This window comes from Chiloscyllium plagiosum, unplaced genomic scaffold, assembly GCF_037043375.1.
Source record: "Chiloscyllium plagiosum isolate Xiang-an unplaced genomic scaffold, Cpla_swu_hap1 HiC_scaffold_42, whole genome shotgun sequence".
Classification (NCBI taxonomy): domain Eukaryota; kingdom Metazoa; phylum Chordata; class Chondrichthyes; order Orectolobiformes; family Hemiscylliidae; genus Chiloscyllium; species Chiloscyllium plagiosum.
The window spans coordinates 64,870,545-64,942,633 of NW_028270180.1; the positions used below are offsets into that span (position 1 = coordinate 64,870,545).

At 43.8% G+C, this 72,089-nt stretch overlaps 2 non-coding genes across 2 annotated transcripts; both read right to left on the bottom strand.

The window, feature by feature from the left end:
• Positions 1 to 10,983: 10,983 nt before the first annotated feature.
• On the bottom strand, positions 10,984 to 11,065 carry trnas-aga (transfer RNA serine (anticodon AGA)). Its single transcript has one exon. It is a non-coding gene; the product is annotated as a tRNA-Ser (tRNA).
• A 17,213-nt stretch (positions 11,066 to 28,278) lies between these two features.
• On the bottom strand, positions 28,279 to 28,360 carry trnas-uga (transfer RNA serine (anticodon UGA)). Its single transcript has one exon. It is a non-coding gene; the product is annotated as a tRNA-Ser (tRNA).
• Between the last annotated feature and the right edge of the window lie 43,729 nt (positions 28,361 to 72,089).

Sequence of the window (72,089 nt, forward strand, 5' to 3'; positions counted from 1 at the left end):
CTTACAGCGACATATTTCACTTTCCGTGGAAGTCTACTGTTCAGGACTCAGTGCTCTCACTGCTGTAGCAATGCGGGATTTACTCTGAACGTTTATGTTGTTGACAACCTTCCCAAAGCAGGGAATGTTGTATGGAATTGGCAATTAATCGAGTATTGTCACAAACAGGATTCAGACTAGTATAAAACAAAGAAGTGCGAATCCTGGAAATCTGAATCAACAATCGGAATTGACAGAGAAACTCTGCAGGCCTGACAGCATCTGTGGAGACAAAGAGATTTAATGTTTCATATCACAGATTCAGGCTACTTATGCTTTTTATTGTTTTATTGCCTGGGTAATTGTCAATTTCACTTTGCGAAACAGCATACTTACCAGAATCTCTCATTAGCTGATAGACGTCATGTGCAAAAATGCAAAATTCCTTTATCGGCTGTAATGCTGTTGCTGTTGCCCTGAGTTGGTGAAAGGCTGGCCTTCATTACCTTTTTCTTCGCCTTTATGTCAATGAGCAGCCATAGTGCATGGAGAATTTCTGTTTGTCTCCCTTTGTGTCTCTGTATCATCTCACTCTCTTCTACATTCTCCCACTCTCTGTCCGTCAATATCCCTCATTTTTCATTTCTACTCTTGGAAAAGTGTTAAAATAGGAGGCTGTTCCGTGACTTTCTCCGCCCCCCCCCCCTTCCCCCCGTCCAGAGTGTGTAGAACTGGGCTCATAGTCTCCAAGTAATGTCTGTGTTACTTAGGTCTGAGATCAGATGACATTTGTTCACTCAAAACGTTATGAGCTTTTACAATTCTAAATAGTATTCATAATAGACCAGAAAAAAAAGGAGTTTCACTCCAATTATAGGATTTCTATGATGCCATTGCCGTTTGCCTAAAATCAATGAATGGTGACAGCAGACAATGAGAGCAATTATCTCATTGGATGCGTTATTACTACAACATTGTCTTGCAAGTCTGCAGTGTCTCCTGCGTCTCTTCAGTATTCCCAAAAAACTTTGAAAAGACGGACGGAGAATAATAGTAGAAGAGATAGACAAATCCTTGTCGAACAGAGGAAAAAGAACTCTACGTTGAATTAGCAGGATAGAACATAGATTAATGGGTCCACATCAGGCGGTAGGGCTTGGTAGCAGGAAATAACAACGGACTGAGCTCAAACACAAGAAGCATGCTGAGCCGTCACTTTCGCGATGTTGGATAAACAATACGGCTTTTACAAAAAGTGTAAACAATGAACTTTCAATGTACAGAACATTTGACAGCATTTGACACCATTAACGCCTGGTTGTTACTATATGCTTTAACTGACGAAACCACAGACACTATTCTTCAAATCAATAAGGGCATTTAATCAAGTATGTGATCACAGTTAATCGGACCACCTTTCTGTAATAAAGCTGCTCCATGAGAATTTATATCAACGTCCGCTTGTGCAGGAAAGAAGTTTACAGCTGGTGACTCTCCACTGAAAATGTACAGGAAGAGGCAATCTCTTCTTGCTTTGATTTCAAACGGATGCCTTCACCTCTTTAACCTGACAGGATAAACGGTATGCGTTCATCATCCCTGGACCGATTTACCATGTGAATATGCACAGAGGGAAACTCATACCAAGAGACCAGGGTAATTGTGGTGAATTTACCAGGAGTGGTGTGTGAGTCGGTGTTAACAGTGGGCAGTAAGGGCTAAACCATTAGTACCAACAGCTCCTCACTCACTTTCTGCCTCATTCATCCCAGTCATCATTGACTTTCAGTTTATCCTACTTTCCCTTCGAAACTACGCTTGTTCCGGACCACTTTCGGGTGTCCACTTGGAAACTGCAGCTTTTTCAAACGAAATTCTGGAGAATGCACGTCACCCTTTGGGATAGGCTTCACTGCCCAACCATAATTACTCAAGAGATTGAGATGGTAAGTTACTTTACTTCGTCCTCGAAGTGCTCAACACAATGATACAGCCATGATGTCGATAGGGAGGGAGTTCCAAGAATTAGACGTAGCGACATTGAATGTACAGCGAGATAGTTTCAGCTCAGAAAGGCGAGATCCTTAGAGGGGATTTGCAGTGACAATTTATTCGTGTATGTGCTGCCATGGCAGCCAGAGGATGTGGTGGAGCCTCGTACAATTGCAACATTTAAGAGGCATTTGAAATGGTATATGAGTAGGAAGGGTTTGGAGGGATATGGGCCGTGTGCTGGCAAGAGGGACCAAATTGGGTTGGGATTTCCGGTCAGCATGGGCAGGTTTAAACGAAGGGTCTGTTTCCCTGCAGTACATCTCTATGACTCTATGATTCCAGTTGGATGCAATCAATCACTGGATTCCTTCTGGCAGAACCGGGTCTGTGCTCTCTGTGGAAGCAGAAAATGGTTTTCATTCAGATTAGCCACAAGAAGAGAAATAAATCTTCATTTCCTGACTTGGAATTTTATGCAGGCCTGGGCGATTCAAACCCAGACTCTGAAGCAGGGACTCCACTGAAGTTGACAATAACCCTTTCGACCGAACCTGCACAAACTCTTGTGCCTTTCGTTCTTTGTCCCCACATTTTGAAGCACCGGTCCTTGCCGTGGGTGGTGAAGGAACTAACTACTGCCTCGCAGAAAAACCGTGGGGTCAGAGACCCGATCGATCTGTCATGCAGCGGGGATTGCATTGCTCCGAACAGACGTGTTTGCTGTGTGGGACTGAAATTGAGCTCGATCACACACAGATACGGTGCAACAGCTGCCAGCAGATGTGGAGATGGTTGGGACGGTTTCATTCACACTCTGGGAAAAAGACTGGATCCTAAATTCAGGGGAGCTAAGTGTCACAGATAGAAGGCTGAAAATTGGTTTGGGAACGATATGAGTCATGACCGAATGGTGGGCAGACCAGATGGGCTGAAAGCTCTAACTGTCCTCCGATGCCTTCTGGTCTCTGGCTATCCAGTATCGAAGGAACTAGAAACAGAGTTAATCGTGCATTTCGAAGTCCTCCTCTCATAACTCGGTGAGGTGAGAGATGGAACAGATCTGCTATTACATTTTGAGACTGGGAGAATGTTTGGAGACGGAGTAATAAAAGAGAAACTGAGTAAAAGTTGAGAGTCAGGAGATATTCAATAAAAAAGGTAGACGGAGATGGACATGGAGAAATAAGTGTCACTGGTCTTGAAGATTTAACTCGGTTTTCCATTCCAAGATTCTACCAGACCTGCTGAGATTTTCCCGCAATTTATTTTGTTGGTACTGAAACAGAAGGGAGAAGTGTGATCCTGGACCAATCAGCTATGTCTGCTCTGTGGACGTTTGAATTCCCTGTTCGAACAAATCACTTCTGACCCACACGGAAACCTCACTATCCTGCATCACCCCCACCTCTGTTACTGACAATAAGCTGTTCATGACGTAAACCCATATGGGTACACAACAGCATCATGTACCGAGTGAATTGGGAAAATTTCAGGGAGAGTTCCATTCGGTTTCCATCAGAGCATTCTCATTCAGTTAATTATATTACAGCACCATTTGACATGCAGCTGTCACTGTCATGTGGCCATTCGCATTCGACGTCTCTGGACATTTTGGTTGGGGCACGTTTGGAATGGTAACTCACGTTTTGGAAGGGACATCGTTTATAGCATATTCGGCTGAACTGGTAACCTTGTCTCTTGCACCTGCAGTACAGTGGAGACAGTTTTCACTCAGAAACAAAGAGATGATCAAAAACGGAGGGAAAAATGTGTCAACAAAACCTGCCTCAGCGAGCGAATTCGCTCTTGCAACATTAATGGAGAGCGGCAAACCGATTAGCAAACAACAGCTCCCTGCGTGGGTCTCGACCCCACATCATTGAGATGAAAGGTCTCAAGCTCTACCGACTGAGCGAACCAGGACAGGATTGGTGTTGGTTAATTTATGATTTCATACTGAGTTTAATTCAGCTGACATGGCAATTTTCAAAAATCTCGTTCATTCCTCCCCATTTCAAATAACATTATTCAAGTCTTTCAAATCACAGATTTATTCCTTCAGACTATTACAATCCATTTAGGCCTTGCCCCGGGATTTACGATTCTCTGCTAATATTTTGACCCTGATCCTTAGGTCGCCGAACTGATTCCCAGACACTCTGGCAGACTGCCAGTCAATCGGGAAAATACCTCAGGAAACCAAATCATTTCTGATTAGAGTGTAGGGAATCCCATCTGCTGAAGAGACAGAGTCCTCACAATTCAACACTTTCTTTGTTCTACCTGCCTACAAAGTTTACCACTTCTAATATTCGAGACAGTAATTCTGATTATAAAATGTTTTAAAAACAGGAACAATCTTCTGAAGCCATTTCCAATTTGAATTCGAATCTTTTACCCTTTCACACGGTAACAGCCGTTCCTGAGGAAGGAATTTCCATTAGGTGTGTCCCAGGGCTGGGCAGGAAGCCGCTGATTGAAACTGCAGTGGCCCCTTTCTAGTGGCAGCAGGGGTTTGTAGAGAGTGGGGTCACATTCTGCTGCACGTGACCGTCTCATTCACTGTGGACTCAGCGTCAATTATGGATGAGTTCCCGTGGTTGTATTGTCAGTATATGGTCGGTCACAATACTTGATGTGAAATATTTGAGGCTCTGTGCTCTTTTTGGGCTCGGACAACCAACATTTCAGCCAAATGCTCTGACCATTTGAGACACAGCAACTGGCAGCAAAATTGTGCGTCTACACATCCAAACGCACAGTGCTCGAGAGGAAGTGAACAGCAGTCGTTCTCATTATTTTAAGAATCAGTTGCTCATGTTCCCGTGTTTATCGCAGAGAGGGTGAGAGACTCGAGGAGTAACAAACACACCCATAAAGCAACATCAGGACCTGTGTAGTTCTGTCATAAGAAGCTGCCTGCAGTTGTTCTATTGCAAAGTTTGGTTTCAAACCCACGACGCAATAGAGACTGGACCCTAAACCCAGCACATTAAACCTCTCTGGATTAGTGGTGCTGGAAGAGCACAGCAGTTCAGGCAGCATCCGAGGAGCAGTAAAATCGATGTTTCAGGCAAAAGCCCTTCATCAGGAATACAGGGCTCTTCAGCACCACTAATCCTCAATCTGGTCTCCAGTATCTGCATTCATCGTTTTTACCTACATTAAACCACTCGGCGACGCTCCCTGACGATAACTAAGCGCCAAACCTGTCAAGACTAATGTTTCAGCATCGCTTCACTTCAGGCAATTTCCCCTGGCACTTTCTATGAATACCTTCGCATAATTAAAAAAATATTTACAACGATTTGAAAGGTTTGCACGGTGTGGACATGAGTGAGAAGCTGAATATTCTTCGACAGTTTTCCCCGGAGCTTCAGGCCTGAGGGATGTCCTTGGAAAAGTTTACAAGATCATGAGGTAGACGAGCAGAGCACATCGTCAATCTACACTTTTTCAGAAGTCACGTAAGTTTAAAGCGAGATAGCATAGGTTTTATGTGAGAGCAGTACAATTTGAAAGGGATGTGAGCGACAGTTGTTTTTAATACTGACATTTTTGCGCGTGTGGAATAAATTGCCACATTTAGTGGCAGATTTTGGTGCACTCACAACACTTCAAAGGCATCTAAATGGGTATGCAGACAGGAAGTGTTCGGAGAGATAAGGGACAAATATTGGCAAATATGTTTAGATTAGTTACGGTCATCTGTTCAGCAGGTGCAAGTTGGATAGGAAGGTTTGCTTCTGTGCTCGGCAATTCTGTGACACTCCAGGACCTGACAACAGTTTGAATAGACCACTTGCAAAAACGCATGCTGTTTGTTACTAAGTCAGCGTGTTTGAATTTTATTTTTTCTTGAGGCGTAATGTTTTGAAATGACACAGAGAGGAATGTTTTCCAGGCATTTACAGACAATGACCATTCTCCTTGATACATTCCCAAGTTCTCCATCAAATAATTTCGTTGACTAAAAAAAACCTCCCAAATCGTGTTATCCCCTCAACTCTCCAGTGAATCCAAAAACTGACAGCTCTTAACGTGGACCAGGTGCAAAACTCAAAAGGCAGAGTCATTATCAGACACACAAACTCATTACTTCTGTCTGTGAGGCAGTGCGAGACTTGTACGTCATGAACTGCTCACACAAATAGCACCGAAACAATTCCAAACGGAGCTTGCCGACATTCTGGAGATTTAGTGCATTGCCAAGTAACAGAAAGTCCTCAAGTAACATAAAACATAACAGAAAACTGTACCATACAAAGTGAATATTACCAATTATATTCTCGATTAAATTAGGTCAACAATGCGTTGGTGCCTCCACCTGATCGAGCGAGCCAATCTCCAGGCTCCCTCACCAGGACAGTAATGAAGGAAATGAGAGAAATATAACAACGTTTCACGTTGCGATTGCCCACCTTTTAGCCACAACAACAAAAAACGAGGGAGCAGATTCAGTGCAGGATCTGGCTTCACAACAGCGGTGAAATAACGACGTCCACTCACTTTCAGGGAAAGCTGTGAACAACTCACATTGTCCAGAATATGAATACACAGCGCGGGCTGTTTAGTTCCCATATTCTACTGCTGCCCTGACATTCATACGAAAATGTACCTTTCAAAAAGAGCGTTTGTAGCTGTGGAATGACAGTGTCAGCTATTTCCCCTCGCTCTTACTGCCGCCCTTGGTAGTGTAGGGGCTGGTATTCTCATCTTACACGCGGTAGTTGAGTGTGCAATTCTCTGTTGTGGAAAAGCAGAGTGTTTTGGAGCAGAAAGTTGTGAAGCTCGGATGCTTCTGGAGTTCTTGTTGGAAAGTTCGGTGACGCTAGGAATATGGTTTGCAGACTTTTCCTCGCCTGTCTGGGCGACATTCTCAGCGCTGCAGAGGTTCCTGTGAAACGCTGCTCTCATGTTTTGGTACGAATTCATTTGGTTTCATTACCGCTGCTTCCGCTTGTTGCGATTGCAGATTGGGTCCAACGGATGGAATCCGTGGATGAGTGCCCTGCTTCCAGGAATTGTCTGGCTGTCTTCTGCTTGCCCTGTCCTATTATTGTTGTGCTATTCTAGTCGAATGTGTGGCCCTTGCCGTTTGTACGTATTGCTACTAGGGACTGCTGGACTGACGCCCACACAAATTCTTTACCAAGAACCAATATCCACACACCTTCATTCGCAAATGCATGGCACACAAAGTTCGCAACGAGGATATGCTTTGAGGTAATTTTTAAATTATGCTTCCCTGTATTAAAAACAAATTCTGGAAAACGATATCCAGACTCCTCCGAACACTCGGACGTATGACAGCATAGAAACTGAGAACCTCACTCAGACAACAACTCACGAGAAAACAAGGCCCAATCCGCATCATGTGCAGGTCAAGCGTGGTTGACGAGATTCCACGCAGGGACTGCACGAAACACGACAAAGGAGAAAGAGGCTGACAGCTAGAGAGCTGCATTCATAATTTCATCTGGACTGTAAACGCCTCGGACAGCTGTTCCTTGCAGTTATGCACAGAATATTGAATGTCTCTGATTCCAGGGCTTGGAACTCGGATGATATGACTGTCTGCAACACTGGTTACTTCCTAGTGTGAGGTAACTCCTGATGGAACACATGAAACACTCTATTGCTCATTTAGAAATACATCCAAAATAGAAGCTCAGGTAAGCATTTCTGTTGTCTTTGTAGTGCTGTACCAGACATGCCCTGTGGCACTGCACTTATTCTGTGTTTCCTGAGGGTTTGGCACATGCTTCCACGATCGTATTATGGGCAGTAATCTGCATTTTCGCTTCAATAACGGGTGTGTGAAGCGGAGGTCCACCATTCTCTATTCTATTTTTCTCTTCTTATGCACAACTGCAACACAGTAAAGGATCAATTAATATTGTAAGATGATATACAGAGGCCTGTGAAATACCGAAGTGTTAATGACATATATGCAATGATTAGAGATTACCTTGATTCAGGAAAGAAGGATGTAAACTCTGTTTGGCTGGAGTTGAGGAACAGTGAGGAATGAACTCACAAGCATGTGTAGTTTACAGGCCCACTCGCAGTCACCACAAAGCGAAATAAATCATACAAGGAAAAACAATTGTGTGTGAGTGACAAAAATGGCAATAATCATGCGTGATCTTAACTTCCCATCTAAAACTCTCCGTTCCATTGTAAAAACGTTTGGAGAACCATAATCAAAAAAATCCCACATGTCCCATAAAACATCACGAAGGAATATCTTGGTAATTGATTACTCTACTGGTGACTTAATTTTGCTATTTTCTTGGAAACCATCTCTTGAATTGTGAGCATCAGAAAAGGCTTTTTATTTGCCAGCAAGAAATAAATATGTGATTAATCTTTGTTCGTTTCATGTATAAGAACACTGAGACTCATCTGCAGTGCACATCTTTTGCGTTTCTATCGATTTTAATAGTAGCGTGTCTTTTGATTCTTCCCAACAAAGTATATGACCTCGCATTCCCGACATGAAACTGCATCTGCCAAGAATACTCCAATTGTTGGAGGGAATCCTGAGGAACAGAATGTACATGTATTTGGAAAGGCAAGGACTGATTCGGGACAGTTAACATGGCTTTGTGCGTGGGAAATCATGTCTCACAAATTTGATTGAGTTTTTTGAAGAAGTAACAAAGAAGAGTGATGAGGGCAGAGCAGTAACTGTGATCTATATGGACTTCAGTAAGGCGTTCAACAATGTTCCCCATGGGAGACTGATTGGCAAGGTTAGATCTCATGTAACAGCAGTGGACCTAACATCGACCCTCGTAGTACGCCGCCAGTACCTGGACACCAAGAAGAACATGTTCCAACAACTACAACAATGTTTTCTATTGGCAAGCCAATTATTGATCAAAGCTGCAATCTCTCCCACAATTCCATTCCACAGCATTTTGTATAATATCCTATTGTGGGGAACCTTATCGAACAACTTTCTGAAACCCATATACACCACGTCAACCGGTTTACTGTCATCTCCCTGTTTGGTCACTTTGTCAAAAAAGTCAATAAGATTCGTTCGGCAAGGCCTACCCATCACAAAACCGTACTGCCTGTCCCTGATCAGATTACTCTTTTCTAGATGGTCATAAATCCTATCTATAATAACCTTTTCCAAAATGTTGCCAACAACTGCAGTGAGACTCACTGGTCTGTAATTACCAGGGTTGTCTCTACGACACTTTTTGAACACGGGAACAACATATGCAATGCTCCATTCCACAGGCACTATTCCTGTAGACAACGATGATTTGACGATCGACGCCAAAAGGCTCATCAATCTCTTCCCTTGCTTCCCAGAGGATCCTAGGACAGATCCCATCCGGCCCAGCTGACTTATCTATTTTCACACTCTGCAGTATTTCTAATAGCTCTTCCTTGTGAACCTCAATCTCTTCTAGTCTACACGCAAGTATCTCTGTATCGTCCTCGCCAACATTTTCATTTTCTATAGCGAACACTTTCGAAAAATATTTATTTAGTGCTTCCCCCATCTCCTCTGACTCCACGCACAACTTCCCACTATTCTCCTTGATTGTCCCAAATTTAACTCTCATCATTCTTTTATTCCTGACATACCTATGGAAAGCCTTTGGGTAAACCCTGAACCTATCTGCCAACAACTTCTCATGTCTCCTCCTGGCTCTTCTCAGCTCTCTTTTTAGGTCTTTCCTGATATCGTTGGAACCCACGAGCGCTCTAACTGAGTTTTCACATTTTGTCCTAACATAAGACTTCTTGTTCTTCTTGACCAGGGATTCCACTTCCTTTGTAAACCGCGGCTCACGCATTCTATATCTTCCTCCCTGTCTGACAGATACATACTTATCTAGGACACACAGGAGCTTTTCCTTGAATAAGCTCCACATTTTAATGTGCTCACCCCCTGCAGTTTCCTACCACATTCTACCCTTTCAAAATCTTACCTCATTGCATCGTAATTTCCCTTCCACCAGCTGAACCTCTTGCTCCGTGGAGGACACCTATCCCTTTCAATCACGAAAGTAAACCTGAGAGAATTGTGATCGCTGTCTCCAAAGTGCTCACCTACCCCCGAATCTAAAATTAGCCAGGCTCGTTACCCAGTACTAAATCGAAAGTGGCTTCGTCCCTTGAAGGCATGTCGACATACTGTGTCAGGAAGCCCTCCTTCACACACTGGGCAAAAACTGACCCATCTATAGTACTCGTACTGTCGTGATCCCAGTCAATATTTGGATTTTGTCTTGAGTGTTCCAGAGTTTTTCATTTTCCCAGAGTCCAGATGAAGTTTGCATTCCTCACGTACGTGAGCGATAATTCTTTCAATGTCTCAGATCAGTTCCTGTCGCGACAACATCAGAGTCAATGTCCCGTCCTCTACTCGGTCCGAAAGTTCACACTTCTTCATCCTCCTCTGATTCCATTTCCCAAAGAGTTTCTCAAGATTTCCAAAGCTGGAGCCTAAATTATATGGTTTGCTTCTTAAACATTTTTCCAACTGACAACTGACAATATTTTCACAGTATCTCTTCAGAATCACAGTATCTCTTCAGAATCTTGCACCATGTCCAGGGATGAGAAATCCCGTTTGGTGGAGAGATTCCCGAGGCTGGTGAGTTTCACTTTGGAACAAAGATGGTTAAGTGGCAATTTCCTGCGGTTGTTTGTAATGATGGGAGAGGGAGCGGTGGGGAATGAGCACTTTGACGAGCAGGAGGAAGTGTTGCCACTGACCCGAGTCAGAGAACAGAGGACAGGGATTAAAGGAATCTAATGAATAGCAGCACTTCTGCTTAGGACGTTCACTAACAACTGCAGAAACCCGATGTATCGAGCAGTGTATCTGGAAAGAGAAACAGAGATAATGTTTTAAATATGGGTCATTTCTGATGAAGAACTCGAGTTTCCCAAGTCTAATCAAATGACCGGCCTCCTTTACAAAATAGGTTTTCTGAACTTTGAGCGAGAATTGTTCCAGCAGGAAAGCATTCATAACGTAGTTAGCAGGATTCGAACCTACGTGGGGAAACCCCAATGGATTTCTAATCCATCGCCTTAACCACTCGGCCATGACTACAGACAGTGGAACAGGGTTGAGCACAGTTCATATGTGGCAGGCTTTCAAAGGTAGGTTAAATATAGTGCAGGATAGGCATGTCCCGTTGAAAGCAAAGGATGTGAAAGGCAATATTCGTGAACTGTTGATGACAGGACAATTGTACGACTCGCCAAGAGGAAAAGGGAAGCATACATAACGCCCCGGCAGCTAAGAACATAATGGTCCCTGGAGGAACATGAGAAGATTAGGACAAGTCTTAAACGAGGAATGAAGGGGGTTAAAAGGGGTCATGAAACAACTTCACGCTAGCAAAATTGAGGAGAATCCTAAAGCCTATTATTCATATATAAGAAGCAAACGGGTAACCAGAGAAAGGATTGGTCCACTGAAGGAAAATGAAGGATGGCTGTATGTCGAATCTGAGAGAGTGGGTATGATTCTGAATGATTATTTTGCATCAGTGTTCACTGAGGAGAGGAACATGATGAATGATGAGTCTAGAGTAAAACATTTGATCAGTCTGGATCATGTTGACATAAGTAGGGAAGCTGTGTTGGGCAGGCTAGGGGTAATTAATGTGGACAAATCCCCAGGAACGGATGGGATCTATCCCTGGTTCCTGAGCGAGGTGAAAGAGGACATAGCTGGGGCCCTGACAGATATCTTCGTGGCATGCTTCAGCACAGGTGAGGTTCTGGCCGACTGGAACGTTGCTCATATTGTCCCCTGTCCAAGAAGGACAGTAGGGATATTCTGGATAACTACAGAACAATGGGCCTAACATCAGTGTTGGGAAGGTTGCTGGAGAAGGTACTGAAGGATAGGATCTATTCATATTTAGAAAATAACGTGCATGTCAGTGAGAGGCACAGAGTTTATCGGGGAAGTGCCCAAATTGATAGATGAAGGAAAGGCTGTTGATGTCATATACATGCACTACAGTATGGAGTTAGATAAGGTTCCCCATGGTAACCAAATACAGAACGTAAAGTAACATGGTGTGCAGGGTGTTCTAGACAGGTGGATAAAGAATTAGTTGAGCAATAGGAGACAGAGAATGGCAGTTGAATGGAGTTTCTGGAAATGGAGAAAGATGACCAGTAGTGCTCCACAGGGGTCAGTGTTGTGGCCACTGTTGTTTGTGATATACATAAATGATCTGGAAGAGAGCACTGTTGGAATGATCAGAAAGTTTGCAGATGACACGAAGTTTTCTGGACTAGCAGAAAGTATAAGTGACTGTTTAAGAATACAGGAGGATAGAGATATACTGGAAAGTTGGGCGGAAAAGTGGCAGCTGGAGTTCAAAACAGACAACTGTGAGGTGACACATTTCGGTCAGTCTAATTCTAGCTGGGGTTATACAATGAACGGAAGAGCTTTGGGAAGTTGATGGACAGAGAGATCTGTGAGTGCAGGTCCATTATACACTGAAGGTTGCTGCACACGTGGATAGAGTAGACAAGCAGGCATATAGTATGCTTGGCTTCATTGGATGGGGTATTGAATAAAATGGCTGGCAAGTCATGTTAAAATTGAACAAAACATTGGTCTGGCCACACTTAGAATACTGTGTAAATTTCTGGTCGCCACATTAGCAAAAGGATGTGGACGCTTTGGAGAGGGAGCGTAAAAGGTTTAAGCGGATGTTGCCTCGTATAGAAGGTGCAATCTAGGAAGAGAGGTTGAGGAGGTTAGGTTTGTTTTCATGAGGAAAAAGGTGTTTGAGGGGGACCTTTTTGAGGTTTACAAAATCATGAAGGTACAGACAGGGTAGATAGAGAAAAGTTTTATTTCCCAGTTGAAGGATTAAATACCGAGAGATCACGCTTTCAAGGTGAGAGGTGAAAAGTTTAAGAGGGATACACGCGGCAACTACTTGACACAGCGGGTGGTGGGTGTCTGGAACGCGTTCCCAGCAGAGACGGGAGAGGTAATCACGGTAGATACATTGAAGATGCGTCTGGACAGATGCATGAGTAGTTGGGGAGCAGAGGGATACAGATGCTTAGGAATTGGGTGACAGATTTAAACAGTAGATTTGGATCGGCTCAGGCTTGAATGGATGAAGGGCCTGTTCCTTGTCTGTACATTTTCTTTAGTCTTTCTTCTTAAATTACGCCAATTTCATTACAAAATTTGCGAGGTCTAAGTGCCTGAAGTGAATCGATGCTGAAACACTAGTCAAAACAAATCTGAGTGATGGCTTTTGTGTGGTAGCGTGGTCGAGTGGTCTAATATGCTGGATTTTAAGCTTCAGTTTCTATCGAATCGTGGTTTCAAATACCAGCATCGTAAGTGAACTACGATGTGGAGATGTATGTGAGCGCAGTGCGCATGCGTGGATGCCTTTTAATTTGAGTGTTTGCAGCTCCTCAGTATGCTTACCCTCTCGGTGATAAAATCAGCGACCGTCACTGAAAACAACGCAAGTTCCTGCTGTCCGACGTATCCTCATATCCCGTCGATAACATTGCTTTTGGATATCTGCGTTGCCAGTTTCTGTATCTTAAATGGTCAGCGCAGTTGGCTGAAATGTTGGTGGTTCGAGCCCACCCAGGGAATAAGCCTCAAATATTTCAGCACAAGCATTTACCCCCACCATATATTGACATTGTAACTGGGAAAACTCATCCATGATTCACCCCAAATCCGCAGGGAGTGAGACGTTTACACGCAGCAGAATACGACATCACTTCCTCCAAGCTCCCGATGCCAACAGAAAGCGGCCACTGCAGCTTCAATCAGCGACTTTCTGCCAAGCCATGGGAAACAACTCGTGCAAACTCCTTCCTTAGTAACAGCTCTTTCCGTGTGAAAGGAGCAAAACTTTCACTTTAAATTGGAAAGGGCTTCAGGACATTGGAATGTCGCTCCAGTCGTTGGAACATGTTATAAATAAAACTCCTGACTTGAAAATGAGAAGTGGTAAAGGTTTCAGGTAGAAAGAACAAAGAAAGTGTTGATTGAGACGACTCTGTCCAACACTGTAAACGGAAATGATTGGGTTTCCTTAGTTAATTTCCCGACTGATTTACTGTCTGCCAGAGTGATTGGAAATCACATCAGCGACATAAAGGTGAGGGTAAAAATATGAAGATATTAAGGCTGAACCTTAAATCCCGGGACAAGTGCTGAATAGATTGTAATGCTTTGAAGAAATAACTGAAGTGAAAGGTGTGAATGATATTTTTGTGATTAGGAGGAATGAACTGGATCCTAACAAACTGCTGATGAATTATGCTCGCAATGTAATAGCAAACTAATCCACAGTGCACCGTGCTTGGTTAGCTCATTTGGTGCAGTGTGAGATGCTTAATCTGTGGTTGGTGGGTGCAAGCTTCACAATGGGCGCTTTCACCGCTTAATACAATTCCGGCTCTTCGTTCCACGTGCAGTATTGCAACCCTTCGCAGGGGAATGTTCTTGCTGCTTTCATTGTCCGCGTGCTTTTGATCACACGTCGGTTTCTGAGTGAACACTGTTTCCATTTTACTGGAGACGCCAGAGACAACTTTATCAGTGCAGCCGAAAATACAATGAATGATGTCCGTTTCAAAACGTAAGGTTCCAAACCAACCGTGCACCACCCAAAGTGTTCAAAGGCACGGAAAGCGAATGGCCACTTGCTAGGGGTCTGACAGAGACGGATCAATATCACATGGGTCCTGAACCAATTTTCAGTGATTCAGATTGTTCTGATGGAAACCGAAGGGAACTCTCCCTCAAAGTTTTGCAGTTGTTCTTCTTGTGTTTAACGTAATGAACAGTATATTGTCAGTAACGAGGGTGGAGGTGCGGCAGGATCGTGAGGTTTCAGTGTGGGACATAGACACAGTAAGTCAAACATGCCCAGAGCACGGGAGAACTGCTTGGTCCAGGATCACTGCCATCTTGTGTTTCTAAACCAACAAATGAAATTACTGGAAAATCTCAGCAGGTCTGGTAGCATCTTGGAGATATAAATCGATTTAAGACTTCGGGACTAGTGACACTTCTTTTCCATGTCCATCTCCACCTGCTTTTGCACACTCTTCCTTTTTATTGAATGTCTCCTGACTTCCAATTTTCTATTCAGATTCTCATTTATTACTTCCTCTCCAACCATTTTCCCAGTCTCCAATTTTGTATCAGGACTGTTCCATCTTTCACATTGCCCAGGACATCGAACTGACCAAATATTTCTGTTTCTATTTCCTTAGATAGCAGATGGCCAGAGACTGGAAGGCAGTGTTATTCAGAAAACTCATTCATGATTCACCCCGAGTCCACGGGGAGCAAGATGTTTACACGCAGCAAAATACGACACCATGTTCTCCAATCGCCCGATGCCAACTGAAAGCGGCCACTGCAGCTTCAATCAGGGCTTCCTGCTAAACCCTGGGACACAGCTCGTGGAAACTCCTTCCTCATTAACTGCTCTTCCCGTGGGAAAGGAACAAAACTTCCATTTCAAATTGGAAACGGCTTCAGGAGATTGGAAGGTTGTTCCTGTTCTTGGAACGTGTTATAAACAAAACTCCTATCTTGAAAATAAGAAGTGGTAAACGTTTTAGGCAGGATGAACAAAGAAAATGTTGATTGTGAGGACTCTGCCTTGTCAGCAGATGGGAAATTCCCAATAGTGTAAACAGAAATGATTGGGTTTTCAAAGGTAATTTTTCGACTGATTGCGTCTGACAGAGTGACTAGAAATCACTTCATGTGAAAATATTTGGGTTGAATCTTAAATGCCGGGACAAGTGTTAAATAGATTGTAATGTTTTGAAGAAATAACGAAAGTAAAAGATGTGAATGATGTTATTTGTGATTGGGAGGAATGAGCTGGATCTTTACAAATTGTTGTGCCAGGTGAATTATGCTCAGAATAAAATAGCAAACTAATGCATCGTGTCCCAAGCCTGGATATCTCAGTTCGGCGCAATGTGAGTTGTTTAATCAGAGAGTCGTGCATCCAAGCCCCATCATAGTCGTTGTCACTGTTTAATAGAGTTCCAGCTCTTCGTTCCACATGCGGAATTGCAAGCCAACGCTGGTGGAGGATTCCTGTTGCTTTCGCTGAAACATATGTCCTCCTGCTTTGATCACATGTCGGTTACTGAGTGAAAACTGTCTGCACTTTACTGGATTCGCCAGAGACAACTTTATCAGTGCAGCTGAAAATGCTATGAATGATGTCCATTTTACAACGTGAGATTCCACGACATCCGTGCACCGACCAAAGTGTTCAAAGACACAGAATGCGAATGGCCATTTGTTAGTGGTCTGACAGAGACGGCTTAATGTCCTATGGGTCCTGAACAAAAATTAACTTATTTAGAATGTGCTGATGGAACGGAACGGAGCTCTCCCTGTACATTTTGCAATTGTTCTTGTTGTGTGCTCATGTAAGTTTATGTAATGAACAGTTTATTGCCAGTAACGAGGGTGGGAGTGGGGAAGGATTCTGAGGTTTCAGTGTGGGACAGACGTGATCTGATCGAACGGGAAAGTCAAATATTCCCAGAACGTGAGAGAGCTGATTGGTCCAGGATCACTCCCATCTTCTGTTTCAGAATCAACAAATGAAATTGCTGGAAAATCTCAGCAGGTCCGGTCACATCTTGAAAATGAAAACCGAATGAGATTTCGGGACTGGTGACACTTCTTGTTCCATCTCCATGTCCCTCTGCCTTTCTACAAACTTCCTTTTTATTGAATATGTCCTGACTTCAAACTTTATATTCAGCTTCACTTTTATTGCTTCCTCTCCAAACATTTTCCCAGTCTCTAAAACTGTATCATGCTTGTTCTATCTCTCACTTTGCCCAGGACTTCCAACTGAACAAATAACTCTGTTTCTATTTCCTTAGATACCAGACGGCCAGAAATTGGAAGACATCGGAGCGGTTAGCGCTTTCAGAATATCTAATCTGCTCCGCCATTCGATCTTGGCTAATATCGTTCTTGACCCCATTCTCCAGTCCTCTACCTGAACACTTACTCCCCAGTCTAAGGATCCAGTCTTTTTCCCAGAGTGGGTCCTAATCCGTCCCAAAACCCTCTACATGTGTTGGCAGCTGTTACACCATGTCTACGTGACATCAATCTCAGTTTCAGTGATTATCGGCAAAGACGAACTGTTCTGAGCAGCTCGATCGGGTCTCTGGCTCCACTGTGATCCTGCGGGGGAGCAGCAATCACCTACAACTCCTACGGAAATGATCGGCGCTTCAAAAAAAAACGGACAGAAAGAAAGATAGGCTTGTGTGTCAAGATATGTGGAGGTAATTGCTTTCTGACCTGGTCAGTAAACCTTACTCTGTATATCCCCGCACATTCTAGCTGTTGTGGTGAAAGGGAATACAAGTCCAATTAATTGCCATCTACGCTTTTATTCGATATGTGTCCTCCTTATTCTGAATATGCAGGGAGTTGCCAGCACTGATGGTCACCATTTCTAACAGTGCATGCCGCGGGCCCTGATCTTTTCTGGAGAGTAGCAGTATCAGTTTGTGCGAAAGTGGCCCAGTACAAAGCTGAGAAGAAACATTGTTGTTCCCTCTTTCCGGACGACAGTCTTTCATATCATGATCGATGGGGCTTTATTGTATTCTCATCAGCAAACCTTGTTTTGAATTTACTCGCCCAATACTACTGTAGCGGTGAAAAGAATATAATTCAGAATACCTGCTGCGTCAATATCATTTTCAAATTTCTATTCGCAGTGGTCCTTCATATGTGGCGATGTCTATATCACTGCTGGCCATCCTGTTTAAGAGTGCCGTGACATATGTTCCTCTGTCTTGGCGCTGCAGGGAAAATTGTCTGCGCCTTTTCAGCCAATATTTCCTGGATATTTCAACATCGTATTCTTTATTTTTTTCAATCATGTCCTCTTTAAGGACACAGTTACCGGGCACTGGTCATTTCTGTAACAACAGTACCACATTTGCTCGACATGCGAAGGTGGCCTGGATCAGTAACAAGGAGGACATTCATTTCCTTCTGTCACAGCGAACACTGGATTCATGATGTTCGTCTCTGTCAAATGCATCCGAAAATGTGCTCTGAAAGCTTCATTTGAACGCTGTCTGGCGTTTCTCAACGTGCGTCAACCAAAACCAGAAATCCTCAATCATAGTTTGGAGCAGTTCACATAATGGAGTTTAGAAGCAGCCGACATGGATACAGTTCATTCAGTCAACAACAGGAATGAAAAGATTTACAGGCACAGATGAACTATCGACTCTTGTTCTCATACTGTTACTAATATTACCGTGTGGCCTGAAGTCTAAGCCATGTTGTAACTGAAAATGAGGAAATCACAGACAGGCTGCCGAATGACGCAGTATGTATTTTGTTTTCTTGTTCTCACAGAGTTCCAGGAAAGTATGACAGCGAGGGAGAGGAATGCAAGTCAAGTGCAGCTCCGGTGAAAAACGTTCTGTCTGATTCAGTCATCAACAAGAAACGTGAATGCGACGAAAGCGGGAAACCTTTCCACAACTCGAACAAAGCAATCACGAACAGTGACCACCTCTTTGACACCTCAGATCGTCTTTGACCTTCCCTGAATATGTATAGAAACTAATTTTTGTACACCTCAAAGTGAGAACTGTTTGATTTACCGACAATAAGTGAGTCGCATGTCCTTGATTCCCACATAGGTTTGCAACTCAGCTTGCAGCCAGGTAGCAGTTGCTCATGGCTCTGCTGGATAATGCACTATTATGGAGAAAGAACAGGAAAGTTGGAACTCTTATTGGCTCTGGGTTTCGAATACTTGCTACGTGTTCTGCCATTCTCGGATTCCAGTACTAAACCAGTTTTTCAGTTCATCCGAGATGCAGGAGAGTCGGCGTTTCTGGCAGGAGTAGAATTCATCATCTCCAGTGATCACTTTATCTGAGGAGAGAAAATGAACAAAGTTTCACACAGCGACTAATCGGAATTGCATTCCGTTTCAGCATGGTAGAAGGTATGGGCTAGCAAATTCAAAGCCAGATTTGCTGATGAGAACAACAAGCACGACCGCTCAGATAGAGCAATTCCTTCCTACCGCTTATTCTGCAGAACTGGTGAAGTTGCTGTGAGTATGCTGCAGGGTATCATCAGGTACATGCTCTTAGGTTTCCGGTTTTGGCCTGTGTGCTCGCGTGGCTGAGCAACCCGAGACTCTGATTTCAGATTCCACTTCTTAAGAAGTCTTGTGTTTGCATCCCTGCGCGGCCACGTGTGCTGATGGATTAAGCTGGCAACGTTTTGCAGGGATGAGTTTTGTTAAGGTTGAACAGAAAAAAAAGCAGTCATTTCTTCTAATCTGGCTGTGATGTGGCACAGCAGAAAACAACCAACATGTCAGTGCCCATGTTTTCCCCATCTGCTGTAGTTGTCACGTTCCCCTCCAGCTCGAAAGGCCACCCCAGCATAATATGCAACTCAAAAACAGGCTGCGCCAATCTTTCATATTCCAGACAATTTGCATTTTTCACCGTTTCTCTGAAAGTGAATGGAGATATGTATTTCCCTGTTTATGGGAAATTAGGTTCTACATTGAATCTGCTCGCAGTTTTCTGTTGTTGCTGCGAAAAGGAGGGAAATTGCGATGTGAAACTTGGTTACTTTTCCCTAATTTCCTTAATTTCTGTCCTGATGAGAGAGGCTGGTGATTGGTCCTCTCGATCCGGTGGAGACATCAGCCCAATTGTTAACCTCATCTAATCGAGACTGTAACTGGTAATCTTCACTTTTCATGGTTCATTCTTAGTCAGTTCTGATTCATGTTACTTGAGCACTTTCCTGGAAGTATTGGTGCACAAAGGCGCCAGTACGTTGAAAGCACCATTTGGAATTGCCTCGCTGCAATTTGTGTGAGCAGCCCATGACCCAGACGACTCGCTCTGCCTGACAGACAGCATTCATGAGCCCGTGTGTCTGAAAATAGGTTCTCTTTGTCAGTTCTGCTTCTGTTCATGAGTTGTCAGGTGTTTGGTTTCGCTGGAGAGCTGCGCGAGCAACATGAATTGTGAGGTATTTCTGCAGCCAAAATCTCCCACTGAGAAGTTGGGAATGTGTCAAGAAGAATGGTCATTGGCAGCCTAAGACCAGAAAAAAATGATTCGTTGCTGGTTTTAACCGAAGCAGCCTGTGGGAGTTATCTCAAATGGGAGAGTACTCGCTTTGCATGCGAGAGATTGCGGGGTTGCTAGCTGCGTTCTCCATCCCCTTTTAGGGCGGCACCGTGGCTCCGTGGTTAGCCCTGCTGCCTCACAGCATCAGTGTTCCACGTTTGATTCCTGTGCGTAGTTTGCACATTCTCCCTGCGCCTGCGTGGGTTTCTTCCCACACTCCAAAGATGTGCAGGGCAGGTGAATTTTACATGCTAATTTTCCCATAATGATCAGTGCATTAGTTCGAGGGAAATTGGTCTGGGTGGGTTACTCTTTGGAGGGTCGGTGTGGCCTAGTTGCGCTGAAGGGCCGGTTTCCATACTGTAGGGAATCTAATCTAACCATCTTACAGAAAACTAGCCCAACGCACTGACCAAGTGATGAGTGCCTATTCAAACTGGTGTTCGCCACAGCAGCATCTCATAGTGGCTGAGCCCGTAAACAAACGTTCTATTTGCCAAATTTTCACGTTTATTCTTTTTCAACTTTCCTGTCTGTATACAGATCCATATGCATTTGAAATGTTGAGAGTATACCAGACTCCACCAGTAAATCTGACAATTCATTCCAAACTCGCAAACCTTTCTGTGTGAAAAAAACAATGTCCTTCAGATCCCTTTTAAATTTTACCACTCTCCCCTTAAAACAGTGTTCCCTTGCTTTGAACTTGCCTGCCATGGGAAGAAATATTCATTGACCATTTAGTCTACCGTCTCCTTCATATTGATATAAACCTCTATAAGCCCATCCCTCAGCCCTCAAGCTCCATGGAAAATTTTCACATCCTATTCAGCTTTACGCTACAATCCAAACACTGTAAGCCTTGCAACATCCTCATAAATATTATCGAACTTACGCCAAGTTGGCCATTGCAAGTGTGTGTGGGTAAGTGCCTGAAGTAAGGCGATGCTGAAACACTAATCATGAAAAACTTGGTTGCGGGGTTTGTGTGGCAGCGTAGCAGAGATGTCGAAGGAGCTGTCTTTAAACTATAACCTCGATCCAGTCATTGATTTGAATTCCCACCACAACCAGAACCACAGGTGAAGTCGGGAACTCTGTTTTTCATGAAAAACCTATAAACATTGAGATGTCAGGATTTGATCCCATATTTGGCTGTTTTTTCACAGGAACTTTCATTAACTAAGGCTGAGGGACTGCCCAAGCTCAACGATTCAAAACTATGCGTGCATTTACTTGACTATTCGAACACAGGAACTCGGACTCATTTTTGTGTGTTTCACAGATACTCGGTGTAAATTTAAAACAGCCTCTGGTTATGCAAAAGAGTTCAAAGCTGGATATTCTCCACTGAAAATGCACAGGAAGAGGCAATCTCTTATTACTTTTGTTGTAAACTGATAACTTAGACTGTTTAAACTGACAGAATAACGCGGATCCATCCATCCTCTTGGGCACCTTTAACCGCGTTAATATCAGCAAAGGTAAACTCACACTAAGCGGAATGGGCTCATTGCGGTGAATTGTTAAGGAGTGGTGTTTGAGTCAGAGTGAATAGTGGTCAGTAAATACTGACACTGACATTGAACGTTGCAACACCAGCTCCTCACTCACTTGCTGTCTCATGCCTCCCAGTCATCATTGCCTTTCACATTTTCCTCTCGTCCGTTCCACTTCTCAACTTATTCCCGACAGCTTGCAAGTGTTCCCTTAGAAACTGCAGCTTTAGGAAACGTATTACTGGGATAAAGTCATTGCTCAATGTGATGGGATGCACCGTCAATCCCTAATTACTCGAGAGATTGAGATTATGAGTTACTCCGCATAACCCTGGATGTCCTCAGTTGCGGGGTACAGGCATAATGCCATGAGGCAAGGGTTTAGACGCATTGACATTGAAGGAACAGCGAAATATTTTCAACTGGGAAACGCGAGAACCTTGGAGGGGTAATTGCTGTGATAGCTTTCGCTTGTATTTGCTGCCATTGTCCTTCCAGACAGATGCTGATCGATCACTGAATTGTTCTGGCAGGATCCGTGTGTGTGTTCTGGGTGCAGCCAGGATTTAGTTTTCATTCGGATAATTCACAAGAAGAGAATTAAATCTACATCTCCTAACTGGGAACGAAAGCCTGTTCCTGGCAATGCAAAATCAGACTCGTCTGCAGGGATGTCCATTGATACTGCAGCAGCCTCTGGGACCTGTACAAACTCTCGTGCCTGCTCTTCACGTCATAATTGTCTTTGTCAGCAGTGTTTCTCTCTCCAAGTTTCCAAGTCGGTTCATATTATCATCCTTGGTTTCAATGTGAAGAAGGCAATGCTGTGATAATCTGATGTTGTTCAGCAGATATACTGCAGCAAGTTAAGTGAAGACTGATGCAAACACGAGCTCGTTTTGAGCTGCGCTGATGTTTTGGCATCAAGAAAGGCATCGTTCAACTCGCCTCATTCCGGGTGACGGGCTCGAAATGACCAGTGGTTTCTCGCTGAATTAGTTCAGGCTCTGGAATGTAAAAAACTTCAAATATGAAAGTACAGTGAAAGGAAATGGTTCACAGAGTGAGGAATTCCAAGTGAAACAGTGACGGTGATTATGTTTGCTGATTTTTCACCTTGTGAATGCTGCTTCCCTGATGTGGACGTTTACATTACCTATAGACAAACTGTCACAGCCAAACCTGGTTTTTGGGTCAGTGACGGAATTGGTAACATGCCTGACGTCGAGTTTGGGGATTGTCGGTTCGCATTTAAAATCGCAAGGATGCAGCGTGCGCGTCCATTCCTGTTGTCTGTCAGGAACGGAAGGGTTTGTGTTTTCGAATTTACAGTTTCTTTCGTCCACTTCAAATTCTAGCTCAGAGCAACGTCTCTCATTGTCTGCAGAACTGGCTTTGGTTTAACCAAAAGCTGCCTTTTGGCGGTTGAACTTGCATGTTGGAGCGGACAGCTGAATTGAAGCACAAGGAGCTGGTCAAATCCTGAGAACTCTGCCACTCTCGGGGAATGTGTCTGTGTGTCTCTTTCTGTCGGAGACACGACGTGGGTAATAACACAGTGTGACTATGTCAAACTTCAATCCCATTGTTGTGTCATCTAAGATCAAAGCGAGAACCTCACTGCCATTTGCACTAGAAACATCAGAACACATAAGGTTATGGACCAAAGCTGGAAACAGGGAATGGAATAGACGAATGTCTTTAAACCAGACTGCACCATGGGCCAAATGGGATTTTCCATACTGCAAAACTTGAAGACGAGTAGAAAACAATCTGCAGTGAAACTGATAAGAAATGAAAGGGAAAAGCCATTTCATTGAGAATAAGTGCAAGAGCGTCTGTCTTCATTCAGTGTAATGTCGTAGTTAGGATTTGGAACTAGAACTGCTATGGCATTAGTTCTATTTTCGGACAGGGAATGAATGTTTTATTGTGCAAGCATATCGTGGTACCAGTATTTCTGACCACTGGTCCGATCCTGGTAATGCTTGGTTTTGTGCCAGGTTATAAAAAATCAAAAAGATGCAGGTTTTGGAAAGCTGAACTAAAAACGAGAATTGACAGAGAAACCCGCTACACCTGGCAACATCTGTGGAGAGAAACAGATTTTTTTTCAGATGGACAGGAAACAGGTTAGTTATAGATTTCTAGGTTATACTGTTGGGAAAATGATAATCTTACCTATCGAATCAGGATATTTATCAAAATCACTCTTGAGCTTACAAACCTCGAATTTACAATCTTAAAAGGACTTAATCAGCTGTCATGCTATTTTCATTTTCCTGAGCTGGTGGAAGGCTATGTTTTAATGGCTACATTTCCTTTTGCTTTCTGTTATTTAGCAGTCACGCCGAATGGAGAATTGTTTCTTTCAGTGTCTGCCTCAATATGTGTCTTCGTTTTTTTTATATTTGTCTCTGTATCCTCCTAGGCCTTTTTCACATTCTCCGACTCTCTGGCTGTCCATATCCCTCATTTCCCATTTCTGCTCTTGAAAAGTGTGACATTCAGAGACAGTTTGAGATTCGAACTGCTGAGAGGCTTTCTGACGCCTGGCTGGAGTCGGTCGAAGTAGTCTCATATTCTCTGGATAATGCGTCTGTCACTTCGACCTGAGGCAAGGAGACATTTCTTCCTCAAAATCTAAAGACCCTTTCGAAGTTAAAGTTGAATTCCTTATCCAACAGGAAAAGAAAGTAACTACATGATAGCTGAAGAAGAACAAGGATGCATTTACTGTTGGTGTACAACAAATGAATGGTGACAGCAGAGACTGAGGGTGATCATGTCGTGGTGTCAGTGCCATTACCACAACATTCCCCGGGAATGCTGCAGTGTCTCCTGCCTCACCACTTAATTTCCACAAAACTGGGAATGAAGGAATGAGAATACGAGGATGAGAAGCAGAAGTGTTTGTGGAACTGCGAGAAGAATCTCCAGGTTAAAATAGTAGTTAAAAAGAGCAACATACACGACTGGATTTAAACCTGGAAAATGATGCCGGAACTCGAAATCAGAATATATAGCAATTCAAACAGGACACTGAGTTTCTCGATCAGCAACACAATCCTTGCGAGAAATAACGAGCTTTCAATACAATGAGCAGGCACCAGTGTGATGGGAGGTGCTCTCACCAGCTAAGCCACGGCGCCACGTTAAAAGCCAGATTTGTCGTCCATATGTGCAATGCCTGAACCACTTGATCACAGAAATTCGAAAACGCGTTTTCTGTATTAGCGTTGCTCAGTATGAATGGCAATCAAACTTTGCTTGTGCAAAAGCAGACATTTCAATGCTGAGCATGCCCTACTGAAAAGGCACAGAAAAAGACAGTATCCTTTTGCATTGGCATCCAATCGATATTTTCATCTGTTTATACTGACAGAATAAAGAGGATGTGCTCATCTCCTCTCGCGTCGCATTAACCACGTTAATACACACGCAGGGATGTTCAAACCAAGATGAACAGGCTCATTGTTGTGAATTGACAGCAGTGGTGTGTGAGTCATTGCGAACAGTGAGAAATAAATGCTGAACCAATAGCACTGACACTGAGCCTTGCACCATTAGCTCCACATTCACATCTTGTGTCATGTCTCCTCGGCATCAGTGCATTTGACTTTAATTATTCTACCCTGCACCTCTCCTCAAGTTATTCCCGTCCGCTTGCAGTGTCGAATTAGTGCATGCAATTATTAGAAATGCATTTCTGGGACACAGTTGTCTTTCAATGAGATAAGATTCACTGCCCATCCCTAATTATCCCAAAGATGTAGGGGACGAGTTACTTTTGTCAACTCCTCAAAGACGCCACTCCTGACGCCACTCTGTCAATGTAACTCACTGAGGGAAGAGCAAACTGACGCCACTCAGTCAGTGTTACTCACCCAGGGAAGGACAGACTGACCCCACAATCTCAGTGTAACTCAGCAGGCTGATTCCACACTGTCAATATAAGTCATTCTCTGAAGAGCAGTCTGACCCCACTCTATAAATGTAATTCCCTCAGGGAAGAGCAGACTGATCCCATTCCGTCTATGGCACTCACCCAATGAATGAACACTAACCCCACTCCACCAATGTAACTCGCCAGGGAACAGCAGACGGAAGCCAGACTGTCAACATAAATTATCGAGGGAAGATAATACTGACCCCGCTCTTTCTATTTCACTCAGGCAGGGAAGAGCAGACTGTCACCACTCTGTGAAAGAAATTCGCCCAGGGAAAGGCAGACTGACCCTACTGTATCTGCGTGACTGAAACAGGTAAGAGCAACTAACCCAACTCTGTCAACGTACCTCCCTCAGGGAAGAAGACCCTGACCACTCTCTGTCCATGTAGCTCACCCAGGAAACAGTAGACTAACCCCACTCTGTCTATTTAAGTTCACAAAAATCCTCTGAAGTACGTCCTATCCAGACACTCCTATTACAGAGACATCACTGTCTCTGTAACCGTGTGCGTTCAATGGCGATTCCAAATAACCTGCAAATGTTTAGAATGTGGCAGCAAACCAGAGCAACCAAACAGAAATTGGGCGAATGTGCAAACTTCCATCAGGCTGTCACCTAAGCCTGGAATGGAAACCAAACCCGACAGCAGTCGTGATTATAAAATGGCAGAACAGAAACCTAGCAAAAAGAATTGCATCCCTGTGTGTTGCAACGATTCTGAGTATTAATTCAGCCCCCCCTTACTGTAGTTAATTTCCATTTTCATCACTGCCAACCTTCTTCAAAGCAAAGCACGCACTTGCTTTTTTCAGACTTCCTATATCCCGCTCTCATCCCGCTTTTTACCGAATCAGATTTCTGACTTTGCAAACTACGTCATAACAGGTTGACAACTGCAGAATGAGCTTTGTTCCGTTCTCCCCTGATGTTGATAGTAGTAATCCGGCATATTCGAGTAGGACTTGAGGCACTTGCGGGTGGTGTATTCGCGGCATTTTGGCATCTTTTTTTCATTTTCGGTCTACTATTTCGAGTTCATTGCGCAGACTTCTGAAGAAGACTTTTTGGAGTCGAAATGGTAACTGTGTTTTCTCTCGAAAGACAGACGTAGCTTTATTTCTGTTCTCTTATAAATTGATCTTCTTCTGATCTTTGCAAATGTAGTAGGGCGCATTACTATTGCTCGGTTTGAGTTTTAAAATCAAGAGAAACATGAAGGAGAGAATATCAAAGAACACAAAGTTCTGAGTTGTTAACATAATTTTTGCAGCAATGGTGGACATGAAGGTCAAATTAAGATAACGGTTCAAGAACACCGTTAGTCTGTGGAAGTGGTATGTGACTTTAGTTCCAAATATATGTTTCCGTTCTTCCAGTACATCTTTTTGACTCCCAGAAAACATTGATTGTTTTCTGTATTCACTTTGTTTCGCGACATCTGTCTTCTGGTCGACCAGGGACAACTTGAATTTGCGTCTGCATTGAATAAGATTTCGCTCTTTCTTTCGAGAAGCAAACCTGTGCATTATGTACCACTTACCATGCTGATGGCTAAGAAGTTCAAAATGAATTACGGTTTACGGATCGTGAGCAAGAATGAAGTGATCCACTTGCGAACAGATGTCACCACGCCCTATTCCTACATCGGGCCTGAACGGTCTATTGGCAGAGTCTGCAGACAGGAAATGTCGAAGTGACTAGTCCTTTGTTCAGTTTGATTTGATACCAATGGTAGTGCTGTTCTGGTGCAGAAATGTGTCAACATCTCTGACGTTAAGAGTCAATATTTAAGTCACATCTACTCCATGGAGTGTCTTCTCATATCTGAACATGCTGACACGAAAACATCTAGCTCCGATAGCAAAACTTTTTTTCATTAAACTGGGAGTATGTTTAACTAAGCAATTCAGACAGCCATGATGAATAATTGGCATTTGGTTCTTCAAGCTGACCTCTCCACACCAACTGCTCCAACGAAGGCCGTGGATAAGTTCCCCATCGATTATTTTGGTCAATTTTAGCCTCAACAACAACCAATTGTTCTGAACAATGCTACACCACAAACAGAGGGCTAAGTCTGATTTTCATCGTTAATTTTCAATTTCAGTTCTTAATGCACAGTTTCTTACGAATGTGGACAGCAGAAGACCGTTAACATTCCATTTCTAATATTTCCAGAAAATTCTACTCCGCTGATATCGCCTTGCCTTTTCACATCGCAAGCCAGGAACCTGAATCAGTCGAGTTCCTTTCCACACATGGAATTGCTTTTTTCTAAATCATTGACTGCTGATATAATAGATTATTGGCCTTGGGAGTCAGCTGTAAATTAGGTTGAACTTTCTCAGCTTGACTTTCAACTGTTCCTGAAAAAGATGTCATCACCTGCAGGTAAATGTATTGCATTGCTTCTTGTTTTGCTGAATTCCACCCCCCCGAACATCCAAATTTCATGATAGTTCGACAAATGTGTTGACACTGATTCGTGTTGGAAGTTGGTGGCTTTTTGTGTCTCGACACATAATTTATTCAATTAGATGACTGGGTCAGTCTTGAAATTACTTCGGATTCTTCACAGTTGAAAATTTACTTTCGATTGAATGCAACGCTCAAGCTCCACGAAATTCAAATTCTGCAAATGAATTAATGAGTTTTAAAAGATTCTACGCTGTGAACAGGATTCGAACCTGCGCAGGGAGACCCCATTGGATTTCAAGTCCAACGCCCTAAACTTTTGGCCATCACAGCTGCGGCAAGCCTGTTAATTTTCATAGTAAAATAACTGAATTCATTTGTTGGAAGAACAAATTGTCAAGACCCAAAGATTTCGCCAAATCCTTTGCAGATGCCCAGACGAACGGTACCTTCGCAGATTGACAGGCTTTCACTGCAAACTAGATTCTGACACAGCTGAAGTTATGGGAATGATTCTTCGTAGAATTATAGAGTCACGGATGTACACCACACGAAGAGAGGATCATTGTCTCACTGCGTCCGATCGATTTTGACTCAATTGCTCATCATCTGGTGCCAAATTAGATATGCTGTTGTGTTTTAATATTCATCGAAATATGGTGTTAGAAATATTGATGCTAAGTCCATAAACACTAGCTACATTCGTAAAAACAATATCGGAATTAGAAAGAATGCAGAACCAATTTACATGAATGGATCCAGCAACTAATCCGTAAGTTCTGACATCAGGTAATGAATTTGTGAGCGCAAAAGGGGAAGATTAACCAAAGATTTGGAACTTGAAATCGTCTTGACGGAATTATTTGCAAAGTTTTTGCGGTTGTTCTAGAGTCATCAAGTCCTTGAACAATACAACACGGAAAGTGGTCCTTCTTTCCAACTTGACCATGGTGGACAGTTATCCTAAATTAATAGGTCCCATTTGCCAACATTTGGCCCACATCCCTCAAAACCTTGTTACTCTATATCCATCCAGATGCCATTAAATGTTACAGTTGTACCAGTCTACAACAATTTCTCTGGCAGCTCATTCTGGACACGACTGAAAAAGTTGCCCCTGACGTCCCTTTTAAATCCTTACCCTCTAAATGTAAACCGATGTTTTCTAAATTTTGACTTCCTCACCAGCCGGAAAACACCGTGACGAGTCAACCTATCCATGTTCCTCATGATCTAATAAATAGCAACGATTTGACTTTATCATACTTGTCAGGAGGGAGATGTGTGGAGATTATTTGTCGAAGGTTTGAAGTAGAAAGTCTGATGTACAGATGTTTAGAAATGCATCTTGGAGAAGTTTTTAATAAGTCATTGCAGTCTAGTAGCCGTTGTAGAAGTCTGTTGTGAAAGCTGCAGAAGGATTTCAGGGCACGAGAACGAAGCATTATTTCCAATGTATGGTGGCTCAGTTCGACCGCACTTGGACGACAGTATGAGGAATTACAATCCTCAATTTAGGAAAGATACTAATGCCATATGAGGAATACCACGAATGGTGTTTCACCTTGATATCATGGATGAACGTTAGTCCTCTGAATTTTAATTGGGCAAATCCGGCCTTTTTTTAACAGTTTCAAAACAAGAGAGGTAATCTCATTGAGAGTTGCAAAATATTTGAAGAGATAAACTGGGTGGAGCAATTAAATTGTGTTCCCTTATTGGTGAATCTAGAAGCAGGAGAGGAGAATTTTAAAATGAAGCATTGTGATTTATGGCCAGGATGAGAACTATTGATTATTGTCTTAGCCTTGAGAAGTCTCACTAATCAGCGCTACAGTGAGCCTTGGATATTTGGTCTTTGAATGCATCACTATCAGCCTGACCCGCCGACACTTACTGCATCACTATAGACCTGACCCCTCACACTTACCGCCTTAATATCAGCGTGAACCCCTCAAACTTACTGCATCACTATCCATCTGGCGCCCTTACATTTACTGCGCCACTTTCACTTCGAGACGCTCATTTTGACTGCGTCACTATCAGCCTGACTGCCAAGCACTTACTTTGTCACTATCAGTCACACCCTTACACTTCCTATGTTACTATCACCCTGACTCCTTACACTTACTGTGTCACTATCAGCCTGACTCCATCACACTTATTATGTAAGTATCAGACTGACGCCTCACACTTACGGTGTCACTACAACACTGCCTCCTCAAACTAACTATGTCACTATCATCTTGACCCTCTCACATTTACTGCCTCACAATCACACTGACCACCTCACACCTTCTGCTTCACTATGAGCTTCAACACTCACACGTACAGCATCACTACCAGCCTGACTCACTCACACTTATCACCTGACAAGCAGAATTACTCACTCAAATTTATTTCATCATTATTAGGCTGAGGCACTCACACTGACAGCGTCACTAACAGCCTGACACCCTCATGCTTACTGCGTTGGTATCTCCCTGATCCCCTCAGAATTACTGCGTCACAATCACTCTGACCCCCTCATACTTGATGCATCACTATACTTCTGGCACCCTCATACTTCCTGCATCACTCACACCCTGACACATGCGCACCTACTGCATCCCTATCAGCCAAACCCCACTCAATCACGGCGTCACTCTTTCTCTAACCTGGTCACACTTCATGCGTCACCATCACCTTGATACCCTCTCACTTAGTGCATCAATATCAGCCTGACCCCCTCACGCTTACTGCATCACTCCCAGCCTGATCCCTTCAAATGTACTGTGTCACTATCAGACTGACCCACTCATACTTACAGCATCACTATCACCTTGAGCCCCCAAACTTATTGCGTCCAGATCACCCTGAACCTTTCACTCTTCTTGCGTCACCTTCAGCCAGACCCTGCACGCTATCACTCTAACCTCCTCATACTTGCTGCATCACTATAACTCTATCCCACTCACACCGTGTGTGTGTCACTATCACCCTGACAACTCATACTCACTGCACCACTATTATCCTGACTCCATCACAATTAATATATCATTATCAGCCTGACCCCTTACACTTACTGTGTCACTATCAACCTGTCCCCTCACATTTCCTGTGTCACTTTCAATCTGACACCCTCAATGTGTCTGTGTCACTTTCACCCTGAACACGTCACACTTACTGCATGGGTGTCTACCTGAAACCTCGCACATGTTGTGACACTATCATCCTGAGCGGCTCACACTTACTGCGTCACTAGCACACCAACACTCTCACCTTCACTGCATCACTATTAGCCTGACCCGCTCACACGTTTTGTGTCACTACTACCCTGACCTCCTCACAATTGCTGTGTCGCTATCAACCTGAGCCCCTCACTATCACGCTGACCAAGCTCACAATTACAGCATCACTATCAAACTCACCACCTCACACTTCCTCTGTCATTATCACCCTGACCCTCTCACACGTAATGCGTCACTGTCACACTGAGACACTCACATTCTCTGCGTCGTTGTCAGCCAGACCCGCCGGCACACAGCGTCACTATCAACCTAGCCCCTCACACTTGCATGCCTCAATATCAGCGTGAACCCCTCACACTTACTGCGTCACTGTCCATCTGCCTTCCTCACACTTACTGCACCAGTTCCACCTTGACATCCTCATTTTTACTGCGTCACTATCAGCCTGACAGCCCCACAAATATTGCGTCACTATCAGTTACGCCCTCGCAATTCCTATGTTAATATCACCCTCACTCCTAACACCTACTGCGTCACTATCAGCCTGCCTCCATCACACTTTTTGCGTCAGTATCAGACTGACGCCTCACGTTTACCATGTTACTAAAACTCTGCCCCATCACACTGACTGAGTCACTATCACTCTGAACCACTCACACTTTTTGTATCAGTCTCAGTCTGACGCCTTGCACTTACTGTGTAACTAAATCTCTCTCCCCTCACACTGACTGTGTCACTATCAGCTTGACCCCTTCACACTTAGTGCGTCAATATCAGTCTGACCCCTCAGACTTACTGCGTCACTCTCACTCTGATACTCTCTCATTTACTGCGTCACTTTCACCCTGGCCTCCTCACATTTACTGCGTCACTATCACCTTGACCCACTCACACAGTCTTTGCCATTTTCACCTTGTCGGCCTTATTTTTACTGCGTCACCATCAGCCTAACCACCACACACTTATTGCGTCACTTTCAGTCACGCCCTCACACTTCCCATGTTACTATCACCCTGAATCCTTACTCTTATTGTGTCACTATCTGTCTGACTCCTCGCACTTACTGTATCACTATCAGCCTGACCCAATCACATTTATTGTGTCAGTATCAGACTGACGCCTCACACTTATCTTGTCACTAAAACACTGCCCCGTCACATTGACTGTGTCACTATCAGCCTGACCCCCTCACACTTACTGCTTCACTATCGCAATGCCCCTCTCTCACTTACGACGTCATTTACACCCTGACACCCCACACTTGCTGTGGCACTATCACACTGAGGGCCTTACACTTACACTTACTACGTTACTATCACACTGGTATCTCACACCCACTGTGTCACTATCATCCTGAGCCGCTTACACCTATTGCGTCACTATCATTTTGACCCCAACTGCGTCAGTCTGATACTGACACAATAAATGTGATGGAGTCAGGCTGATAGTGACACAGTAAGTGTGAGGGGTCAGACTGCATCAATATCAGCCTGACCATCTCACACATACTGCGCCACTTCCAGGCTGACTCCCTCACAAAAACTGCGTAACTATAAGACTTACCCACTCATGCTTACTGCGTCACTATCACCCTGACTCGCCACTCTTGCTGCATCAAGATCATTGTGCCCCCATACACTTACAGCGTAACTATCATCCTGACAATGTCATACATACTTCGTCAAGATCAGACTGATCCCCTTAAACTTAATGCGTCAGTATCAGCTTCAACACTCACATTTACTGCGTCACTTCTAGCACTACCCCTGCACTCTTACTGCAACCTTATCCACCTTACCCCGTCGCATTTACTTCATCACTATCAGCCTGAGACACTCACACTTACAGCTTTACGACAACCTGGCCCTGTGAGTGCATTTACATCACTGTCACCCTGACCCCTTGCCCATACTGCGTCACTATAAGCCTGGCCCCTCAAATGTTCTGCGTCACTATCACACTGACATCTCACACTCACTGCGTCACTGTCACCCTGACCCCATCACACTTGCCATGTCACCATCACAATGACACATTCACACAGTCTGTTTCACTGTCATCCTGACACCTCACACTCACTGGATCACTACCATCCTCCCCCTCATACTGACCTGTCACTGTCATCCAGAGCCGCTCACACTTATTGCGTTCCTATCACTCTGCTCCCAACACACTTACTGCGTCACTATCAGCCTGACACTCGCACACTTCCTGCATCACTATCAGCCTGACCCCTCACAATTTCACCGTGTCTATCAGTCTGACTCCTCACATTTCCTGCATCACTGCCACCCTGTCACTTAACACTTACTGGCCAGTATTAGCCTGACGCCCTCAACATACTGCATCAATATCAGCCTGAACACTCACACTTACTCCGTCACCATCACGCTGACCCCCTCATACTCACTGCGTCACTATCACCCTGTCCCCTCACATTTCCTGCATTAGGATCACTCTGACTCACGGACACTTACTGCATCACTATCAGCCTGACCCCGCACACATACTGTGACACTATCAGCCTGACCCCACCACACTTACTGCTTCACTATCAGACTGACCCCTCACACTTACTGCGTCACTATTCCCCTAACACCTCACTTTTATTGGCCACTATCAGCCTGATGCTCACATCTTACTGTGTCACTGCCAGCCTGAACGCACACACTTACTCCCTCACTATCACCCTGACTGTCTCACACTCACTGCGACAGTCTCTGCCTGACCCCTGCACACTTACTGCGTCACTATCACCCTGTCCTCTCCCACGTTATGCGTCAGGATCAGCCTGACATAGTAACACTTACTGCATCCCTATCAGCCTGATCTCTCTCCAATTACTGTGTCACTATCAAACTGACCACTCACTCTTACTGCGTCACTCTCACACTGACCCCTCACACGAAGTGCTTCACTATCACCCTGACCACCTCACACTTACTGCGTCACTATCGGTCTGATCCCTCAGACTTACTGCATCACAATCACTCTGACCCCCCCAAACTGCGTACATATCGGCCTGATCCACTCACATAGTCTGCATCACTACCACGCTGACACCTCACCCTCATTGTGTCACTATCATCCTCACTCCATCACACTTATTCAGTCACTGTCAGCCTGATCCCCTGTAATGGAAAATTATCATTTCTTGTGAAATCAGTTTGAAACAAAGAAGTATGGACCTAACTTTGCAAAAAGACCGAAAAAATGTAAAGTTCAACCTAATTTTCAGCTGACTCTCAAGGCCAATAATCTATTATATGTGCAGTCCATGAATTAGAAAAAGCAACTCCATGTGTGGAAAGGAACTCGACTGATCCAGGTTCCTGGCTTGAGGTGTGATAAGGCAAGGCGATATATAGTATAAAGGGAATATGTGAAAACCGTCAGGCGTCCATTTTATGAGGCGTCTTGCAAATGTGTCGGGTCCACTCTGCAAATTTCAAAAGTAAACTTTCCTTTGCTCTTGGTAGCATTTGAGTCGAATCGATTGAAATCCCACGGCAGTAAACTTGGGGGCTCGCCTGGGACCCTGCGACTGGGTAAGATTTTGAAGATTCCCAGGAGGTGTTCGCGCCACTGCCTTGAAGGTCTTTCACTCCATCTCGAGCACTGAATTGGCCCCTTTGCATGAGAGAACTGGGGATAAGTGGATCGCTCCAGAGTCGCGTTCCGAATCGAATAGGGTCGGGGTAAGAGTTGTGGCTAAAGTAATCCGACATGGAGACTCGTTCGAAGAGAATAAATGAACCAGGAAGCGGGACCAGTGAACTCTCACGCAATATTCGAGTAAAACTCAAGTGAAAGGATTGCCGTCTCGAGAGAGTTTAAGAGACAGCAAGATTAACGTCGGTATAGACTTGAAGCCACCATGTGCCACGTTGGAGTCGCCAAAGCTGTACCGGTTACGTGGGTTCTTGGTTTGTGAAAACCAAGGCAATGAGGCGGTCGCAACCAATGAGAGGGGACCTCGGCAGGTAAAAACAAGTTATATTGGCAAAGAGAAGATTATGGTATCGTGAGAGAGAGAGACAGACAGACAGACAGACAGAGATGTTCACTTTTCCAATATCCATGAAAATCGGCTCCAACAAGGGCGAACAAAAAGAGGGTCGACAGACAACTCGGAATGGTCAAGAAAAAATACAATATATGATAAATAATTATGGCCCAGTTTCTGTAAAGCAGTTAAAAATGTAAATCAAGGAATGTGGTTTTCTGGAGGAAGGAAGTTTTAGTAACATGCAGTTGCAAATGCTGAGGTCACCGTTGGAGGAGAGAGAGAAGGAGAAACGGAAGGGTAAAATAGAACCTGTGAATTGGAGTGCTTATAACATGTTGAAGGCTGAGCCTATTTCAGGGAAAGAAAATCTCGAATAAAGGATAGATCAAGTACACGTACAAACACCAACGCACATGCACACACACACGGAAAACAACCTAATGAAGCTGTACAGTGTCTGAAGACTGGATCTGATCCAAGTCAACGGTCGCCGCCTCAGGGTCTTCTGAATCACCAATAGCATATCGTACCCACAATCAATTGAAGCAAGAATCCCTCAAGAAGTTGAGACAATGTCCCAGTACCTTAAGCGCCTCACGAAAGTCGATGACGTCTATTGTGGACTGATACCACCCAAGGACATAGCGACGGCAGAGATCACACCGTATAAGGCACACCTGAGGAGCAGCTTCATCAATGGAATGAAGTACGAAACAACAAAATAGGTAAAATATACGGGTATTACCGGGGACACGGGAAAGCTGAATTAGATAGAACAATACGTGATACATGCTGAAAAATTGCTGGCTCAAGAGAACCATAACCGGAAATTAAAGATGCAACAGCAATCACATAAACCTCAGCTTATTATGATGCAAATGGTCGTTCAGCCGTTGGAGTGAGGAACTGCGGGAAAAGAGAGAGGCAAAGGTGGAGTTCGCAAAAGAGGAAGGGATCGCAGAAGTGTGCTTGCAGAGATAGATCTGGCTCGTGCTTTGTTTGAGGAGCAATGGACCACTAGTCGAGACAGTGCCCGCACAGACAGCCTCAATCGGTCCTGGAGGCTGGACAGCATAGTGACTGACAGGGGACGACTGAGGTTGAGGTGGGCAGGTCACAAGGTACAGGTAAGCCTCTTTCCTTTATATTTGGCTATGAAGAATCCCTTATGCTCATCACTTCTACTAACCTAACGGGCACTGAGATGTATCCCAACTCTATATTGAATATTGAGATTGCGGAGTGTGGACAATATATTCAATAAACCAATGATGCGTATATGTCGATGCCTACCTCTATGTTATACGTGGAAGGTACACCAGTTACCTTTTTGGTAGATACATGGCCAGCACATTCACTTCTCAAATCAAGACAGTTCAGAGAGTTGACGCCAATAAAGATGAGTGGAATGTTCCTGAACTCAATGGAGGCATCAGGCTTCGTGATATGAGAGCGTTTTACCGCACCCATATTGTGTGAAATCAGTAATGTGCATACATTCTAATTCTCAATTTTGTTAGCGGAATTCTGTCCTTTACATTTGATGGCTCGGGATCTCATAGTGAGACTGGGGTTGTATTTGCTCAGTACTCCGACGGGCTTGCAGGTAATTCAAAGGGAAGATTCACAAGTGTAAACTGTAAAATACAACCCACGACCCCTTGTGTATGTCTATGAGTGGCGATTAAGCCGGAGAGCAATGAGTTCAAAAAGCAATTCACTCGCCCTGGAAGCAGGTAACTATGTTAATCATATCAACATCGATTTTTTTTTTTTTGCGGGAATATGCTGCACTGCACAGCACACATACACCAGGATGGCCCTGAGCACCCATAAGAGAAGTATTGGTTCAGGAGATTGGTTAAACCAGGTCAGTTGTTATTGTGCGAATTTTATTGAAGGGATGACAGATGTGCAGTCAGTGTGAACTTATGTAAAGTACCTGTGACGGCAAGTAAATTCTATATTTTTGATGTGGAAGGCTGCGCTCCTCGCGTGTCACTGGCGAAGGTGTCCAGTGACAATTGGCAGGATTTGGGGCCATGGGTACTAAAGGCATAAAGAACGAAATGCTGAGTGTTCTGGGACGATGTGGGTATGTGGTTCAATGCAGATGTGCGGACGTATAGGAAGAAATTAATTTATCTAACTCAGGCAATAGAACAGTCGAGGTAACCCCCGCGAGCCCTGAAGAGCCGAGAAGGCTGGCCTGGCGTTTCCCTAAGATAAACTTCTCAGACCCAAGATTAATAACGGTCCCTACTGAATTATGGGTAAAAGGCAAACATGATGTGCGGCTTATGCGACGTTGTGAACCAATACGATTAACCACGAAGTCGGAGTATCGTCCTTGCAGTGCACAATGCCAGTTAAAACCCGAGGCCATAGAAGTAGTTACTCTAGTTTTTCAATCCTTCCCAAAGGCTAGAAGATAATCCCCTGTGTAAACTCACTTGTGAGAACTCCCATTTTTCTGATCAAAAAGGCAACAAAAATTCCAAGTGAACCGGAGGAATGCAGGTTTGTTCAAGACCTGCAGGCAGTCAATAACAGTGTTGTCCCGCGCGCATCAAGTGTTCCCAAACCCTATACTGTATTAGTTCCATTTCCACCGGACAGTAAATGGTTCCATACTGTGGATTTAGCAAATACATTCTTTAGTGTGACGGTGCATCCAGATAGTCAATTCTGGTTCGCTTTTTAATTCAAAGGGAAATCTTATGAGTTCACATGACTTTGTCAATGTTACTGTGAGTGACCCACCATATATAATGAGGCTATACGCAGGAGACTGGAGACTCTTGTTTTAACCCCTGGGTCTGCGCTTCTGCAATCTGTAGACGATTGCTGAATAGTAGCACCGACAGAGGAACAATGTGAGAAGGATTCCCTTGCATTACACGAGGGAAGGGCACAAAGTCAGTCTCGCAAAGCTTCGATTTATGCAACAACAGGTGAAGTTCTTCAGTCACTTAATATCTGAACAAGGGAAGGCCATTTGTCAAGACAGAGTGCAAGTCATTCAGCAAATTCAAAGGCCTCACATGAAGAAACAATTGCTATCCTTTTTGGGCATACGCCCCGACTGAAGAACTTTTATCCCACATTACACAAATCTTGAGGCGCCCTGAAGTGACATGGCCCATGAAAAGGGGAGCAGAACCATGGTCTGTTGCAATGGATCCCAGCGGCCGAGTTGAATTGAAAAAGACGTTTCAAAGTACACCGACACTGGGGATTCCGAATCCAAACAAGCCTTCTGTCAAACGGCAGATGAGAAACATGGCTGCATGACATCTGTGTTGTTGCAGGATCATGGGGGAAAATTCAGGCTGGCAGCTTATTTTTCGGCTAAGCTAGACCTCTTAGCGGCAGGATTGCGTATCAGATTGCCTGTGAGCTGTGGTTGCAGTGTCCAGGGATATAATCGGCTATGGCGACTTAACCAAACTGATCACACATGCAGTATCCTTACTGCTTTCCGAGCAAAAGACAGTACATACGTCGGCAGCGCGTTGACTCAGATACAATACTGTGTTATTGGAGAAGCCTAACATTGCAATAAAACGATGTAACGTCCTTAATGCTGCTAATTCTCTCACTACAGAAGGAGACGGAGACCCACATGATTGTATCGCTGTAATTAATGAAATGTGCTGCCTCGACAAGACTTGCAGAATTCACCAATTCAGAATGTGGCGTTTTTTTGTGTGGATGGGACAGCATTCAGGTGCAAGGAGATAGGTCAGAATTTTATTGGGCATGCTCTCGTAACTACCCATGAGGTATTCAAAGCGGGATCACTCGCTTCTCAACTGTCAGCTCAAGCAGCGGAGCTGATCGCCTTGACTGAGGCATGCAAATTGGCTAAGGGAAACACAGTGAATATTTAACCAATAGCAGATATGGATTCGGAGTTGCACATGATGTTGGAATCCTGTGGAAATACAGGGACTTCTTGACCTTCACCGGAAAGCCCATCACACACTAGTGATCAGATTTCTGATCTCTTGGAAGTGGTCGTATTGCCTAAATCAATCGCTGTGTGTAAATATGATGCCTACACGAAAAATAATGATTCAGTTTCTCAAGGAAATGCAAGGGCAGACTCAGCGGCAAAGACGGCAGCCCAGCAGCCGGTAAATGATCAGTTTGACATGGGAATGACAAAAATCCTTTCCCAAATAGCAGACGTACGGGAGTCACAGTCGATGTCCAGGCTGGAAGACACGTTTGAGTGGGAAAAGGCAGAGTGCAGTTTGAGGTAAGGGGTATGGTTTGGCCCCAATGCTAAACCTTTTCTACCATGACCATTATTAAATTCTATGCCAAACTGACACACGGTAAGGAACATGTGTCAAAAGAAAGGAGATATGACAGTATTTCAGCACAGTGGTACATTGAGGGATTTACTCATTACTTCCAGAAATATTGTGAACGACGTCTTATCTGTGCCACAATAATGTGGAGAGGGGAATACAGATGAGTTATGTAGCATTTCCGAAATCCCAAAAACAATTTGAACATTTATAACTGGATTTAAGCGAACTAACACCCTGCAAAGGAAAAAGGTATTGTCTGGTAATAGTTGATATGTTTTCAAAATGGGTGCAAGCGTTTCCTACGGCAAAACAGATTGCCAGTGCCGTTACCAAAGTCTTCCTAACTGAAATAATTCCGAGATGGAGCATCCCTGAGAGGCTTAGTAGTCCCAAGGTTTGTGAACGTTTATAGCTCCGGTCGAGGTTTAGGGTGTAGGTTTGCTCGCTGAGCTGTACGTTGTTATCCAGACGTTTCATTACCTGGCTAGGTAACATCATCAGTGGCGACCTCCAAGTGAAGCGAATATGTTGTCTCCTGCTTTCTATTTATATGTTTGTCCTGGATGGGTTTCCTGGGGTTTGTGGTGATGTCATTTCCTATTCGTTTTCTGAGGGGTTGACAGATGGTAAATCGATCAATGTGTTTGTTTATGGCGTTGTGATTGGAGTGTGAGGCCTCTCGGAATTCTCTGGTGTGTCTGCATATACAGCAAACCGACAAACACTGACCAAATACGTAACTACACCAGCAACTATTCCAACACGCAAAAAGGAAGCTGTATCAGAACACTATTCCAACGAAGCACCACACATTTCAACACAGACGAACTTCGGAAAACAGAGGAGAAGCACCTATAAAACGTATTCAAGAAGAACGGATACTTAAAAAATACAGTCCACAGATTCCTCAGGAACAAACCACGACAAGTAGACCTAACACAGCCAGAAACCCTATCGACCTTTCAATACATCACTGAAGTCTCAAACGTGGCAGCCGGACAACTATGACAACTATGCATGAAACTCTCTACACTTCTGTCCAAATACAGAATCAAGCGAAGACAGCACTACCCCAATCAGCAGAAGGGAAGATGTACGATCTATAACCAGGAGCCTGAATAGTGGCAAAAGACTTCAGGAGGGAAAACAGGAAGGCAAAGAGGTGACGGTGACCGTTTCAAGTACGCTTTACAGCACAGACAGCTGTTAAGATCGCCGGAACAGCCACGTGGATACACGCCAGCCATAACAAACTTGCAGCTGGGACTGAGGAGACATCGCACAACACCAAAACCAATTTAGTATTTATGAGAAGACTTAAGCAAATGTGGGGCTGCCCCAAGTTAACACTGTTGACAAGCGCCCTGGTAGGACTATTCATAAGGGCAGGAGCGTCTGGGATGTAGCAGCTGACAGTTATCTTAACTGATAGGACGAAGTGGATCTTTACATGCGACCCATAGCCGTTCAGTAACAAGTACGACTATAAATTCGATAATTAAGATTAATGCAGGGATCCATGCCGCGCCGGTGACTTGCACTTAGTAGTAGCTACCACGGCAAAAGGGGCACCTGACATGGGAAATAGATATTCTATGAGCAAATTTAAGACTCAGAAGAGCAATGAGGGAGTCTCGTGGTGTGGAATAGAAAGATCCTTCTCCGACATCTGTAGACAGGTGAATATAGTGGTGCAGTCGCCCCACCCCCGCCCTGCGAGATGCAGTGCAGAATGTAGTACAGATGATAGGAGCCCTGGGGCATGGCAACCAATCAAACCAGATCATGGACCTAACCCCAAGCCGGGCAAAGGTCATTAATGACACACCCGAACCCCGAAGGGAGACGGCCGTGTCTAGAGAGCGAAGTTAAAGCAGGAGGGGAATTTGCCTGCTGGAGATAAATGGCGTAAATGCGACGCCAGTAGGTTGGGAGCTGCGAAGGGCCATTGCTAGATGTGAAGGGAACAGAGCATTTGCTTTGTTCATTAGACAAAATGAGAGATTAGATGTTGGCTACACTTGTTAGATATGTTTGCACACAACCTAGAGGTAGTCTGCCCAGCAAATTACTGAGAGCCTGGCGAGAAATGCCAGCTGTCTGCTTCCGCGGGAGGCGACTAGCCTGACCCTGATAGTGGGGGGGCAATTTGGGCAAATCTCGTGTCACCACCCGAACTCCAGGCTAACTACAGCCCCAAGCCTGACACGCTACCGACCACAGCATTCCAGATCGTGGATTGCAGGGGAGAAAAGTGTATATGCACCAATCGGGGGAGACTCCTTTTGGGTATCTCCCAGTGTACCTTGATGCTGTACTTGAACAATGACTCTTGTACAGCAACATACGCAAATGATACACTCAGTCTGTTCTTCCCTGGGTGAGCTACGTTCAGAGAGTGGTGTCAGTCTGCTCCTCCATGGGCGTGTTACTTTCTCAAAGTCGTGACAGTCTGCTCTTCTCTGTCTGAGTTTAACAGCAAGTGTGGTTTCATTACTGTCTTCGCTGGATGATTCAAATAGACAGAATGGAATAAGTCTTCTCTTCTCTGAGTGAGTTACTTTGACAGAGTGGAGTCAGGCTCGTCTCCCTGCTTGTGTTTCATTGACAGAATCAGACCAGCCTGCTCTTTCCTGGATGAGTGACAGAGACAGAATGGGTACAGCCTGCTCTTCTCTGAGTGAGTTACGTTGACAGAGTGGCATCAGTCTGCTCTTTCTTGGGTAAATTATACTGACTGAGTCGTGTTAGTCTGCCATTTGCTGGGTGGGTTACATATAAAGTGTTGGGTCAGTCTGCTATTCGCTGGATGACTAACATTGACAGAGTGGCGTCTGTCTACTCTTCCCTGGGTGAGTTACATTAACAGAGTGCAGTCAGGCCATAATTACCTCGTTGAGTTACATTGATCGTGTGATGTCAGACTTCTGTCCCCTGGTTGAGTTACATTGACAGAGTGGGGTCCATCTGCTCTTCCCTGGGTGAGTTACTTGAGCAGTTTGGGGTCGGTCTGCTTTCCGCAATCCAGGAACTCCATCTCTAGCGGTTTCTTGTCAGTACCTCCATACTAAGGATTTGAGGAGTTAACAAAAGTAACTCGTCCCCTACATCTTTGGGATAATTAGGGATGGGCGGTGAATTTTATCTATTGAAAGACAAATGTGTCCCAGAAATGTATTTCTAATAATTGCATGCACTAATTCGACACTGCAAGCGGTCGGGAATATTTTGAGGAGAGGTGCAGGGTAGAATAATTAAAGTCAAATGCTCTGATGCCGAGGAGACATGACACAAGATGTGAGTGTGGAACTGATGGTGCAAGGCTCAGTGTCAGTGCTATTGGTTCAGCATTTATTTCTCACTGTTCGCAATGACTCACACACCATTGCTGTCAATGCTGCCAATGAGCCTATTCATCTTGGTTTGAAATTCCCTGCGTATGTATTAACGTGGTTAATGGGACACGAGAGGAGATGAGCACATCCTCTTTATTCTATCAGTTTAAACAGATGAAAATATCTGTTGGATGCCAAGGCAAGAGAATATTGTCTTTTTCTGTGCCTTTTCAGTGGGGCATGCTCAGCATTGAAATGTCTGCTTTTGCACAAGCAGAGTTTGATTGCCATTCAAACTGAGCAACGCTAATACAGAAAACGCGTTTTCGAATTCCTGTGATCAAGTGGTTCAGACATTGCACATATGGACCACAAATCTGGCTTTTAACGTGGCGCCGTGGCTTAGCTGGTGAAAGCACCTCCCATCACACTGATGCCTGCTCATTGTATTGAAAGCTCGTTATTTCTCGCAAGTATTGTGTTGCTCATCGAGAAACTCAGTGTCCTGTTTGAATTGCTGTATATTTTGATTTCGCGTTCCGGCTTCATTTTCCAGGTTTAAATCCAGTAGTGTATGTTGCTCTTTTTAACTACTATTTTAACCTGGAGATTCTTCCCGCAGTTCCACAAGCACTTCTGCTTCTCATCCTCTTATTCTCATTCCTTCATTCCCAGTTTTGTGGAAATTAATTGGTGAGGCAGGAGACAGTGCAGCATCCCCGGGGAATGTTGTTGTAATGGCACTGACACCACGACGTGATCACCCTCATTCTCTGCTGTCACCATTCATTCGTTGTACACCAACAGTAAATGCATCCTTGTTCTTCTTCAACTATCAGTTGGATAAGGAATTCAACTTTAACTTCGAAAGGGTCTTTAGATTTTGAGGAAGAAATGTCTCCTTGCCTCAGGTCGAAGTGACAGGCGCATTATCCAGAGAATGTGAGACAACTTCGACCGACTCCAGCCAGGAGTCAGAAAGCCTCTCAGCAGTACGAATCTCAAACTGTCTCTGAATGTCAGGCTTTTCATGAGCAGAAATGGGAAATGAGGGATATGGAGAGCCAGAGAGTCGGAGAATGTGAAAAAGGCCCAGGAGGATACAGAGACACGTATAGAAAAAAACGAAGACACATATTGAGGCAGACACTGAAAGAAACAATTCTCCATTCGGCGTGACTGCTAAATAACAGAAAGCAAAAGGAAATGTAGCCATTAAAACATAGCCTTCCACCACCTCAGGAAAATGAAAGTAGCATGACAGCTGATTAAGTCCTTTTAAGATTGTAAATTCGACGTTTGTAAGCTCAAGAGTGATTTTGATAAATATCCTAATTCGACAGGGAAAATTATCATTTTCCCAACAGTATAATCTAGAAATCTATAACTAATTTGTTTCCTGTCCATCTAAAAATAAAATCGGCTTTTCTCCACAGATGTTGCCAGGTGTAGCGGGTTTTTCTATCAATTCTCGTTTTTAGTTCAGATTTCCAAAACCTGCATCTTTTTGATTTTTGATAACGTAGCACAAAACCCAGCATTACCAGGTACGGACCAGTGGTAAGAAATACTGGTACCACGATATATTTGCACAATAAAACGTTCATTCCCTGTCCGAGAACGGAACCAACACTATGGCGGTTAGAGTTCCAAATCCTAACTATGAAATTACACGGAATGAAGACAGACACTCTTGCACTTATTCTCAATGAAATGGCTTTTCCCTTTCATTTCTGATCAGTTTCACTGCAGATTGGTTTCTACTCGTCTTCAAGTTTTGCAGTACGGAAAATCCCATTTGGCCCATGGTGCAGTCTGGTTTAAAGACATTCATCTATTCTATTCCCAGTTTCCAGCTTTTGTCCATAACCTTATGTCTTCTGATGTTTCCAGTGCAAATGGCAGTGAGGTTCTCGCTTTGATCTTAGATGACACAACAATGGGATTGAAGTTTGACATAGTCACACTGTGTTATTACCCACGTCGTGTCTCCCACAGAAAGAGACACACAGACACATTCCCCGAGAGTGGCAGAGTTCTCAGGATTTGACCAGCTCCTTGTGCTTCACTTCAGCTGTCCGCTCCAACATGCAAGTTCAACCGCCAAAAGGCAGCTTTTGGTTAAACCAAAGCCAGTTCTACAGACAATGAGAGACGTTGCTCTGAGCTAGAATTTGAAGTGGACGAAAGAAACTGCAAATGCAACAAAACCAAACCCTTCCTTTCCTGACAGACAACAGGAATGGACTAGCACGCTGCATCCTCGTGATTTTAAATGCGAACCGACAATCCCCTAACTCGATGTCAGGCGTGTTACCAATTCCGTCACTGACCCAAAGACCAGATTTAGCGCTGTGACAGTTTGTCTAGAGGTAATGTAAACGTCCACATCAGGGAAACAGCATTCACATGGTGAAAAATCAGCAAACACAATTGCTGCTCTGTTTCACTTGGAATTCCCCACTCAGTGAACCATTTCCTTTCACTGTACTTTCATATTTGAAGTATTTTACATTCCAGAGCCTGAACTAATTCAGCGAGAAACTACTGGTCATTTCGAGCCCGTCATCCAGAATGAGGCGAGTTTAACGATGCCTTTCTTGCTGCCACAACATCAGCGCAGCTCAAAACGAGCTCGTGCTTGCATCAGTCTTTACTTAACTTGCTGCAGTATATCTGCTGAACAACATCAGTTTATCAAGCATTGCCTCTTTACATTGAAACCCAGGATGATAATATGAACCGACTTGGAAACTTGGAGAGAGACACACTGCTGACGAAGACGATTATGACGTGAAGAACAGGCACAAGAATTTGTACAGGTCAGGTCCCAAATCCGACTGCAGTATCAATGGACATCCCTGCATACGGGTCTGAGTTTAAGTTGCCCAGAACAGGCTTCAATTTCCAGTCAGGAAGTGAAGATTTAATTCTCTTCTTGAGAATTATCCGAATGAAAACTAAATCCTGGTTGCAAACAGAACATACACACGGATCCTGCCAGAACAATTCAGTGATCGATCAGCATCTGTCTGGAAGGACAATGGCAGCAAATACCCGTGAATGCTATCACCGCAATGACCCCTCCAAGGATCTAGCGTTTCACACTTGAAAATATCTCGCTGTTCCTTCAATGTCACTAGGCCTAAATCCTTGCCTCATGGCATCATGCCTGTACCCCGGTACTGAGGATATCCAGGGTTCTGCGGAGTAACTCAAAATCTCAATCTCTCGGGTAATTAGGGATTGATGGTGCATCCCATCACATTGAGTAATGACTTTATCCCAGTAATACGTTTCCTAAAGCTGCAGTTTCTAAGGGAACACTTGCAAACGGTCGGGAATAAATTGAGAAGTGGAACGGACGAGGGGAAAATGTGAAAGGCAATGATGACTGGGAGGCATGAGACAGCAAGTGAGTGAGGAGCTGGTGTTGCAACGTTCAATGTTCGTGTCAGTATTTACTGACCACTATTCACTCTGACTCACACACCACTCCTTAACAATTCACCACAATGAGCCCATTCCTCTTAGTGTGAGTTTACCTTTGCGGATATTAACGCGATTAAAGGTGCCCAAGAGGATGGATGGATCCGCGTTATCCTGTCAGTTTAAACAGGCTAAGTTATCAGTTCGAAGCAAAAGCAATAATACATTGCCTCTTCCTGTGCATTTTCAGTGGAGAATATCCAGCTTTGAACTCTTCTGCATAACCAGAGAGTGTTTTAAATTTACACCGAGTTACTGTGAAACACACAAAAATGAGTCCGCGTTCCTGTGTTCGAATAGTCAAGTCAATGTATGCATAGTTTTGACTCGTTGAGCTAGGGAAGTCCCTCAGCCTTAGTTAATGAAAGTTCCTGTCAAAAAACAGCCGAATATGAGATCAAATCCTGACATCTCAATGTTTATAGGTCTTTCATGAAAAACAGAGTTCTCGACTTCAGCTGTGGTTCTGGTCGTGGTGGGAATTCAAATCAATGACTGGATTGAGGTTATAGTTTAAAGACAGCTCCTTGAACACCTCTGCCACGCTGCCACACAAACCCCCATAACCACGTTTTTCATGATTAGTGTTTCAGCATCGCTTCACTTCAGGTACTTACCCATACGCCCGTTCAATGGCGAACTTGGCGTAAGTTCAATAATATTTATGAGGATGTTGCAAGGTTTACACTGTTTGGACTGTAGCGTAAAGCTGAATAGGATGTGAAAATTTTCCGTGGAGCTTGTGGGCTGAGGGATGGCCTTACAAAGGTTTATATCAATATGAAGGAGACGGTAGAGTAAATGGTCAATGAACATTTCTTCCCAAGGCAGGCAAGTTCAAAACAAGGGAACAATGTTTTAAGGGGAGAGTGGTAAAATTTAAAAGGGATCTGAAGGACATTGTTTTGCGTGTTTGGAATGAATTGTCAGATTTAGTGTTGGAGTCTGGTATACTCTCAACATTTCAAAGGCATATTGATCTGTATACAGACAGGAAAGTTGAAAAAGAATAAACGTGAAAATTTGGCAAATAGAGCGGTTGTTTACGGGCTCATCCCGTCTGAGATGCTGCAGTGGCGATCACCAGTTTGAAGAGGCAATCATCACTTGGTCAGTGCTTTGGACTGGTTTTCTGGAAGATGGTTAGATTAGATTCCCTACAGTATGGAAACAGGCCCTTCAGTGCAACCAGTCCACATCGACCCTCCAAAGAGTAACCCACCCAGTCCAATTTCCCTCCAACTAATGCACCGATCATTATGGGCAAATTAGCATGTCAAATTCACCTGCCCTGAACATTTTGGAGTGTGGGAAGAAACCCACGCAGACGCAGGGAGAATGTGCAAACTACGCACAGGAATCAAGCGTGGAACACTCGTGCTGTGAGGCAGCAGTGCAAACCACTGAGCCACGGTGCCGCCATAAAAGGGGATGGAGAACGGAGCTAGCAACCCCGCAGTCTCTCGCATGCAAAGCGAGTACTCTCCCATTTGAGATAACTCCCACAGGCTGCTTCGGTTAAAACTAGCAACGAATCATTTTTTTCTGGTATTAGGCTGCCAATGACCATTCTTCCTGACGCATTCCCAACTTCTCAGTGGGAGATTTTGGCTGTGGAAAATACCTCACAAATCATGTTGCCAGTGCAGCTCTCCAGCGAGACCAAAAACTGACAACTCGTGAACAGAAGCAGAACTGACAAAGAGAACCTATTTTCAGACACACGGACTCATGAATGCTGCCTGTGAGGCAGAGCGAGTCGTCTGGGTCATGAGCTGCTCACACAAATGGCAGCGAGGCAATTCCAAATAGTGCTTTCAATGTACTGGCGCCTTAGTGCATCAATACTCCCAGGAAAGTGCTCAAGTAACATGAATCAGAACTGACGAACAATGAACCATGAAAGTGAAGATTACCAATTACAGTCTCGATTAGATGAGATTAACAATTGGGCTGATGTCTCCACCGGATCGAGAGGACCAATCACCAGCCTTTCTCATCAGGACAGAAATTAAGGAAATTAGGGAAAAGTAACCAAGTTTCATATCGCAATTTTCCTCCTTTTCGCAACAACAACAGAAAACTGCGAGCAGATTCAATGTAGAACCTAATTACACATCAACAGGGAAATAAATATCTCCATTCACTTTCAGAGAAAATGGTGAAAAGTGCAAATTGTCTGAATATGAGCGCTTGGCGCAACCTGCTTTTGTGTCGCGTATTATGCTGGTGGACTTTCGAGCTGGAGGGGAACGTGACAACTACAGCAGAAGGGGAAAACATGGGCAGTGACATGTTGGTTGTTTTCTGCTGTGCCACATCACAGCCGGGTTAGAAGAAATTACTGCTTTTTTTTCTGTTCAACTTTAACAAAACTCATCCCTGCAAAACGTTGCCAGCGAAATCCATTAGCACACGTGGCCGCACAGGGATGCAAACACAAGCCTTCTTCAGAAGTGGAATCTGAAATCAGAGTCTCAGGTTGCTCAGCCACGCGAGCACACAGGCCAAAACCGGAAACCCAAGAGCATGTACCTGATGATACCTGCAGCATACTCACAGCAACTGCACCAGTTCTGCAGAATAAGCGGTGGGCAGGATTTGCTCTATCTGAGCGGTCGTGCTTGTTGTTTTCATTAGCAAATCTGGCTTTGAATTTGCTAGCCCATATCTGCTGCCATGTTGAAACGGAATGCAATTCCGATTAGTCGCTGTGTGAAACTTTGTTCATTTTCTCTCCTCAGAGAAAGTGATCACTGGATATGATGAATTCAGCTCCTGCCAGAAACGCCGACTCTCCGGCTGCTCGGATGAACTGAAAAACTGGTTTTGCACTGGAATCCGAGAATAGCAGAACACGTAGCAAGATTATCCGAAACCCAGAGCAAATAAGAGTTCCAACTTTCCTTTTCTTCCTCCATAATAGTGCATTATCCAGCAGAGCCATGAGCAACTGCCACCTGGCTGCAAGCTGAGTTGGAAACCTATGTGGGAATCAAGGACATGCGACTCACTTATTGTCGATAAATCAAACAGTTCTCACTTTGAGGTGTACAAAAATTAGTTTCTATACATATTCAGGGAAGGTCAAAGGCGATCTGAGATGTCAAAGAGGTGGTCACTCTTCGTGATTGCTCTTTGTTCAAGTTGTGAAAAGGTTTCCCGCTTTAGTCGCATTCACGTTTCTTGTTGATGACTGCATCAGACAGAAGGTGTTTCACCAGAGCTGCACTTGACTTGCATTCCTCTCCCTCGCTGTCATACTTTCCTGGAACTCTGTGAGAACAGAAAACAAAATACAGACTGTGTCATTCGGCAGCCTGTCTTTGATTTCCTCATTTTCAGTTACAACTTGGCTCAGACTTCAGGCCACACGGTTATATTAGTAACAGTATGAGAATCAGAGTCGATAGTTCATCTGTGCCTGTAAATCTGTTCATTCCTGTTGTTGACTGAATGAACTGTATCCGTGTCTGCTGCTTCGAAACTCGAATATGTGAACTGCTCCAAAGTATGATTGAGGATTTCTGGTTTTGGTTGACACACGTTGAGAAACGCCAGACACCATTCAAATGAAGCTTTCAGAGCACATTTTAGAATGCATTTGACAGAGACTAACATAATGAATCCATTGTTCGCTATGATAGAAGGAAATGAATGCTCGCCTTGTTACTGATCCAGGCCACCTTCGCATGTAAAGCAAATGTGGTACTGTTGTTACAGAAAGGATCAGTGCCCAGTAACTGTGTCCTTAAAGAGGACATGAATGAAAAAATAAAGAAAACCATGTTGAAATATCCAGGAAATATTGCCTGACAAGGCACAGACAATTTTCCCTGCCGCGCCAAGACAGAGGAACATATGTAACGGCACTCTTAAACAGGATGGCCAGCAGTGATATAGACATCGTCACATATGAAGGACCACTGCGAATAGAAATTTGAAAATGAATTTCACGCAGCAGGTATTCGGAATTATATTCTTTTCACCGCTACAGTAGTATTGGGCGAGTAAATTCAAAACAAGGTTTGCTGATGAGAATGCAATAAAACACCATCGATCATGATAGGAAAGACTGTCGCCCAGAAAGAGGTAACAACAATGTTTCTTCTAAAGTTTGTACTGGGCCACTTTCGCACAAACTGTTACTGCTACTCTCCAGAAAAGATCAGGGCCGGCGGCATGCACTCTTAGAAATGGTGACCAACAGTGCTGGAAACATCCCTGCATATTCAAAACAAGGACGAATACATGTCGAATAAAAGCGTAGATTGCACTTAATTGGACTTGTATTCCCTTTCACCTCGACAGCTAGAATGTGCAGGGATATACAGAGTAAGGTTTACTGACCAGGTCAGAAAGCAATTACCTCCACATATCTTGACACACAAGCCTATCGTTCTTTCTGTCCGTTATTTTTTGAAGCGCCGATCCTTTCTGTAGGAGATGAAGATGATTACTGCTCCCCCGCAGGATCACAGTGGGGCCAGAGACCCGTTCGAGCTGCTCAGAACAGTTCGTGTTTGCCAAGAATCACTGAAACAGAGATTGATGACACGAAGACACGGTGTAATAGCTGCCAACACATGTGGAGGGTTTTGGGACGGATTAGGACCCACTCTGGGAAAAAGACTGGATCCTCAGACTGGGGAGTAAGTGTTCAGGTAGAGGACTGGAGAATGCCGTTAAGAACGATATTAGCCAAGATTGAATGGTGAAGCAAATTAGATATTCTGAAAGCGCTAACCGCTCCTATGTCTTCCAATCTCTGGCCGTCTGGTATCTAAGGAAATAGAAACAGAGTTATTTGTTCAGTTGGAAGTCCTGGGCAAAGTGAGAGATAGAACAAGCATGATACAGTTTTAGAGACTGGGAAAATGTTTGGAGAGGAAGCAATAAAAGTGAAGCTGAATATAAAGTTTGAAGTCAGGACATATTCAAATAAAAGGAAGTTTGTAGAAAGACAGAGGGACATGGAGATGGAAAATGAAGTGTCACCAGTCCCGAAATCTCATTCGGTTTTCATTTTCAAGATGCGACCGGACCTGCTGAGATTTTACAGCAATTTCATTTGTTGATTCTGAAACAGAAGATGGGATTGACCCTGGACCAATCAGCTCTTTCATGTTCTGGGAATATTTCACTTACCCGTTCGATCAGATCACGTCTGTCCCAAACTGAAACCTCAGAATCCTTCCCCACCCCCACCCTCGTTAATGGCAATAAACTGTTCATTCCATAAACTTACATGAGCACACAAGAAGAACAATTGCAAAATGTACAGGGAGAGCTCCGTTCCGTTCCATCAGCACATTCTGAATCAGTTAATTGTCGTTCAGGGCCCATGAGACATTAAGCCGTCTCTGTCAGACCACTAACAAATGGCCATTCGCGTTCTGTGTCTTTGAACACTTTGGTTGGTGCACGGATGTAGTGGAATCTCACGTTGTAAAATGGACATCATTCATAGCATTTTCAGCTGCACTGATAAACTTGTCTCTGGCGCTTCCAGTAAAGTGCAGACAGTTTTCACTCAGAAACCGACATGTGATCAAAGCAGGAGGACATATGTGTCTATGAAAGCAACAAGAATGCTCCACCAGCGTTGGCTTGCAATTCCGCATGTGGAACGAAGAGCTGGAACTCGATTAAACAGTGAAAACGCCTATTATGGGGCTTGGACGCACGACTCTCTGATGAAACACCTCACATTGCACCGAACTGAGATATCCAAGGTTGGCACACGATGAATTAGTTTGCTATTTCATTCTGAGCATAATTCACCTGGCACAGCAATTTACAAAGATCCAGCTCATTCCTCCCAATCACAAAGAACATAATTCATATCTTTCACTTTTGTTATTTCTTCAAAACATTGCAATCTATTTAACACTTGTCCCAGCTTTTCAGATTCAACCCGAATATTTTCATATGAAGAGATTTCCAGTCACTCTGGCAGAGAGTAAATCGGTCGGAAAATTACCTTAGGAAACCCAATCATTTCTGTTTACAGTATTAGGAATTTCCCATCAGCTGACGAGACAGAGTCCTCACAATCAACATTTTCTTTGTTCTTCCTGCCTAAAACGTTTACCACTTCTTATTTTCAAGACAGGAGTTTTGTTTATAACACGTACCAAGAACAGGATCAATTTTCCAATCTCCTGAAGCCGTTTCCAATTTAAAATGGAAGCTTTGTTCCTTTCTCACGGGAAGAGCAGTTAATGAGAAAGGGGTTTCCACGAGCTGTGTCCCAGGGTTTGGCAGGAAGCCCTGATTGAAGCTGCAGTGGCCGCTTTCAGTTGGCATCGGGGGGTTGGAGAACATGGTGTCGTATTCTGCTGCGTGTAAACGTCTTGCTCCTGTGGACTCGGGGTGAATCTTGGATGAGTTTTCGGAACAACACTGCCTTCCAGTCTCTGGTCATCTGCTATCTAAGGAAATAGAAACAGAGTTATTTGTTCAGTGCGAAGTCCTGGGCAATGTGAAAGATGGAGCAGTTCTGATACAAAATTGGAGACTGGGAAAATGGTTGGAGAGGAAGTAATAAAAGAGAAGCTGAATATAAAGTTGAAAGTCAGGAGACATTCAATAAAAAGGAATAGTGTGCAAAAGCAGGTGGAGATGGACATGGAAAAGAAGTGTCACTAGTCCTGAAGTCTTAAATGGATTTATATTTCCAAGATGCTACCAGACCTGCTGAGATTTTCCAGTAATTCCATTTGTTGATTTAGAAACAGAAGATGGCAGTGATCCTGGACCAAACATCTCTCCCGTGCTCTGGGGATATTTGACTTACTGTGTCTATGTCCCACACTGAAACCTCACGATCCTGCCGCACCTCCACCCTCGTTACTGACAATATACTGTTCATTACGTTAAACACAAGAAAAACAATTGCAAAACTTTGAGGGAGAGTTCCCTTCGGTTTCCATCAGAACAATCTGAATCACTGAAAATTGGTTCAGGAACCATGTGACATTGATCCGACTCTGTCAGACGCCTAGCAAGTGGCCATTCGCTTTCCGTGCCTTTAAACACTTTGGGTGGTGCACGGTTGGTTTGGAACCTCACGTTTTGAAACGGTCATCATTCATTGTATTTTCGGCTGCACTGATAAAGTTGTCTCTGGCACCTCCAGTAAAATGGAAACAGTGTTCACTCAGAAACCGACGTGTGATCAAAAGCAGGCGGACAGATGTGTCAATGAAAGCAACAAGAACATTGCCCTGAGAAGGATTGCAATGCTGCACGTGGAACGAAGAGCCGGAATTGTATTAAGCGTTGAAAGCGCCCATTGTGAGACTTGCACCCACTACTCTCAGATTAAGCATCTCACACTGCACCGACTGAGCTAACCAAGCACGGTGCACTGTGGATTAGTTTGCTATTCTTTTGCGAGCATAATTCATCAGCAATTTGTTAGGATCCAGTTCATTCCTCCTACTCACAAAAATATCATTCACACCTTTCACTTCAGTTATTCCTTCAATGCATTACAATCGATTCAGCACTTGTCCCGGGATTTAAGATTCAACCTTAATAATTTTACCCGTAATATTTTTACCCTCACCTTTATATCGCTGATGTGATTTCCAATCACTCTGACAGACAGTAAATCAGTCGGGAAACTACATAAGGAAACCCAATCATTCCCGTTTACAGTGTTGGGCATTTCCCATTTGCTGACGAGACAGAGTCGTCTCAATCAACACTTTCTTTGTTCTTTCTACCTAAAACCTTTACCACTTCTTATTGTCAAGTCAGGAGTTTTATTTATAACACGTTCCAAGAACTGGAGCAACATTCCAATGCCCTGAAGCCTTTCCAATTTAAAGTGAAAGGTTTTCTCCTCTCACACGGAAAGAGCTGTTACTAAGGAAGGAGCTTCCACGAGTTGTTTCCCATGGCTTGGCAGAAGGTCGCTGATTGAAGCTGCAGTGGCCGCTTTCTGTTGGCATCGGGAGCTTGGAGAAAGTGATGTCGTATTCTGCTGCGTGTAAAAATCTCACTCCCTGTGGACTTGGGGTGAATCATGGATGAGTTGTATCGGTTACAATGTCAATATATGGTCGGGGCAAATGGTTGTGCTGAAATATTTGAGGCTTATTCCCTGGGTGGGCTCGAACCACCAACATTTCACCCAACTGCGCTGACCATTTGAGATACAGAAACTGGCAACGCAGATATCCGAAAGCAAAGTTATCGATGGGATATGAGGATATGTCGGACAGCAGGAACTTGCGTTGTTTTCAGAGACGGCCGCTGATTTTATCACCGAGAGGGTCAGCAGACTGAGGAGCTGCAAACACTCAAATTAAAAGGCATCCACACATGCGCAGTTCTCTCACATACATCTCCACATAGTGGCGCACTTACGATGCTGGTATTTGAAGCCACGATTCGATAGAAACTGAAGCTTAAAAATCCAGCAAATTAGACCACTCGACCACGCTACCACACAAAATCCAACACTCAGATTTGTTATGACTAGTGTTTAAGCATCGATTCACTTCAGACCCTTAGAACTCGCAAATGTTGTGACGAATTTGGCGTAATTTAAGAAGGAAGACTAATGAAAATGTACAGACAAGGAACAGGCCCTTCATCCATTCAAGCCTGAGCCGATCCAAATCTACTGTTTAAACCTGTCACCCAATTCCTAAGCATCTGTATCCCTCTGCTCCCCACCTACTCATGCATCTGTCCAGACGCATCTTAAATGTATCTACCGTGTTTACCTCTCCCGTCTCTGCTGGGAACGCGTTCCAGACACCCACCACCCGCTGTGTCAAGTAGTTGCCGCGTGTATCCCTCTTAAACATTTCACCTCTCACCTTGAAAGCGTGACCTCTCGGTAGTTAATCCTTCAACCTGGGAAATAAAACTTTTCTCTATCGACGCTGTTTGTACCCTTCATGATTTTGTAAACCTCAAAACGGTCCCCCTCAAACTCCTTTTTTCGAATGAAAACAAACCTAACCCACTCAACCTCTCTTCCTAGATTGCACCTTCCATACGAGGCAACATCCGCCTAAACCTTTTACGCGTCCTCTCCAAAGCATCCACATCCTTTTGGTAATGTGGCGACCAGAAATTTACACAGTATTCTAAGTGTGGCCAGACCAATGTATTGTTCAATTTCAACATGACTTGCCAGCCATTCTATTCAATACCCCATCCAATGAAGCCAAACATACTAAGTGCCTGCTTGACCACTCTATCCACCTGTGCAGCAACCTTCAGTGTATAATGGACCTGCACTCACAGATCTCTCTGTCCATCAACTTTTTCTTTCCCAAAGCTCTTCCGTTCATTGTATAACCCCATCTAGAATTCGACTAACCGAAATGTCTCACCTCACATTTGTCTGTTTTGAACGCCAGCTGCCACTTTTACGCCCAATTTCCAGTATATCAATATCCTCCTGTATTCTTTAACGGTCACTTATACTTTCTGCTAGTCCAGAAATCTTCGTGTCATCTGCAAACTTTCTGATCATTCCAACAGTGCTCTCTTCCAGATCATTTATGTATATCACAAACAAAAGTGGCCACAACACTGACCCCTGTGGAGCACTACTGGTCATCTTTCTTCATTTCCAGAAACTCCATTCAACTGCCACTCTCTGTCTCCTATTGCTCAACTAATTCTTTATCCACCTGTCTAGAAAACCCTGCACACCATGTTACTTTACGTACTGTATTTGGTTACCTTATCTAACTCCTTACTGTAGTGCATGTATGTGACATCAACAGCCTTTCCTTCATCCATCAACTTGGGCACTTCCCCGAAAAACTCTGTGCCTCTCACTGATATGCACATTATTTTCTAAATATGAATAATCCTATCCCTCAGTACCTTCTCCAGCAACTTTCCCAACACTGATGTTAGGCCCATTGTTCTGTAGTTATCCGGAATATCCCTATATACTTCTTGTACAGGGGACAATATGAGCAACTTTCCAGTCAGCCAGAACCTCACCTGTGCTGAAGGATGCCACGAAGATATCTGCCAGGGCCCCAACTATTTCCTCTCTCACCTCACTCAGGAACCAGGGATAGATCTCATCCGTTCCTGGGGATTTGTCCACATTAATTACCACTAGCCTGCCCAACACAGCTTCCCTACTTATGTCAACATGATCCAGACTAATCAAATGTCTTACTCTAGACTCAACATTCACCATGTTCCTCTCCTCAGTGACCACTGATGCAAAATAATCATTCAGAATCATATCCAATCTCTCAGATTCGACATACAGCCTTCGTTCATTTTCCTTTAGTGGACCAATCCTTTCTCTGGTTACCGTTTACTTCTTATATATAAATAATAGGCTTTAGGATTCTCCTCAATTGTGCTAGCGTGAAGTTGTTTCATGACCCCTTTTAACCCCCTTCATTCCTCGTTTAAGACTTGTCCTACTCTTCTCATGTTCCTCCAGGGACCATTATATTCTTAGCTGCCGAGGCGTTATGTATGCTTGCCTTTTCCTCTTGGCGAGTCGTACAATTGTCCTGTCATCAACAGTTCACGAATATTGCCTTTCGAATCCTTTGCCTTCAACGGGACATGCCTATCCTGCATTATATTTAACCTATCTTTGAAAGCCTGCCACATATGAAATGTGGACCTTCCGACACATAGCTGTTTCCAATCCACATTTCCGACCTCCTGCATAATTTTGATGTAATTAGCTTTGGCACAGTTTAGTACTCTTTCCTCAGGACCACTCTCATCTTTGTCAATGAGTATTCTAAAACTTACAGAATATTGGACTCTTCCCAAAGAAATCACCCACGGCAACTGCTAGCACCAGCCCTGGCTTATTCCCCAATATCAGTTCCAATGTGGCCTATTGCCTCGTCGGACTATTGATATACCACTCCAGAAAACTCACCTGGAGGCTCCTTACAAATTGTGTCCCATCCAGAGCTCTGACGCAAAGAGTATCCCGGTCAATGTTGGGAAAACAGAAATCTCCAATAAACACTAAATTATTGCCTCTACGTCTTTCCATGGTCTGTTTAACTATTTTTTTCTTACACCTCACGCTCACTGTAATACAGCCCCAAAAATCTAATCTCACCCTTCTTATTTCATTGCTCCATCCATAGTGTCTCACGACCCAAGCCCAACATGGTGTCCTCCTTTCGCACAGCCATGATATCATCCCGGACCAGCAATGCAACTCCTTCCCTTTTTTTCCCTCCCTGTCCCGTCTGAAGCGTCTATATTCTAGAACATTTGGTTGCCAACCATGCCCTTCCTTCAACTAAATCTCTGTGATCGCAATAACGTCATATTCCCAGGCACCAACCTTAACCCTAAGTTCATCTGTCTATTCTCCATGCATTAAAGTAGATGCATTTCAGTCCACTAGTTCTTTTGCATTCATCTGCTCTCTGCCTACTCTTCCCATTATTAATGCTATCTTCCTGATTCTTAGCGTTTCCAGTTTCCACCTCACTGCCGACTTGCTTAATGGTGTGGTTCGCAGCCCTCTTCCACATTAGTATAAAACCTCCCCAACAGCAGTAGCAAAAACTCCCGAAAGGACATTCGTTCCCGTCTGGTTCAGATGTAGATCGTTAATTTTCTTATAGTCCCACATTGTCCAGAACTGGTCGCACAGTCCAACAAATCTGAAACCCGCCCTGCAGCACCATTCCTCAAGTCACGTGTTAATCGTGCCTTTTTTATTCAATTCGACGCTGGCAGTCACATGGCACCGGCAGTAATCCCGAGATTACTACCTTTGAGGTCCTCCTCTTTAATTTCTCTCCTAGCTCCCTGAATTATCCCTGCAGGTCCTCATATCGTCCTCCAGACAACTGGCTGTTCACGATCCCCTTTTCGAATGCTCTTCAGCCGATGGGTGATATCCCTGACCTGAGCACCTGGTAGGCAACATAACTCTCCAGAATTGCTGATGCTCCACAGTGAGTCCACCCGCAGCTCCAGAGTGACCACGCAGTCAAACAAGTGCTGCAGCTGGACACACTTCTTGCAAGAGTAAGTTTAGAAAACCTTTACAAGGATTTGCAAGGTCTGCACTGCTTGGACATGAGAACGAAACTGAATAGGCTTCGTCAAATGCCCAGGAGCTTCAGGGCTTAGATATGGCCTCACAGAAGCTTATAAAATCATGAGGAAGACAGACAAAGTACATAGTCAGGGAGTACTTTTTCACAAGACACGCGAGTTCAAATCTACATAGCAAAAGTTTAATGTGAGAGAGGAAAAATTTAAAAAGGATGTGAGAGACATATTTTTTCACACTGAATTTTTGTGTGTGTGGAATGAATTGCCACATTTAGTGGCAGAGTCTGGTGCACTCACAACATTTCAAAGGCATCTGAATGGGTGTATAGACAGGAAGACCTCGGAGAGATAAGGCACAAATATTGGCAGATATGTATGGATTAATTTCGGTTATCTATTCAGCAATGGCAAGTTGGATCGCGGGATTTGTTTCCATGCTCGACAACTCTGAGATTCTCCAGCCACCGGAAACGGTTTGAATACACCACTTGCAAAACACGCATGATGTTTGTTACTCAGTCAGCGAGTTTGGCTATTTTGTTTGGAGGGTGGATGGGCCCAACCGATCCAGAGATGAAGGTTTTCCGGATATTTGCTGCCAATGACCATTCTTCTTGACACTTTCCCAAGTTCGCCATCAAAGATTTTGGCTGAAGAAAAATACCTCACATATCGCATTACCCACTTTGCTCTCCAGCGAATCCAAAAACTGACAGCTCTTAACGTGGAACAGAATCAAAACTGAAAAGGCAGTACCATGATCAGACACACCGAAGCTTAAGTGCTGTTTGTGAGGCACTGTGAGTCGTCTCTGACATGAACCGCTCGCACAAGTAACAGCGAGGCAATTCCAAAACTACTGGATATTTAGTTTATTGCCAAGTCCCAGAAAGTGCTCAAGTATCATATAAAAAAAGAACAACAACGAACCATTAAAAGTGAACATTTCCAATTATATCCGTGATTAAATTAGGCCATCAATGCGCCGGTGCCCCCATCTGATCGACAGAGCCAATCACCTTTCTCCCTCACCAGGACAATAATGAAGGAAATGAAGGTATAGCAACGTTTCACATCGTGATTGCCCACCATTTCGCCACAGCATCAAAAAACGGCGAACAGATTCAATGCAGGATCTTCTTTCGAAATAACCGTGAAGTGACTAGGTCCATTCATTTTCAGAGTAAACGGGGAACAACACAAGTTGTCTGGAATATGAATAACCAACATAGACTACTTGGGTCCCAGATTCTACTGATGCACAGACTTTAATATGAAAAGGTACCTTGGGTGATTGCCCTGCACCCAGAAATCTGGCTGCCTTCTGTTTGCCCTGTCACATTAAACTTGTGCTGCTCTAATCGAATTTGTAGTTCTTGCCATTGGTCCGTATTGCAACTAGGGATAGCTGGTCATGTCAACTCGTGACTGCCGCACAAATTCTTTGCCAAAATTGGATTGTCCCGCAACGTGATTCGCAGTGCACGAACTTCGAAGCGAGGATATGCGACGCGGCAAGTTACAAAGCACGCTTCCATTTATTAAAGTAAATTTCTGGGAACTTACAACCAGATTCCTCGTTACACTCGGAATTATGACAAAACATAAACCAACAGCCTCTCTCAGAGACAAGTGACCAATGCCCATCTTGTGCCGGACAAACATAGTTGACAAGATTGCACGCAGGGACTGCACAGAAAACTATAGAGGAGAAGCAGACAGACGACCATCGAGCTGCATTCATGCAGTTCTGTTACCCTGTAAATCCCATGTACAGCTGTTCCTTGTAGGTACACACAGGGCACTGAGTGTCTCCGACTCCGGGACTTGGAATTCGGATTATATGACCGTCTGCAGCACTGGTTACTTCCTTGTGTGAGGTAACTCCTGATGGAACATGTGTCAAACATGATAGCTCATTGAGAAATACATCCAAAATAGTACCCAGAGACGTATTTCTGTTGTGCTTCAGGTCCAAGAATACTCAGATCAACAGCTCCCTTGCTTACCTCCGCTGGTCATGTTTGCAAAGAGATCTAGCAAATTGCCAAGTGTGATTTTCCTTTCAATCAACATTTTTGACTCAGTTTGGCTGCAAATATCTTTCACTAACTTTGTGCTTTTCTTCTTTTACATTGGTGTCTCGCACCTTACAAATGACAGCAAAGGTATGAAAGGAGATGGAAGCATTTTGCCCATCAAGTCAGCGACAGCTTTCAATGAGATCACGGCTGATTTGGTTCATGCTCAACTCTGCTTTTTAGTCAGTACTCATGACCGAGTGGTTAAGGTGATAGGTTAGAAATCCATTCAGGTTACCCCGCGTAGGTCCGAATCCAGCTGACTCCGCTATGAATGACTTGCTGCTGGGCGACTTTTCGCTCAAAGTTCAAACAACCTATTTTGCAAACCAGGCCGGTAATTTAATTAGACTTTGGAACTCGAGTTCTTCATCAGAAATGTTCCATATTTAAAACATTATCTCTGTTTCTCTTTCCAGATACACTGCGCGACACATCGGGTTTCTGCAGTTTTTATTGGACGTTCTGAGCAGAAGTGCTGCTTTTCATTAGATTCCTTTAATCCCTGTCCTCTGTTCACGGACTCGGGTCAGTGGCAACACTTCCTCCTGCTTGTCAAAGTGCTCATTCCCCACCGCTCCCTCTCCCATCATTACAAACAACCGCAGGAAATTGCCACTTAACCATCTTTGATCCAAAGTGAAACTCACCAGCCTCGGGAATCTCTTCACCAAACGGGACTTCTCATCACTGGACATGGTGCAGACCCGAGGTTTCCGAAGCTTTACTGTGAAAATATTGTCAATTGGCAGTTGGAAAATTGTTAAGGAGCCAAACCAATCCAGGCACCAGCTTTGGAAATCTTGAGAAACTCTTTGGGAAGTGGGATCAGAGGAGAATGCAGAAGGGTGAACTGTCAGACCGAGCAGAGGCCAGAATATTGACTCTGACGTTGTCGGGACAGGAACTGGTCTGAGACATTGAAATAATTCTCTCCCTTGTACATGGGGAATAGAGACTTCATCTGGACTCTGCGACAATGAAAATCTCTGGAACACACAAGGCACTGAGAGGCAAAAAAGGAGATTATTCCTGATGGAGGTGAGCTGGTTCCCAGTGACATGGGTGTGTCTGTCTTGGGGGTATCAGACTGTTAAAATGTCTCCATAATGAATGGTTCAGTCTTTCATTTGGAAAAGTAAAACTGATAGAGGACAGTAGTCGTTCAGGGAATGGCACATTGAATTTGGAATTCAGTCACGGACTGCTTTAGAGGATCTTCGAATTTGTTACGTTGGAAGTTTCAGCGCATTCGACTGTTAACTGAAACGTCCTTGTGGAACAAAGTAAAGAATCTTTCCGTTGAATTAGCAGAATGGGGCCACAGCAGGCGGCAGGACGTGGTAACACGAAATAAAAATGCGCTGAGCTCAAACACAAGAAGCATGCTCTTTCGGTATGGTGGATCAACAATACAGCATTTTAAAGAAGTCTAAGCAACGATCCTTCAATGTACAGGGCATTCAACGCCAGGATGTGACACCATACTAGTCTCGTTATTACCAGGAGCTTTAACTAATTCATCAACGGTGTCAGCGCAGAAGATGCTGTTCAAATCCATATGAGTATTTAATTAGCTGTTCAATCACAGTAACTTGGACATTTGTTACTTTATTAAAGTTGCTCCATAGGAATTTAAACTAACCTCTGCTGATACAGAAAAGAAACGTTCACACCTGGACGTTCTCCAGTGCAAATGCGCAGAAAGAGCCAATCTCGTAATTGCGTTCATTTCAAACTGATATATTCATCTGTTTTAGCCGACAGGATAAAGAAGATACGTTCATCCTCTCGGGGCCCATTAACCACGTTAATATGCACAGAGGGAATACAACACCAAGAGAACAGTATCATTGTGGTGAATTGATCAGCAATGTTGTGTAGGTCAGTGTAAACAGTGGCCAGTATTGGCTGACCCATTAACACCAACAGTGAGCCTTGCATCACCACTTCCTCTCTCACTTACAGCCTCACGCCCTCCAGTCATCATTGCCTTTCACTTTACTCAAACGCCCTGCTCCAATACTCCCTTCTCCCGATCGCTTGTGGGCGAACACGTAGAACTTGCAGATGTTCGAAACTCATTAGTGGCGTATCGACGTCACACAATGGCATTGGATTCACTGCCCATGCCTAATTACTCCAGTGATTGAGATGATGAGCTCCTTTACAGAAACTTGAGCGAACTTAACAAAGAGGTACAGCCAAAATGCTGTTAGCGAGGGAGTTCCAGGATTTAGGAATAGCTAGATACTTCCAACTCAGAAAGGCGAGATCCCTGATAGGTGATTTGCGGTCACAGTTTTCTCTTGCTTCTGCTGCTATTGTCCTTAGAGATAGATGTAAACAATCACAGGATTGATTCTGGCAACCAAAATAAAAACCCTGCATCTCCTGTCGTTTGTGGAAGTGAGTTCCAAATCTCTCCCAAATATTGTGTGTAGAAGTGCTCACTAACATCTGTCCTGAATACTCTGAACCTCATTTTCAGACTCATTGCAGAATCCACAGCGAACTGAAACAGTTTATCGCTTCATTTTAGTGTCTTGCATTACTTCTCTCAGGTCACCACTTAACATTCAAAGTTGTCGCAAAAACAGGCTTCATTTGTATATCAGAAACAGAAATGGCTCAGCATGTCTTACATCATCTGTGGGATAGCAAGAGTTAATGTTTCACTTCCGTTTACAATTCTTTGCAACTGACTTGCCTGATTTCTTATCATACCTACAAACGGTATGAAACCGGAACGGATGACAGAACACAGAGATTAGGGAGTTCTGCATTTGCAGTGACATCGGGAGTCTCTATCACTGGAGAATTGTCAGGAGACTACTGCTCAGTGAACTGATATCGCACTTCCTGTGTCGAGATAAGGAAACCTGTCAGTGAATTGGAGACTTTATTGTTCAAAAGTTAAAATCAAAGAGCAGATCAGCAGCAGACTAAAACACGTGAAATTGTCATAATGCCTTATAAGGAACGCCAATGAAGACCAGGATAGTGAGGATCACCTTCTCCACATGTTTGAATTGTTTGATGCAGTTTTCTGTGCGACGTTATCTCTCCCTTCAGGCAACTGACAAGCTCCTTGTTTGAAAATCTGACTTGATGCATCACCAAAGGTGTTGCATTGTACTGTCTGTAAGCACCTTGTGGAGACTTAGACTGTAGCATTGCTCACATTTTTTTTTGTTTTTTATTCAAATTTCTGAGAAATGAAGAAGCTTAATAAAAAGCTTAATCCCAGTTTTGGAGAAGCATTGCTCATCAGTACATGATAATCAGCTCACGTGAAGATATTGCAGAATTGATATCAGAGACCTCATTCAAACCCTGCAACGACAGATGCCATGAATTCTAAGTTGAAATTCTATGTCTAATGCCTTTAACCCATTACAACTTACCATGGAAAATCCCTTCCGATTCGCCTCTACCCCTTAGGGAAGTAAAGCTGCTATTCTTATTTGCTCCAAGATACATGTGACTCCAGACGCACAGAAACTGGATTGGTTGTTGCAGGTCAGTTATCTAAACTCCAGGACCTCACTTCAGGAATTATTCAAGGTTCTGTTCGTTAATAAATGTCCAGAGTTCAGCCGCATTCTTACCTCCTCAACTCCTGAAGCATTCCATTTCACAATGCAGCAGAATTCTGGCAATGTGAAGGCCTCGGCAGAAAAGTGAAATGAATTTCACACATCCTGATTAAGATAATCCAATCAACACCTCTGGAAATTCAATGGTGTTGCCATTACCTAGTCTTCAACGATCAACAATCTGGGAGTTACTATTAACCCCAAAATGAACTGTCCTCCCAACATAAATAATGTGGCTACAAGAGCAGGCCAGATAACTGCCATCAGTAATGGGCTTTCTGACTCCAATCGCTTCTCCAATACGGAGAAGTCTCACGTCAAGTGTGTGATGGAATACTCCCCGATTGACTGAACAAATATATCGACAACATACCCCAAGTTGTTGGAAAGCGCCATTATGAAACATTCGTACGAAAGGACAATGCTTCGAATATTGAATAACTGAAATGAAAGCAGAAAGTGCTGGAGAAGTTCAGCAACTCTAACAGCATACTTGGAGAGAAATACAGTTAAATTTTGAGGCCAAAATGACTCTTCTTCAGAACAGTACTGAAGGGAGGACATGTAGGACAAGAAACATTACTTCTCTGACACTTTACCCAGTTGCTAACAGGTCGGCTGAGTTTCGTCAGAACGTTCCATTTCATGGCAATTGAGCCAGTTCGATTGGCACTTTATATGTAATTTCAATCCATTCAACACTGTCGCAGTTTTTTGATTCATCAACAATTTCCATTTGACAGCACACTCCAACTCCAGTACTACTATCGTGCTAAAGACAAAGGAAGTAAACGAATGAGAATATAATTATCTGCATGTTCCCTTCCAAGCTACGAACCATCACAATTGGATAGGTATTCCTTCAGTCAGTCCTTCACTGTCCCAGTGGATCAGAGGGTTGCTCTCCTCCCCCACTTCAAAACATCCGAATAGTTAAATGAACTGTTCAAATAAACTTTATCAAACTCAATTGTTAGAAGGCCAATACTTACTGGGAGGTGAGAAAAACTTCACAAAAATGTAACGCTTAAGCTACAGAGTTAAGAGGAGCAGTTTGGAAATATGTATCCCTGTGTTCTTGCAGCAGATTCATGTAATCAGACATTTGAGATAGGCTGAGTCAGCAACTTGCCATGAATAGAAATGTTGAATTTGGTGATGCATTTTGACTGGAGGTATTTTCCAGCCATGATTCTGTTTCAATTAAATTTGCATAGTCGTCAATTCCAATTGAGATGAACACATGCCAGTTAACTTTGACACAGATAATCAGCGTGAATCCACCATTCACCATTTTACTAGCAAGCTGCTGAGTTGTACCATGCCTTACGCTGTTAAAGTATCGACGTCATGAAATAGCATCATACCATCCCTACAGTGTGGAAACAGGTCATTAGGCCCAACAAGTTCACACGCAACCTCTAAGGAGTATTCCACCCACAGCAATTTCCCTTCCCTATTACTTTGCAATGCTCCTGACTAACACATTCTGGAGAACGAGGTACAATTTAGCATATCCAATTTATCTAACCTGCACAGCTTTGGACTGTAGTAGGAAACTGGAGCAACCCGAAGAAACCCATGCAGACACAGGAAGAATATGCGAACTCGAAACGATCGCCTGAGGCTGGAATCGAATCCAGGTCCTTCATGTTGTAAGGCAGTAGAGCTAACCAACGAATCACGAAAGCTAACTTCAAACCTTAGTAGAGCCATTCTTCCGAATAAGCCTGATATCAAAGACATACACGTCTCCATAGCCATTTTGCAGCAAAAGGTAGACATAAGTAGACTAGACATACTCCAGCACGTAGCTGAAGGTGATCAGTTAGAGGACAGATGTTTTATCATCATTTATGAGCAGCTGACTAAGCTGTGCTACTTAAAGGCTGCAGCAGGAAGTCCTCAAACAAATATGTTCTTCTTACCATTCGTCCTGCTAAGACTGCGGTATTTATGTTCATTTAGGCCATGTTATATATTTTCGATTACACCATTCTCCTGTTAGAAGGCATCCATCCCCAGAGATTTTATTTCATGACTTTGCCTGTTTGAAATTTGGAAAGTCTCTCAGATACTGCCAATACCTCTTCAAGAAGCTTCCCCTCCCAGAATCAGCTCTTGCCTTCGAACTTCCCCTCATTGTCAGTCCTACTCCATAGAAACTAACTGGAGACAAATACATGTATGATGTCACCGAACAGGCCATCACCGCGCTTCACCCTCTCCCAGAGAGCAGCACGGCTCAGCGTTGGTGATCGATGCCATCGATGCCTTGCAAATCCAGTTGGGCTGATGGGAAGAGTGGTTATCATCTACCTATCCACGATCAAAATGAACCAGAATCTGAGAAGTAATCATTCCAATCAGCTTGAAGTACATTCATTAAATGTAGATAAATGAGACTATTTCGACTGTTTATGATATAGATTAATAAACACAAGATTTGATCTTAATGGTAAAAAGCTGTGATTTCCGAAGCGTGAACACTGAATGCATAACTTTAAATTGCGTAAGTGCAGACTTCGAGGTGTAGTTCCTGTGTGAGAATTGGAATATCGTTTGCAGACATTCAAAACGATACCTAGAAACATTATTTATCTTTCGGACTGTCTGGAAAATCGCACGATCGCAATAATTTTCGTAAAATCCCAATTGTGTGGGAGTAGGCCGTTTGGTCTATCAAGCCCACACCAAAGCAGTGAAGATTATCCCAACAAAAACCACTTCCTAATCGATCCCCTTCCAGTTTCTCACAGCGAAATAACCTGAAGTCCACATACATGGACAAGTTGGGTAATTTTCCATTTGGCAATCCACCGAAACTACACAGCTTTCATAATGTGGGACGAAAACTCACGCACACATGGGAGGAGTACAAGCACCATACAGACAGTCGTCACAGGCTGGAATTGAACTGGGTCCCTGGCACCGTGTGGTGGAAGTGCAAAGCACGTTTATTCTTCCGTCAGCTCACTGGGTTCAAGATAAATGACATTTAAACAACTCAGGCAAAGCTTTGAAGCATATATCGTCCCTTGAAGTATGTTTTTCTTTGAAATTAAACCACATTCCAAAGTACATACATTGCAAGAGAACCGCTTGAACCTTAAGATTTCATCACGAACAACAACAAGTTCAGAATTACATGCGGCAACAGGAGTAAATGAGCTTGAACATAGTGTGGAGGGGAAAGTGCGTGTAGTGGTATTTCCGTGTACCTGCTTTGGAGATTGCGGTTTTGGACTGCGATGGACCAATTCAGAAATCACACCAGGTTATAGATGCACATGTTTATATGAAATAACAAGATTTCGGACCAGAGCCCTTTCGTTAGGTGAAATGGGAGGGAATAACACAGAACACTGAATTTAAGGGAAGAGAGATCAAGGGCAGACAGATCAAAATATCAGGCAAATTGTGGGAGCGGAGTGTCAAAGACTTAGTCTCTGCAAGTGAACAAGAGTGTCCGACAGTGTGAATGATGTGTCAATAACTGAGTGCCAACAGAATGGTTGACCTATGATCCAACAAAGTGAGGCAGAGAGATAATTACAAACCGTTAAAATAAAGTCGTACTGGAGACAAATGAAGGCACTGGAATGACATGGAACAGAAACAGAAGCAACTGGAAAACCGCTCCACAACAAATCACCAGAGGAAGGGACACCAGCTCCGAAACATTAACTCTCATGTTCCTCCACAGATGTCCCCAGAGCAGCGAAACACCTGCCCCCTTCGCCATGATGCCCCAGTCCCGTTCCCCCACCCCGCCCAGTAACCCTTGCCCTTGCTCCTGGTTTAATAAATTCCCAGTTCTTCTGAATTTTATTTGCCTAGAGTGACATGCCGCGAGACTGACCCAAATTATCAGTTAGCCAATATTGAACAAAGTGATTAAGGTAGAGAGACAATAACAACTTGTCACGGTGATGGTGTGAAAACAGAACAATAAGGAAGATTTCACAGATACAGAACAGTGTGGTGGGTCACATGTGGTGTGACAGTAACCGAATATCATGGTTGATGGCATCACCACAACGAAGGCAGTTGGCGATCCAATTCTGTTTGTCGATTTTGCGTTGTTGTGTACCTCGAAAGCCGCCTTGGCCGACAGTTAGTCGAAGATTGAAAACCAAATGTCCTTGATTGCTGAACTCTTCCCCGACTGGGTGTGAATAATCCTGTCTGGCAATTGTTATGCCGTTACCATTCATCCATTGGCACACCATCTGCATGGTCTCGCCAATATACCATTACTGAGTATCTTGTGGTATCTTGTTGTATCATTGCCTGCTGCATATGTGACAAACAACATTGCTTGAGTCACATGAGTATCTGTCGTGTACGTGGTGGGTGGTGTAACCAACGGGTAATGGTAGTGTCCATGTCTTGCAAAGGTTGCGAAGGCATGGTGCTGTGGTGTTGTGGTGAATGCTATGTGAAGGCTGAGTAGTTTACTGTAAACGGTCGTATGTTATAATTTTGCTGGGTGTTTGAAGGTGAGAATTGAAGCCATGGGGATGTTCTTAGTGAGATGCTCATCATCATCGGAGACATGCTGAATCCTGTGAAGAACGTGCTGAACTCCAGGAAAGTACTCACCATGAAAGATACTCTATTAGTCGCATCCTCTGTCTGTCTTCTGACGAGTTCACAGCAGATTTTCACTGTGGCACACCGGAATTGGCGATCAATCAGTTCAACATGTACCCCATCATCATGAGGATATATTTCAAAATCTTTAGGTGTCTATCGCATTATTCCTCATCTGAGCGGTTCCTGTGCAGGTGAAGCGCTTGTCCTTACGGCATGGCATCTTTAATATATTTAGAGTGGAAGCTGGAGAAGTGCAGTATCATGTAATTATTCTTGGGCTTGCAGTGAAGTGAGATGCAGAGGTGTTATTTCTTAATCTTGGTTTGTGGTGGGTTTGGTTGTATCATCCTTATAAATGGAATAGGCATTCAGTTAAAACCACGAACAGAAATACCAAGAGAATCTCAGCAGATCTTACAGCGTCTATTCAGAGAGAATTAGAGACAAATATTTCAAAACTTCATCAGAACTCGGTAATCTCCCACAGGCACTGCCAAACTGGTTAGTTTCGACAGCAGTTTCTGTCTCTGCTTCAGATTCCCAGAATGCACAGTTCTTTACATTAACCATTAAAGCAATGCAGAAACTTTTTTTTAATCGTTCGTCATACCAAAGGTTTCTGTTTGGAAAACATTTTCCTGACCCCATTAGAAACATGAAACGGTGCTGCACAGAAAACAGATGCATTATGAACATCAATCGCTGTCGCCCTGGGGCTATTGAACCAGTAACATTTCAGTTAACAGTCGAATGAGCTGATACTTCCAACCTAACACCTTGGACGATCCTCGAAAGCAGTCTGTGATTGACCTACCACTTCAGACTGCCATTCCCAGAACGACAACTGTCCTCTACCAGTTTTACTTTTCCGAAATAAGGACTGGGACATTCATAATGGCGACATGGGAACAGTCTGATCCCATCCACGATAGACACACCCATGTCACTGAGAACCAGCTCTGCTCCAATCGGGAACATCTCTCTTCGAACCTCTCAGTATCTTGTGTGGTATCGAGTATTTTCATTGTCCCAGTGTCCATACAAGGTTTGTATTCCTCATGTACAGGACCGAGAATTACTTCAATGTCTCCAATCAGTTCTTGTCCTGAGAACATCAGAATCAATGTCCCGTCCTCTTAAAGAACGGAAAGTTGTCCTGACTGATTCCGATCAGTCTGACAATTCACCCTTCTTCATTCTCCTCTGAGTCCTTTTCCCAAAGAGTTTCTGAAGATTCACAAAGCTGGAGACTGGGTGACGTGTTTTGCCTTCTTAACACTTTTTCACCTGACAAGTGACAATATTTTCCCAAATTCTGTTCACAATCGTCTGTATTTCACCATGTCCAGGGATGAGAAGTCCCGTTTTGTGGAGGGATTCCCGATGTTGGTGAGTTTCGCTTTGGAGCAAAGATGGTTTGTCAGCAATTTCCTGCGGCAATTTATAATGATGGGAAAATTAGTGGTGGGGATTGGCTCTTCGACGAGCGTGGGGAAGTGTTGCCAGTGACCAGAGTTAGTGATAGGAGGACTGCGGTAAAAGGAATCTATTCAAAAACAGCACTTCTGCACAGTACATTCAAAGAATACTGCAACATCTCAATGGGTCTGGCAGTAAGTATGAAAAGAGAAACGGAGATAGTATTTTAAGTGTGTTGCATTTTTGATTAATAACTTGAGTTTGCTAAGTCTAATCAACTGACTGGTCTTGTATGTTGAGACGAGATTTCTGAACTGTGAGTGAAAACTCGTCCTGCATGACATCACTGAAAACGGAGCCAGCAGAATTCGAACCTGCGGAGGGAAGCCCCAATGGATTTCTAATCCATCACCTGTATCACGCGGCCATGACGACACGCGTGCAATGCTGTCTTAGTATGTCTTATGCAACGGAAAGTTCCAACCTGAAACACCAGGATTTGGCTTTTCCTGGTACCCCAGTATTCGCTATCAGACTCTCTTGCTTTCGAAAGGAGGAGGATGCTGGGGTGCCAAGAAAAGCCAAATCCTGGTGTTTCAGGTTGGAACTTTCCATTACATAAGACACACTAAGACAGCATTGCGCACGTGTAGTCATGGCTGCATCAATTTGAATTGCACACATATTAATGAGAGATAAAGTGGATGGGTATGATCCATTTTCATGCGCAGAGAGTTGAATAAATACAGCACTGGATCGCGAAAGAAAAATGTCCTTGCATTAGGTCGGCACGGTGGCACAGTGGTTAACACTGCTGGCTGACAGCGCCAGAAACCCGCGTTCAATTGCCGCCTCAGGCGACTGACTGTGTGGAGTTTGCACGCTTTCCCCGTGTCTGCGTGTGTTTCCTCCGGGTGCTCCGGTTTCCTCCCACAGTCCAAAGATGTGCAGGTCAGGTCAGGCGAATTGGCCACGCTAAATTGCTCGTAGTGTTAAGTAAGGGGTAAATGTAGGGGTATGGGTGGGTTGTGCTTTGGCGCGGCGGTGTGGACTTGTTAGCCCGAAGGGCCTGTTTCCCCACTGTAAGTAATCTAATTTGTCTAGCCCTATTCACTGCCAGTAGAATTACGCTCATTGAAGTCTTCTTGAAAAGATTCACCACTGGCAAATCTGATGTGCATATTAGGTCTACTATTTTTAATCAGAGGTCAAAATATGAAAATGTTTCAAATACATGGAACTGCACTGGAGAGTGCAGACCTACCTTCAGGAGCTTATTCTGCTCTGATGTCCACCCCCGAGAAATTGGGACGAGAATGCGTTCTCACAGCTGAAGGGATCAAACATTTAAGAAAATGATAAGGAGGATATTCACTCTTTCAGAGGGTAGCAAATCTGTGGGTTTCCTAACAACAGAGGGCTGTGAAGGCGAGGTGTATTCAAGGCTGTGATAGACAGACATGGAGCATTACGGAAATGAGGATAAAAACGAGGGTTGAGAATTAACCAAATCAGCCATGATCTCATTGAATGTTGTCGCAGACTTGATAGGCTAAATTGCTTTCATCTGCTCTCATATCTTTGCCGTCATTTGGAAGATACCGGACACCATTTTAAAAGAAGAAAATCTCAACTTTAGGGAGAGGTGGTTTCAATCAAACTGAATCAAAATTATTTATTGAGCGAAAAATCACACTTGGCATGTTTCCAGATTTCTTTGCTAGCATGACTAGCAGAGTTGATCAAGGTTGTCTGACTGTACTTGGGCATGAAACAAACAAAGATTAGTGACATAATCTTCATTTTCTTTATGTCAAAAGTAATATCTTTCCTGATGGTCACAACAAAGGAGATGGTTTCCAAGAAAAGACAGAGACAAAGTCAGCTGTAAACTCATCGATGACCAAAATATGGCTCGCGTTGTTCTCTGGGAC